The sequence below is a fragment of the Lynx canadensis genome, chromosome D1 (assembly GCF_007474595.2).
Source record: "Lynx canadensis isolate LIC74 chromosome D1, mLynCan4.pri.v2, whole genome shotgun sequence".
Lineage (NCBI taxonomy): Eukaryota > Metazoa > Chordata > Mammalia > Carnivora > Felidae > Lynx > Lynx canadensis.
Genome location: NC_044312.2, coordinates 88,792,387 through 88,864,475, shown reverse-complemented (window position 1 = coordinate 88,864,475; position 72,089 = coordinate 88,792,387). Strand labels below are relative to the sequence as shown.

At 44.6% G+C, this 72,089-nt stretch overlaps 1 protein-coding gene across 2 annotated transcripts; it reads right to left on the bottom strand.

The window, feature by feature from the left end:
* Positions 1 to 28,071: 28,071 nt before the first annotated feature.
* Positions 28,072 to 68,253, bottom strand: EHF (ETS homologous factor). 2 transcript variants are annotated; one of them, XM_030333117.2, is made up of 9 exons: positions 68,076 to 68,253; positions 47,098 to 47,197; positions 43,082 to 43,327; positions 40,821 to 40,883; positions 38,100 to 38,168; positions 37,914 to 37,982; positions 32,728 to 32,787; positions 31,295 to 31,490; positions 28,072 to 31,205 (listed from the first exon to the last, which is right to left on the bottom strand). In XM_030333117.2, the coding sequence occupies exons 2-9, from the start codon at positions 47,192 to 47,194 to the stop codon at positions 31,106 to 31,108; spliced, it is 900 nt and encodes a 299-aa protein (XP_030188977.1). In that variant the 5' UTR covers positions 47,195 to 47,197; positions 68,076 to 68,253; the 3' UTR covers positions 28,072 to 31,105. The 2 variants fall into 2 exon arrangements, with proteins under 2 accessions (XP_030188977.1, XP_030188980.1); XM_030333120.2 differs by having other exon boundaries at positions 32,728 to 32,790; positions 68,076 to 68,247.
* Between the last annotated feature and the right edge of the window lie 3,836 nt (positions 68,254 to 72,089).

The following is a 72,089-nucleotide window of genomic DNA, read 5'->3' as shown; positions in this document are numbered from 1 at the left end:
AATATTAAGTAATTATATAATTATTTAATTATATTGTGATACGTGTTATGAAGGAAAGACAGAAGCCTTATGAGATGCTCTGCAAACTGTTGTGGTGTGCTGATGGGAACAGCATCCGGGGCATATGGAACAACTCATCCTCTCATTTATTCTATACAACAGTAAGGAACCAATCATTGTCCCCTGAACATGTCCACGATGATGCCCAGGCTCAACCAGTTTCCTCCGTCTGATCTCCACTTATCACTACTCGGCTATCCTCCACCACCTCTGTCAAAATGTCAAGATCCCACTTCTTTTCCAAAGGTTTGTCTATGAAGTCTCCCTTGGGCTGGAATTTATACTACTGCCTCCTCCCCCTCCCCCCCCCCCTTGGGATCTCATAATTCCACTGTCTATGTATGTGAACTACGTGAAGGCAAGGGATATATTTTATTCAGCTTGGTAAGTTTCTGCTATGTAGAATCTCACTTTGGCCACAGTTTACTTCTGTGGCAAAGTTACAACCAGATAGTGCCAGACCAGAAACCGCAATGACGTCAGAAAAGAATTTCAAACTGGTTTACCAAGAGAAGAATTTTTGAAAAATCAATCATGCCAAACCACAGGTTCACAGGGTTTTGGACAGGTAGCCAAGACTCAGGACCTTAAGCTTCCCTAACGCTGTTAACCCACTGATTTGGCACAAAATAAAAAGCCCTGAACTACAAAACTTGATTTAGCCTTGTTGGGTAACACAAACTGTCTAAACTTTGCAGGTAGGGAGTTAGTATGGTATGGTTAACCCCTTCCCTGCTCTCTCTGTAAGGAATGGATCTCCAGGACTATCTGCTCCAAATCATGTTGGGTTGGAAGACAAGGTGTTTGGAGTGGGACACTCAGGTAGCTCAAAGCAAGAGTGAAAACGAAGACCCACATACCATATTCCCAAATATTTAAAGTGTGTAAATTAGGTTCATATATAGTTAAAAAAATATGTTCCACTCTACTACCTTGACAAATATACCTTGAAAATAACATAGAAGACCAGGTTTTAATTTAGAATTCTCTAGCACATTGCAAGACGGTGGCCCAAGAAGAATTAGCCCCCACCATTCTCCAAGAATGCTTCTCCTTCTCTTCCCTTCTCTGACTCTATCCTGCACCAAAAATGTCCTTCATACATATATGGATATCCTGGCCCATCTCTCACAAATTTGTCCCCATTGGCTTCCTCTCCTAGAGACACATCCATCCTCAGGAGAATAGATTCAAGGAAGAGGTCTATGCAGGCCCCAGAAGGAAGTCCAAGATCATTTGAGTATAGTATTATTGGGTCTAGAAGCATGGTCTTGAGGGAAGGATATGAGCTTCAGGTGAGCTCTTTCCTTTGGTCCCCTTCACCTTACAGAGAGAGTAATAGCCAGAGAAAGGCCAAAGCGGAGTCTTCAAAAAGGATAAGCCTGGGTCAAGAGCCCCTCTCACTTGCATCTAAAAGCAGTGTCATGGAAAGGGACTGTGGTTTGTGTACTAAATAATAGTAACAAAAAGTAATGCGGTTTCCAGCACTTCAATATGATATCCTCTGATGGCATGGGAGGAGAAATACACAAGAAAATAACCAAGTGATGATGGAGGCAGAGATTGGAGAGATGCATCTATAAGTCAAAGGATTTCCAAAGATTGCCAGGAACCATCAGAAAGTAGGAAGAGACAAGGAAAGATTTCTTCTTTAGAGCCTTCAGAGAGCATGGCTCAGTTGACACCTTGATTTCAGACTTCCAGCCTCTGGAGCTGTGGGACAATAAATTCTTGTTGTTTTAAGCCACACTGTTTATGGTACTTTGTTACAGCTGCCCTGGAAAGCTAATACAATCCTTACACATAATTTTGTTATTTATTATATAAAGTCTAAAAACTTTGTGTCAGTCATGTGTTGTTTGATTTTTTTCACGATTGCTTTAGATATTCTAAATCATTTACATTTTTATATACATTTTAGAATTGTCTCGTCAATTTCCACACAAAGAAACATTTGCTGGGATTGTGACTGGGATTGTACAGAATCTACAGATCACTTTGGGGAGGATTGTCTTAACAATAATGAGATTCCAGTCCATGAACATGGTATATAATTTCATGTACTTAATTTTTTTTTCATTTCTCTCAGCAGTGTTACATAGTTTTAGATGTAGTGTTCTTGTACATCTTTTGTTAAATTCAGTTCTAAGAATTTTATGTTCATGTTATCATTAATAAATTTAAAAAATGTTATTATCCAACTGTTTGTTCTTACTATATAAAACACTTTTTGTTTGTTTTTTGGTATATAAACCTAGTATCTTGTGACTTTGCTAAAGTCACATTAATTATAATGGTCATTTTGTCGATTTCTTAGGATTCCCTATGTAAGAAAAATTTTCATCTAAAATGCAGTTTTCACAACTTCCATCCACTCTGTATGCTTTTTATTTCTTTTTGTTGCATGTTATTATCATTACATGAGTTCTAGGTACAGAATTCATTCTCTCAGGTCAATGTGTCATCTTGAAAAATGGTGAATCTTTATGAGCTTACTTGCCTTTCCTGATGTCCTAAGATTATGCGGAGGCAGACAGGGACCTCTTTTCTCGTTGGTGTTTCACATAACTTTCCTGAGACTGTCTTACACTGACCCATTTTGCTTCTTCCTAAATTGAAGAATCATAGTAAAAACATCCCAAGAATGTGTCTGCTCACGTCCTTTCTTCAGAATTGCTTATTCAGGGCAGGGGTAACATTTAGAATAATGCTGAGCTGTTCAGGAATTTTTCTTTCTTTTCTTGCCTCTACCTCTTACATTTTATAATGTATGTTTTCTAATATGATATTATATTATTATTTATAACTACTGATTTTTTTTTGCTTCTTTTAAACCTCCTTTGTATTCATTTTGTTAAGTAATGGGAAGAGGATGATATTGCTTCATTTTTCTATCTTTATCAAGAAGTTCCGTGCTTAGCCTTTAGGGAAGAGATCTTGAATTCAACTACTGGAGTATAAAAAATAGTGTATATAAAAGAAATGGCTGCATGGAGACTGTGGGGAATGGAAGGCCCAGCGTTTGTCTAGAGGAAGCAGTTACTACCCTGTATGTTCCTGTGAAATGTTTCCATGGGGGCATGTGGCTAGATCTCAGAATTTTTTAAGAGAAGCTAGAAATCATATTTTTAAAATGCAAAATCTCTCTATTTTTAAATGTTGGCAAATAACTCAAATGAAAAAAGAAATTCTGAGGGCAAAGATAAATATTTGCAACCCAGATGTAGATGTCAGACTACCAGCTTCCTTTGGAGAATCACTTCATGGAGGGCTCATTGGTGCTATTGTAAGTCAGAATAGAATTTTGACTCGAGTCATTCTGATGCAGTTCCACAAATGAGCAAGTCACTAGAAATATTGATTCCAAAAGCATTATAGTAATCATTTCAACCTAATGAGGAAAAATCACTTTTATAACCAGTTAAGCAATTACATAGGAGTGAGGGCAAAATTAAGACTGTTCTTTTCAGTAGCTTTTAATATTTTTAGTTACCTCTAGTGTTATGAAATTTTACCGCATGTTTTAGACATTAAAGTACCAAGAGAAATTACATCACAGACTCTAAGAACTATTAAAGGATATGTTTCAGTAAGAAGGTAAGCAAATCCATAAAGAAGATACGAGAGTGATGATGAACACAAGACTGTAAGATATGCCAATAAATTTAACTAACTAGCTGTTACTTTAAAATTGTGTTTTGCAGGAAACCTAGGTGGTGCAGTCAATTGAGTGTCCAACTCTTGAATTCAGCCCAGGGTCATGGGTTTGAGCCCTGCTTTCAGTTCTGCACAGAATGTGGAGCCTGCTTGGGATTCTCTCTCTGTCTCTGTCTTTCTCTCTCTGTCTCTCTCTCCATCTGTCTCTCTCCCCTGCTTGCTCTCTAAATAAATAAATAAATGAATAAACAAATCAATAGAATTACATTTTGTGTATTTTAGCAGGTCAAAGTAAAACTCAGTGAGCACAAACAAGATAAGGAATTTGCAATAAATAAGTTTAATATGTGCTAAATTCTGAATCTCATGTATGAAAGGGTAGACATACAGTGTGTTGACTAACTTTAGAATTTATTAGAAAAAACCTATGGTTACATATGTGTGACATGTTCAAATCCTATTCAACATATTTTTTGCTTCTTGTGAAGTTGACTTCCTTTTGGAATAACAATACTTCTCTGAGTTGTTGACATTAGGCTTGGCTATTTGACTTCTTCAGTCTTTGAAATATAATTGGGAATAATAAGTGTTATCGTCAGTTGGAAGCTTTCAGAGCCAGTGTGTACTTCACCAGGATCTTTTTTCCTTTGCTTCAAGGCTAGGCTTGCCAGATAAAGTGCAGGATATGCAATTAAATTTGAATTTCAGATAAATAAGAAACCATGTTTAGTATAAATATGTCCCAGACAATATTTGTGACATACTTACCCTCAAACTATTGCTCATTGTTTACCTGAAATTCAAACTTAACAGAGATAAATACTTCTTAAAAAAATCAACTCAAAATTAATCACAGGCTTCAATATACAATGCAAAACTATTAACCTCTTACAAAATAGCATACAAGAAAACCTAGATGACCTTGAATATGACAATTACTTTTTAGAGCATCAAAGATGGAATCCAAGGAAGAAATAATTCATAAACTGAACTGTGTTAAAATTAAAAACTTCAGCTCTGCAAAAGACAATGTCAACAGAATGAGAAGACAAGCCATGGAGTGGGAGAAAATATTTGCAAACGACACATCTGATAAAGAACTGTTATCTAAAATATACAAACAACTCTTACAACTCAAAAATAAGAGAACAAATAACCTGATTTAAAAATGGTACAAAAATCTTAACAAATACACCAAGGAAGATATGGCAAATAAACATGTGATAAGATGCTCCATATCATATGTCATCAGGGAAATACAAATTAAAACAAGATACTACTATGCGTGTATTAGAATGGCCAAAGTACAGAACACTGACAACACCAAATGCTGGTGAAGATGTGGAGGAACAGGAACTCTCATTCATTGCCAGTGGGAATCCAAAATTGTATAGCCACTTTGGAGAAGAGTTTGGTGTTTTCTTACCAAACTCAACATACTCCTAGCATATGATCTAATAATCATGACACCAAGAATAAACCTTAAGGTAAATTATAGGCTTTGGGTGGTGATAATGTGTCAATGTAGGTTCCTCAGCTGGAACAAATGTACCGCTCTGGTGGGTGATATTGGTAGTAGAGAAGGCTGTGCATGGGGGGTGGGCAGGAAGTAGATAAGAAAACTCTGTCCTCTCAAGTTTGCTGTGGACCTAAAGCTGCTCTAAAAAACTTTGGTCTTTATTTTTTAAAAAGGCAAACCATCTACTAAATATAAAAACATGCAATGTATGTAGCCAAAAACAGTCCATATCCAGACTATATTAAAAATTCATACAAAGCAATAAGAAAAATAATCAATTCAATGAAATAGGTCAAGAATATTAACAGGCATTTTTTCCAAGAAAGAACAACTGGGAAGATAATAAATACACGAAAGTGTGCTCAACCTCATTAACTTTTGTGGAATGCAAATTATAATAATAATGAGATATGATCTCCCATCCATTACATTTATAAAAATTCAGAATTATGGCAATGCCAAGTATTTGTGAGGACATAGCGGTAACACTCACGTCGTCTGGTAGGAAGCTCACCTGATATCACTGCTTTGGGTAAACATTTCGGCATTAATCTAGGAACACAGAAGACACCCATACTCCTAGTATAGCATGCGGGAGAAATTCTAACATGTGCTTGAGGAGGTATGTGCAAGACTGGTGATTGCAACTTTTTCGTGGGAGCAACAGTTTGGGAAATATTTAAATAGCAATAGAAGCATAATGGGTAAATGGTGATCTATGTACATAATGGAACCCTAGTCAGCACTTAAAATGAAGATGAGTGAGCGACATTGACCCATATGGACAAAGCGTAAGTTACAAAATGATCCAGACAGAGTAAGGCCATGTGCACAAAGTTTTTAAATGTGCAAAACTGCTACTTCCAGCTTAGGAATAGATACACAGAGAGCAAGAGTATAAAATTGAGCATGGGAATTCCGGAGAGTACTTATCTCTCTGGAACCAAGAAAGAAAATAGGACTAGGGGTAGGGCACACAGGGGTCTCCAACCGTTATTTGTTGTTGTAATCTTTTATTTCCCCCCCCAAAAAAACAAAAAAAAAAAACCCACAACACTCTACACATTTCTATATGCTTGAAATATCCACAATTATTTTTAAAAGTCAGAAGGAAAAGTAAAATCAAGATTTTTAAAAAGTTTATTCATTTCTGGGGTGGGGGGAAGAGAGACAGGGAGAGAAGGAGAGTCCCAAGCAGGCTTCCCACTGTCCACTCAGAGCCTGACGCAGAGCTCGATCTCACATGACCTGAGCTGAAACCAAGGGTTAGACGCTTAACTAAATGAGCCATCGGTGCCCTTAAAATCATGATTTTTAACAGTGATTATCTCTGGGTGTATGGATTTATCTTGGTGGTGGTGTTCTAGAATTTCTTTTTCTTTTCTCCTTTTGTTGTTGTTCAGAAGGGCGGTCTTTTCCTGAATATGAAATAATTGGGCTTTTCCTCTGAGTGTGTTGGACGTGTGTGTCTGTGCGTGCATGTGTGATACAGCACATAGTGCTTTAGTAATAACAATGACAGTAACAACTGGAGAAATGTTTTCTCCATCAATCAACACGGACGTTCGATGGAAAAGTGATTTTTCTGGACTTTGCAGATGGTAATCTGACAAAAGTCTTGGCATGTGTGGAATGACCTCACCCACGGTGGTTTCCAGGGTTTGGATGGGAACCAGTTTCTGGCTATTTCACCACCTTAGGAGAAGAAGGGTGAGGTGTTACTGCAGGGGCACCCGGTCAGCACTGCATCTACTGAGAGGCCCTGCCCAGCCATGCAATCTTTTCTGAAACTAATGAGATCAGCAGCTTTTGACGAAACCATGAGTCATCCCTATTGGTGAGGATTTCCAGGAGCCTGAGGAGCGGCTTGAAGGGCAGGCTTCACCAGATGTGCTCCCTTCCCCTAATGTCGAGCACGGCCTCCGGCCCATTACCAACGGTCACAAGGTCACCGACAGCCAAAAACACTCCTGGGCTTCAGGTAAGGACCTGTAAAATTAATGCGATCCCAATTAAAATGCCAGTTGGATTGTTTTTCAGGAACTTGATGTTCTAACATTTACATTGGCTCACGACTTACCAAACTATCATTGATTTTAAGACATATTGGAAGACCAATAATAAAAATGTGTGGTATTGGTTTAGAAACAGACAGATCAGGCAATGGAAGAGAAGTTAATATCTGATAAAGACGAATAATAGATGACAGACTTATCGACAGATTCATAGACAAAGACACTTGTTTAATAAGTGGCATTGAGAAACTACAAAACAGATTATTGTGGGAAGAAAACTGAAGCTAGATACCTCTCTAACTCTGCAAACAAGGGTAGATTCCACATGGACTGAAAAACCAAATGTGACCAGTAAAACTATACAAGAAATAGAAAAATATGCAGAATATCTTTGTAACCTAAAAGTTAGAGAATGATGGAAGGATGGCAGGCAATAAAACTTCCAGAGTACAGATGCTATGGGGGAAAAAAAAAGATGGATTGACTATAACAAAATTTCGAATTATTGTTCATAGAAGGACACCATGAACAAAAATAATAGTAAGTGATAGAACTTAGAGTCTCGGAAACCAATATCTAAAATTTTCAAGGAAATTCAATGAAAGACAAGAGCCCTAATAAAAAAAATAATAATAATACGCCAAGGGTATTAAAAGGCAATTTACAGGAGAGGAAACATAAAACGTTCCTTAGTATTTGAAAGACTCAAAATTATTAGTGACCAGAGAAAGCAATTCAAGGCAAGATATCACTTTACTTCAAATACTTATTCCCAAAGAATCGGGACATAATGGCAAGACTGGACAACGGCGATCTTGGTGAGGCCCAGGAGCCACAAGAATTCTTTGCGCACTGTGCCATTTCTCCAGCAATTCCATTCCTAGGTATATATCTCAGACGAATTCTTTGCCCAGGCCCGTAAGAGCCCAGGTATGATAATGTTCACTGCAGTGTGATTGCAGTGGTGGTAAAGCCTTGGAGACAACCAACACATCCATGAGTAGAAGAGGAGAGCAGGTCAGCCGACTGCCCCTGGGGCATTGTGTAGCAATGAGAAGCAATGGATTACGTGTAAATATGGTACCATGGAGAGGCTTTTTAAAAATGTTTTACCCAGGACTACAAGGGAAAAAAAGCAAAAAATAGAATGAGGTATATAATTTATATAACATCAAAAACATACCCACAAAAACATACAGTTGAGGAATGTATATTTAGAAAAGACTTAGAGGTGCCTGGGTGGCTCAGTTGGTTAAGCGGAAGACTTCGGCTCAGGTTATGATCTCGCGGTTCGTGGGTTTGAGCCCTGCATTCAGCTCTGTGCTGACAGCTCAGAGCCTGGAGCTTGCTTCACATTCTATGTCTCTCTCTCTCTCTCTTTGCCCTCCTCTGTTCTCAGTCTTTCTCTGTCTCTCTCGAAAATAAATAAATATTAAAAATATAAATAAATAAATAAATAAATAAATAAAACCAAAAAAGACCTAAATGTGTACCACAGCAACAAACACATTGAATGGAGTAGAATGGTTGCCCATAAAAGTGGAAATGAAAATAAAACATTAATGGCACAGTTTATTCTGAAAATCTGAGCTCACACTCCATGAGGCATCACATCACAGATGCGTATATAGGCATTGATGGACATGCATTAAGGGCTCTGCCTTCACCGCATTTTCATCAGCGCTTTGCACTATGCATTGATAATTGAGGGACAGAAAGAGGAACATATTTATTGTATATAATACCAAGAAGCCATCTGTTATGTATATCTGCCTATGTTTCTAGATTTTAAGATGACCCCGTAGAAGAACAAAGTACTGGGGGAAGAAAGGAACACTTCCCTTCTGCCCTTTCTTCCCCCTTCCCTCAAATCCCTCCCCTGTCATCGTTGAAACACTAAAATAACAGGCATGCTCAGGGGACAATCCGGGGACAATCGAGTCAATCATTTCGCCCACCTGATAGAATCGTATAAAGTCGTGGCAATTATGTTGAAGGAGAAGAGGAAGACAGAGCACTACAGAGGACATTGATGCACCTCGGCTAGGAAAACGAGTTCACAATCCAGCTCCGTTTCCCCCCAGTGAGTTGTTTTGCTGGTATCCTAGAGATTTGTCTCATCTGCTTTGCAAGTGGCGTTTAATTTAACAAATTCCACACCTCTACTAACCCTTCGGGAGTTCAGAATGATCATGGCTGACCACGGCAGGTCACACTTGAATAAAAATATATAATAAAATATTTTCTCAAAATTGTTTGGGTGAGGGTGTAGAGATTTAAAGAGGTATAGTGAGTAATCCTGGCATAATACAACTAAATTTCATCTATGCTAATTGATTGCAAAGTGCTCCATTATTTTATGTTTCATTAAGTAAGAAAAAACGCTGTCGATTAAACTATGACATAATGGCATCCTTTAAAAAAAAAAGACAACAATATGTGTTCAGCAGCCTGGCAAGCCAGGGTTTATATCCCAGCTCTTTCGGGTCCAACCGTGTGCCTGTGAACAAATGAACTAACCTCTCTAAGCTTCAGTGTCGGCTTTTGTAATAGGAACACAGTAATAGTACCCACTAAACAGGATTTATGGGGGGATTAAATGCGACTGTGAATGCTAAGTGTCCAGCATTCTATCTAGCACATGCTTGCCCTCAATACTTAAAATATATATTAGCAACTTCAGGATTAACAAAAGGTGTGTAACAACATGGAATGTTCTCATGGTATAAGGATAATAAAAAGCCGAGATACAAAATTACTATTATTTAATCTCAACTGTCTTCAAAGGAAGTAAGGCATGGAAGAAATGCCACAAAGAAACAGACCAAAATGTTAACACGTTATTAACATATGTAACACATATTTGGGGCACACCTATGGATTATTCTTTTCTCTTTTCTGATTTTTCTGGCTTCCTAACTTCTCTATAATAGTCATTTTTTTTTTAATTTTTTTTTCAACGTTTATTTATTTTTGGGACAGAGAGAGACAGAGCATGAACGGGGGAGGGGCAGAGAGAGAGGGAGACACAGAATCGGAAACAGGCTCCAGGCTCTGAGCCATCAGCCCAGAATCTGACGCGGGGCTCGAACTCACGGACCGCGAGATCGTGACCTGGCTGAAGTCGGACGCTTAACCGACTGCGCCACCCAGGCGCCCTATAATAGTCATTTTAATGGAGCAAAAATATTTGATTATTTTTTGATGTACTCCTAGATGCTTCTTTCACACTTGAAAGCTTCTTTTCACACATCTGCCAGTGAATGCATAAACAAATGTGACTATTGTGAAGCCAAAAAATGTGCCTACAAAGCCTCTGTCCTAGGACGTCTCATTCCAGCCACAGAAGGCCACTGCTAATCAAGCACGGCCTCCTGTGATTCTTCCCCTGAATCCTCCCGGAGATTATAATCCTTCCCAATACGATCATCCAGCTCTCTCTTTCTAGTCAACTAAAATAGTACAGTGGGTGAGGTGTATCTGTGTTCTCATGTGTCATTCTTCCCCAGGATATTTACATGTTAACTACAAGCATATTTCATTACTAGATCAGAACTTCAGGCGAAAGCCAAAAAAACCCAAGGTGGAATTTTAGGTGCCCAATATTTGGGAGGGGAGATTTGGAAAGAAGAGCTGTTCAATCCCAAGAACTTCATTTTCCTTTACCAAAAGATGGCAGAAGTAATGGCAGAGGTCTGTGTCTTAAACCTACAACACAATCCCGGAGTTTCCTAAACAGTCATTATGTTGAATATTCTGCTACTTGTGCTGGTTCAGGCAATGTGTTCCAACCTTGATTTTGCCTCCGAGGGCCCATCCCTTTCTGTATCCCAGGCATCTGGCTCTTCGCAGGTTCTAAATCAGCTGGTTGTCTAATGCTCAATTTCTCTTGGCAAAGAGAAGACCTGTTTCTTTCCCAACAAAGACACGAATTCTCCTTGCTTTCAGGCCTTGTTCCTCACCTCTTCAGATCTACTCTACCAGGACGGCACAGTGCAGGTGATTTGCGCATAAACTTGTCCTCACAGCCACGTCTGAAGAGCCAGCTTCCAGGAGACAGAACAGGTGGTCAGGGCCATGCCATGCCCAGGCTTTGGAAGTGACTGGTGGGTGAGTCATGCAGCTGTTTGTTTGTTTACAGGGACCAAAGCTACATTTGTGTCCAAGCTCGTAGATCCAAAGAAGAAACAATCTCATGAAAAAAACAAAGGCTCCTATTACTCCAAATTACCTGTAAGAGAGCGACAGGCTACGTGCTGGGGGACGTGGGATAGCCCTTAAAACTCCATTGAGGGGCGCCTGGGTGGCGCAGTCGGTTAAGCGTCCGACTTCAGCCAGGTCACGATCTCGCGGTCCGCGAGTTCGAGCCCCGCGTCAGGCTCTGGGCTGATGGCTCAGAGCCTGGAGCTTGTTTCCGATTCTGTGTCTCCCTCTCTCTCTGCCCCTCCCCCATTCATGCTCTGTTTCTCTCTGTCCCAAAAATAAATAAAAACGTTGAAAAAAAAATTAAAAAAAAAAAAAACTCCATTGAAATTCAGCTGCAGGGTTTCGTTACCAGTATAGTGGATAGTTCACAAGGAGATGTTTCCCTATGGAAAGGTTGAAGCAATGGGAGACTTTTGTCCTTCTCTATCCCCAGAGTGGGGGTGGGAAGCAGTTTCAGGATAGCCTTTGGAGTTGTTGGTTGGTATGGCGGAAGGAACATATGACTTGGTTTAAGAAAACCTGCATTTGGGGCGCCTGGGTGGCGCAGTCGGTTAAGCGTCCGACTTCAGCCAGGTCACGATCTCGCGGTCCGTGAGTTCGAGCCCCGCGTCAGGCTCTGGGCTGATGGCTCGGAGCCTGGAGCCTGTTTCCGATGCTGTGTCTCCCTCTCTCTCTGCCCCTCCCCCGTTCATGCTCTGTCTCTCTCTGTCCCAAAAAATAAAAATAAACGTTGAAAAAAAAAAATATTAAAAAAAAAAAAAAAAAAAGAAAACCTGCATTCAAGGGGCACTTGGGTGGCTCAGTCGGTTAAGCGTCCGACTTCGGCTCAGGTCATGATCTCGCAGTTCGTGAGTTCAAGCCCCACGTCAGGTTCTGTGCTAACAGCTCAGAGCCTGGAGTCCACTTCACATTCTGTATGTGTCTCTCTCTGCCCTTCCGCCCAGGTCATACTTTTTCTCTCTCTCAAAAATAAATAAACATTAACATACTAAAAAAAAAAAAAAATGAAAACCTGCCTTCAAGTTCCACTTCTGTCACCTAATGACAGTATGATCTTGGGTGAGTCTTAATTCCCCTGAGCCTCAGTTTTATCATCTGGAAAATGGTGACCACAATGACAGGGTGTTGATAGGAATGACTGAGATATGGATCTCTTGGCATGCGATAAATGCTCAGTGAACATTTCATTCCTTATCCAGTTTTGTGAGCTATGGAAACTAGGGCTTGGAGAGATGCTACAATTTGCCAAGGGTCTCCCACATCAGTGGCGAATGACACACATTGTTCTCCGTTTGGGAGGTGGGAGAATTGGGATTCGAGTCCAGTTAGCTTTCTGATTTCAAATCTTATTTTCCGAAAATTCTTTTTGCCTTCCTGTCTGTCAATGCCAGCTGGTGAGGACTTGGTTGGAACTGAGGCTAAGGAGGGGCCAAGAGGGGAAAAATCCTAATAGGATGAGCCCGGGAGCTCCGTGGCAGTGTGGCCCGCCCCAGCCAGACAGCCAAGTGGAGGCAGCACATGGGAAGGGACAGCCAGGACCATGGTGCGTGGGAGTTCACCGCAGTCATCTGGTGCTGCTGACCCAACACCATGTCACTATAAAGCAATAACCATATAATGACAGCTCCCACTAACTGATTGCTTCTCAGGTAGCCAGTCACAGGCCAAGTACTCCTACCTCACACAGTTACCATAAAGATACGATAACGTAAACTGTCTAAAACACTTAGCAGAGCTTGGGGCGTACAGTAAGTGCTCAATAAATGGTAGTTGCTGACACTATACACAAGGTCTCATTTCATCTTTGCAACAACTTGAAGTGATTATCACTACTTCTCTCTCTGTTTTACTAGCGAGGGTACGAAGGCTTAGGGGGACAAAAGAACGTGGCCACTGTCAAACAGCTGCAAAGGAAATCGGGACTCAAACTAGATATGTTGAGTCCAAAGCCTGCACTTTCAGCCTTTAGGATATGCTGGCTCTCAGCCTGCTAGTGGAAGTTGTGACCTGCTAAATAGTTTCAGTTTAACGTTGTCCAGGGTTCCCCTTTCCCACGAGACCTGAGCCCTGAAACTGAGCACAACAGGAGGGCATAGAGGCTGCATTGAGCCAAAGGAGGTCTGGCTTCATACTCTTCATTGCCAGGAGCCTGAGACTGAAGAACTGATGGCTGAGAAGGAAGGAACTGGAGTGGGTTTTTGTAGTAGGGACCTTAGAGGTTACTTAATTGTGAAGGTCAGTGGAGCCATTTGTTCCGGGTGGACTTGGTTTGCTTTGGAAAGCTTTGCTCAAATGAAATTTTATAGAAAGGCCCAAAGTGTAAAGTCAGCAAAAGTACAACCGGTCTGTTGAAAATGAGTGGAAGGCCCAGAGCGTCACCTCCTCCAAGGAGCCCTGATATAGTCACCTCATAATTCAAGATGGCAGCCATGCAGCTGGTGACTAAAGAACTATGCCGTCGGTATGTGGATAGAGACACTATGGGCAGTGGAAAGTGCATGGGGCCCTGAAGTCCCTGGTTCATATCTCGTCTCTGCCCTTTCTGACGTGTGTGGTTTGGGCAAAGGAAATAATCTTTAGGAGCATGTTTCCTCCTGTGTAAAACGGAGCTCTGATCCAACCCAAGAAGGTCGGTGAGGGAGAAAATGCAGTAATAGATGAAAATGGCCTCAGACAGTAAACCACACGCAGAACAAGAGAAACAACTATTAGGCCTCCAGTCTGAATTTTAGTTTTGGTTTGTTTTTGTGGTTTGTTTTGTTTCGTCTTGTGAAAAGAGGAAGACATTTTTAAGGGTTAAAATGAATAAAGAAAACATATCCTAAAACCAGCATACATTATCACCAAGGCTGAGAAATGCACATCCTTGCTTTCATTCAACATTTACCTTGTTCCTAGAAGTGGGTGGTATTGACATGGAATAAACACTGTGACTATTACCTTGCCCTGGAGGAGCTTATAGTCATGTGTATGTATAATTGTACACACACACACACACACACACAGGAAATTTCCAAACTCTTTTCAGTGTGGTAAATTATGACAACACAACAGCTTGGAGTCCTAGACTCTGGGAATCCCTGTCCTGGTTCTTGTTGAAGCAAGAGAAACACCAGAGGCTTCTCATATAGGTCAGGCTTTGCTAAGATCTCAACAGGCTTGTGTTTTTCCTTCATCTGGTTTGACCCTGGGATTTATTATCAACCTCTGCCTTGATTTTGCCCACAGCCTGGTATAACGGGGTGACCTGAAAAGCCTTTTTTCTTTCCCACAAGTGCTTCTTCCACCCTAGCCTACCTTCTGGAAAGAAACATGAAGATAAGAATGGAATAATCTTAAAATAATTTAGGAGCTCAAACATAAGCTTTCTTCGTTAATGTGTTGACATTGAATGTAATGAAAACAAGCCTGGAGGTAAGTAAGTATTCCCATAGCTTCTGGATGTATAATAAGCTCAGGATTATTTTCTCTTAAGGAAAACAGGCCCAGTCACTGCAGTGGAGAAGGACCAACCCAAGTCAAGGGACCCATAGTCTAACCAGCTTGCCCCATCTGGCTGAAGGGAGGATCTGAGCAGGAGGAAGACCAGGGGAAATACCATGATCGAGAAGCAAAAGATGACTCATTGGAAAGAAAGAGGCAAGTGTAGGATCTTGGGAAAGTTACTTAGTACGCTGAACTTAGGATGAGAAACCAAATACAGTTGCATTAGAAATTATTCCACAAATATTAGTAAGCACAGATAAGGTGTGTATTAGTATCCATCGCCGCATTATTCTAAAACTCAGCATCTTAAAATAAGAAGCGTTTGTCTTCTCACACAGTTTCTGAGGACCAGGACTAAGAGCTGCTGAGTTGGGTAGGTCTGGCTCATAATCTGAAGTCCTGACTGGGGCCAAAGGATTCACTTCCAAGCTCCTTGAGGTGGCCATTGTCTGGAGACCTTAGTTCCTCACCATGTGGGCCTCTCTGTGTAGCTGCTCATGACATGGCGGCTGACTCCTTTTAGGCTAACTAATCTGAAAGAGAAAGAAAGAGAATGCCCAAGATGGAAGGCTTGATGTCTTCTATAGTCTAACGTTAGAAGTGACATGCCGTTACTCTGCCATCGTCTATTGCCTCCACAGACCAAACCTGGTACGTCGGTGAAGCAGAATATGCAAAGATGTGAATCCTGGAGAGTAGGGATCACTGGGACGCCATCTTAGAGACTGGTTACCACCAGGTGATACAATCCTCAATGCCTTTGCCCTTAGGCAGTGAACCAGACTATTACCCTCCTAATTTAGACGCTGTAGAATTCTAAGACTTTTTCGTCTTAACGAAGAAACTTTTTGTTATTGTTCATCCAACGAGCAGAAAGGTAAAGATTTTAGATTAAATCTTGTGACATTGCAAGTATCCCTTTCATTTAGTCAGTGGTCACTCTGTGTCAGGCAACGTGCAGACTTTATACAGATTATCACTGGGCTCCAAGCATACTCAAGATCAAGGAGTTTTGTGTTCCCAGAGACAGAGGAAAGGACTGAATGGTCTTACCAGGTCCCTTCCAGACTAGGATAGTTTTGTTTCTTCCCAAAGAGCTCCTTTTAGTATTCATTTTACTGTAGGTTTGCCGGTAGCTAATTATATTTATTTTTCTTGGTGTGAAAAGTCATTATTTGGTCTTAACATTTGAAAGATGTTTTTTGATGGGTACACAATTTTAATTGGGAATTTTTTTCAGAACTTTATAGAAGTTATTCCATTGTCTTCTGGCTTCCATTATTTCTTTTATTTATTTATTTATTTTTCAACGTTTTTTTATTTTATTTTTGGGACAGAGAGAGACAGAGCATGAACGGGGGAGGGGCAGAGAGAGAGGGAGACACAGAATCGGAAACAGGCTCCAGGCTCCGAGCCATCAGCCCAGAGCCTGACGCGGGGCTCGAACTCATGGACCGCGAGATCATGACCTGGCTGAAGTCGGACGCTTAACCGACTGCGCCACCCAGGCGCCCCCTCCATTATTTCTTTAGAAAAGTCACATACCTAATTTTTTTCTCTGCTTACTTTTAAGGTTTTCGCTTTGTCTCTTGTCCTTGTTTTTAGAGTGTAGCAATGAAAGCCTGAGTGTGGTTTTCTTCTGTTTCTGTTTCTTTCTTCTCAGAGTTCACAGGAATCACTGAACAGGTGGGTTTCGTCCATTTTGGAAAATTCTTGCCTGTTACCTCTTCAATGTTGCTTTGGCTCACTTTCTCTTCTCACACTCTGGCACTCCAATTATACAGTTTTTAGGCCTATTTACTGCATCCATATATATTTTCTTTTGTCTAGTTTTTTCTAGGTTTTCACTATTCGGTCCTTGTAATGTATTGAAATACGTGTAAAAAACTGTCGAGATTTTGAATGGTGTTATCGTTCTCCTGAAAAGCTTTACTCTTTCTTTTGTGAGCCAGATTAGGGACTATCAACTTCCACCAATCGAGTACTAAGCTCATTTGAAGTAGATTTGCAACTGTGGCAAGGATTTATCACTTTGAGTTTATCTCTACCTTCTGGAATTCCTAATAAAAACCTCAGGTGTTTATGGAAGATTTTTCTAACCTTTTTGGTCCTGAATCCTAATCCTTATTCTTTTGGCATTATGACACTAACAACATTTCATTCTGCTTTTCAGAGCCTAGGTTTATTCATCTCTTGCCATAAACGGTTTCAGAGTTTGGCATGTCATGAGGGGTGAGGAATCTGATGGAGTGTTGTGATCAGTTCTCTAGCCTTCTCTTCTCATTGTTATTCTGATTCCTTAAGCATCTGCTTTTTGTCTCACCAGCCCCACAAGCCTTTCAAAACCTCTATAGTTTCTCTGCTTCTTGGCTGCCTCCTACCTGGGCTTTTTGCCTCAAATCCAAAATTGAAAAATGACTTGAGATTAAAAAGTCACTCAAATTGTCAACTCACCTTGCATGATTCCCTCTTTCTTGGGATTTTGTCCCCTCAAGTCCTGGTTGCCTTCAGGTCTTCCAACCTTTCTAGTCCTTCTGGTGGGAGCTACTGGATTATAGTTGAAAGTAGAAGCCTATAGTGTTATTAAAAATTTGAAGAGTTGGACCATAATTTTATTTTTTTTAAATAATTTTATTTTTATGAAGGGTAAGGATAGAAATATGCAGCTAGTGTTTGATTTGTAGATCTAGTGGGAAGATTTTGAAGATGTTAATGCCCAATGATGGCATGACTGGAGCTGCATATTATCTAGAGTTTCCTGACAGAGTGTATGGGATCAAATAGAGGTGAGAGAGGCAGAAAATTAAGAAACTGGCAATTTTTCCCCACTTTGTGTCCCTGCCTGAGAAATGACTCAATCTTTAGACTCCTGTTCCTTGCTCTAGAAAAATCAGAAAAAGGTGTTCTTCCTGCAACAGTGAGCTTATGGGTGACATCCCCTCACAGAAGTGATAAAAGGTAGTTGAGGGATAAAAATAAAGGCTTTGAAGCCAGATTGACTTTAGTTTAAACACTATCTCTGCCACTAACTAATTGTATGAATTTGGTAAGTTCACAATATTTCTTTTTTTTTTTTTAATTTTTTTAATGTTTATTCATTTTTGAAAGACAGGGAGAGACAGAGCACAAGCAGGGGTGAGGCAGAGAGAGAGGGGGACGCAGAATCCGAAGCAGACTCCAGGCTCCGAGCTGTCAGCACAGAGCCCGACGCGGGGCTCGAACTCACGAACCGCGAGATCATGACCTGAGCGGAAGTCAGACGGTCAACCGACTGAGCCACCCGGGCACCCTAGTTCGCAACATTTCTGAACCTCATTTTTTAATCTGTACAATGAGAATACTAATAGCACATAGAGTCGTTTTATAGATGAAATGGAATTTCAGGATCGTGATTGAGCCAGGATTCAGACTCAAGCAATCTGACTCTGGAGCCAAGTGTTTAAGTACTACAATATATTGCCTCTCTAAGAATCAGAGATTGTTGTTGAGTTTCCCCAAGTCAAACATTTCCAAAGGCAATATTTTCCATTGCACAGGTGAATTTGGAGGCAGTAGAGATCCCTGCATGGTCACCCAAGTCCTACAGTTGTCCTGGCTCACAGTTTCAACCAGATCAGAGATCACTGGCTCCAAAGTTGGACTCTTTCAGGAGGTTGCAAAAGAGGACTTTGACCCGTAGATAGAAAACTACAGTCAGAATTTCCGATAAAAAGTTGTCACCTTCATTAGTATGAGTTAAGGTTTCTCTTACTCAGGATTCTGTCTGTACTTGTCCCAGGACTGGACTCTAACCAATGCCTTAAAATATTCCACAAGAGAATGAAACGAGCTTCATCTAATCGCCCGGATGATTCCTTTCCCCAATTTCCCCATTCCCCCACCAAGTTCTTCTTGTCTCCTTTGCATTTTCCCAGCACCAGGTAAGACCTTCCTACGAAGAAATAATGTATACTGTGACAGGCAAGTTGTCACTCCAAGGTTCTACTCCTCTTTAACCAGAATAAGGATGCTTGTAACCGGAGGAAAAAACTAAACTCTCAAAGACTAAGTCATGTGCTGTCTGTTCTCTGGCCTCTTAAGCTTTGTTGATATCATTGCCTATACAAGAATACTCTTTCCACTAGCCCTTATCAGCAGCTACCTTCACAATTGCATTAACTAGTACTCTTCATTTTATAATTAATAGAAAACTCAGAAATCTAAAATAGGGACTTGTGGTTCTTGTAACTGAAGCCCGGTGGTCGGAGGGCTTCAGTTGCAACCTGATCCAGGGTACGTGATGTCATCAGGGGTCCAGTGCAGTTCTCTGAAATTTGGCTTGCTCTGCCCCTCCTCAGTGTACTGACTTTATCCTCAGGCTAACTTCCCCAGTGGAAGCAAAAAGAAAAAGAAAAAGAAAGTTGCATTGGTTCTATCATTCACATCCTCACGTCACACAATCCCGAGGAAGAGAATTCTAGGTCTTCACTTTCCCAGAAAAAAGTGAGCTGAGACTCATTCTGAGTACACCAGCCTAGGTCATAAAGATAACCCTCATCAAGGATAGAGAATGCTCTGATTTGCTCAGCCTGGGTCATGTGCTCCATACCTGGAGTTCAAGTAAGAGCTAGTTTCCTCAGAACTAGGTGGATTCCCTAGAACTACTAGAGAGAAGAATGTTTTCACAGGAGGGACCTACTAGAAAGAGAGAAGAAGGTAGACACAGGAGGAATCAATGGGAACCCATTACATTATGAATCTGGACCTCTGAGACTTGAATCCAAAGAAAGAAAGAAATACAAAATGAAGAAGCAAGGTGGAAGGTCTGGTGGCACTCAACACATTGAAATTTACATCTCAGACTAAACAACTTTGGAAGCTGGGTTTTGATTTTATCAAAAATAATAAAAGTATTGAATCCTCATATTTTCATATTTTCAATGGGACTCAGCAAATGAGGAAGTGGAGTATGAGGGACAGCACATGTTAATTTTATCATCTTTCAGAACAAGGAGTCAGCCAATACTGTCTTAAGTGGAAACATGTACCCTCAGAAAGCATAATCACCCCAATGTCAATATTCTTTATTGTCATGAGCTTAGAAGTTTCTGGTTTGAACTAATATGTTTCATATTAAGGAAACATTTATTTGAATTCAGAGATCCCTTCCATTTCTTTTTCTTCAAGTTGAGTTCAAGTCAAATTGAATGGTATGTTTTCATTGTTAAGCAGTATTTAAGGTCACGGTTTTATAAAATTCTTTCTGTCTACACACCCATTTTTTACTGAGTAGCTAATACATTAATATGGTTCAGATATAAGGTTTTACAGTGAAATCTTGCTTTCACCCGTATTCTCCACCACCTTAGTTCCAGCTCTCAATCCGTCTTTTTATTTATTTTTTATTTTTTTTATTAACTTGTTTTACTTTTTATTTTTTTAGATTTATATCCAAATTAGTTAGCATATAGTGCAAAAATGATTTCAGGAGTAGATTCCTTAGTGCCCCTTACCCATTTAGCCCATCCCCCCTCCCACAATCCCTCCCGTAACCTTCTGTTTGTTCTCCATATTTATGAGTCTCTTCTGTTTTGTCCCCCTCCCTGTTTTCATATTATTTTTGTTTCCCTTCCCTTATGTTCATCTGTCTTGTCTCTTAAAGTCCTCCTATGAGTGAAGTCATACGATTTTTGTCTTTCGCCGACTGACTAATTTCACTTAGCATAATACCCTCCAGTTCGAAGGGACACATGCACCCCCGTGTTTCTAGCAGCGCTATCAACAAGAGTCAAAGTATGGAAAGAGCCCAAATGTCCATCAATGGATGAATGGATAAAGAAGATGTGGTGTATATAGCCATCCATCTTTTTATTATTCTAGAGACCTGGAATGGTGTCTACCAAATACATACACTGGTTATTTTGAGTGTTGGAATTTGAGGTATGTTTTTAACTTTCTGACTATTTATATATATAAAATAATGGTTAGACACCTTTTAAAGTTGTCATATTAAAAATGAAAATGTTGTCTCTCCTCCAATGGCCAGTTAAATCCCACTCTTGTAAAGGTTTTGCAGGTGGTTGGGACCAGAAATTACCTTTCTCTTCTCTATCACTCTGTATTCCTTATTTGGCACCACTCAACTCACACAGCACACACATTCTCTGAGACCAGCACTGTCTGTGGACGTAGAACGTCTGCCTCACGCAGCAGCTCCTTGGGAGTCCAATCTGTTGTTCCACCATTAGCATTACTGGGACCCATCAGCTCGAGGAAAGGTGGTATCTCTTGTAGGTTTTGAATTTCAGACTATACTCAACGCCTCAGGGTCCTGTTTATTTTTGCACTTTTGGCAAATTTTACTTCCTGCTTCTGAGCAAGCCTACTCAAAGAAAGGACTTAACTAAGCAGTTGAAAGCTCAGGCGGTGCTTCCCTTAGTAGCTCAGGAATTTATGTGATAGAAACATCATCGCTTGCGGGATGGGTTCACGTCCTAATTCTGCCATTCGGCAAATGCTCGAATCCTTCTGATCCTCAGTTTCCTCATCCAAAGGGAAAGACGGTAATAAAGATATTACCTACCTCACAGGATTAAATGAGATCATATAAGCACAGTGTATGGGACTCTGCCCAGCATAGTAAGCGCTAAATAAATATACGCCATCACTGTCGTGCATGAGCCATTTCCCCAGGGAGCAGTCTCACCAGGCGAAGACACAGTTCTTGGATCCGGAAGGATGGCTTCTGCTGAAACTGGCTGCGTGAGTCCAGGGCTCCCGACTCTGCTGCTTTGTCACCGGCCGCCTCCTACTTCCACAGTCCTACAGAACAGCCAGAGACACCTCCATATTTACTTTAGCAACCCAACTCATCCCAGGGCAGACTCAAACATTTAAATAAAATTTGGACTAGACTCAAACTTATTTTCATAAATTCCTGGAACTATTTGGAAATGACTCTGGAGAAGATCTAGTCCAACCAGCCAATTAATAAAGGAAGAAGCCAAAGCAAGAGAGCTTAAGACACTTCCTGAAGGGCCATGGCTGGTCGGTGGTGGAGCCATGACCAGAACCCAGGTCTCACCTTCCTGCATTTTCCCATCTTTGATTACACTACAGTGTAATACCTGGTTATTTGGCTGTCTCCCCCGTAAAGCATAAGCTCCAGCTTAGAACTCCTGCTTGTTTATGAGGAAGCTGAGCTTCAAAGGGAGAGGTTAAGTCAACTGGCCAAGGTCATCTAGCTTGTAGGGGAAGGTATGAGATTTGGAACGGGCGTTGTTCTGACTCAAAAGCCTATGCTTTTTACTCTGTTAACCTGTTTTCCAGTCCCCATGACTCAACGATGTCTCCTTCTTAAAGAAAACGTGGACATTGATGGAGACAATACAGCAAAGTAGAACCGGAAGCGAAGTGGGCTTTCACACGAATCTGCGATGTGAACTTGGACCACTTGATTTTGCCTTTAGTCAATCTGGTGCCGTGCCTGGTACCTTGGCTGTAATCGTCACGGAGTTGGAAACAAGTGAAGTATTTTTTCTTCTGCACCATGCTGCCACATCCTTTACTTTTTGCTTTCACTCTCATGGGAAACCTCAATGGAAAGTCCAACATGGACCCAGAATCCTATGTATTCCCATTCAGGTGAGACGTGTCCTCAGGTCAAACTTAAGAGATCACCTCTGTTTTCACAGCTTTGGCAGGGATCACCGACTCCATCAAGTGTGAATACACTGTTTGTTTTCCTTCTTCTCTTTCTATTTGCCATTGGAAAAGTCCATTAATGCTGAATGACATGACTAAACAGTCAAGGGGAGAACAGTTGATGTGTTAATAACTCTTAGGTAAATACCATTTGTTATTGTCACCAGTGAGGCTTTCAAAGAGGTGGCTCCATTCCTGGTCCGGGACTGTCCTCTTGTCAGCCCTCGATCTTTCAGCAACCTGGAAAGACAGGTTTGGAGTGGGAAGGAGTCCTAAAGGGACTGGTGAGCAAGAGGAAGGAAAGGTATGGGAAAGAAATGAAGACTCTGAAAGACACACAGAGTAGGAGAGAGGAAGGCACACACACACACACACACACACAGTGAAGCTTAGGAGAGAAGTCAAAAAGCTGATGATTAATTGGATCTTTTACTAGATTCTATACCGTCCCGTGCTCCTTCCTCAGTGATGCCAGGAGCCTCTGAATTTCTGGTGTCTTAGCAGCTCTAACTTGGTCTCATCTGCTATTCCACTAATGTCTAGGATGTGTGGTTTTCCCTCCCAGATCTGGCTGGACTCCGGAAGGAAGATGATGTTGGCCAGAGTCAAAGAATCAGCATAAGAAAGTTGTCTGGCATCGCCATGGAGGCAGAGGAAAAGGAGCTTCCTTGAGGATGTCTCCGTGTTGGGGACGGAAGATCCCTGTAATTAGGATACCCCAGGACCCGTGGGTGTAAGGATTCATGAATGGGAAAACAGGAAAACTGGCTTCCCCTCCTCGTTACAAGCTTGCATGACCTTGGGTCTGTGCATTATGCTCTCTGTGTTCTTAGTATGGGATTTTGCAGCAAATATCTTCCAGCTCTGAGTGTAGGTAGGAATGGCGACGTTTTGAACTGAAATCTGCATGACCAGACGTAGCCATCCACATGAAGCTCAAAAATGCATTTTAGGTAGCGGGAAGAGCTAAAGCAAACTCCCTGGGGCAGCAATGAGTTTGACGCTGACCCTCAAGAGAGCATTTTCAGCGACTTTATGTGACCAGACGCCAGGTCGTGCTAGTTCATAGAAGAGAATTTACTTATAAGGACATAGCGAGCTGATGGGTAAACTAATGATTCAAGAAGTTAGTCCTGAAAAGAAGAAGGAAATGGTGTTAGTGTCATTTGTAGCAGACAAATGACAAATGGCTGGAGTGCCAGCCATTCCTATTTAAGGACCTTTCGTTTCCCTGCCCATTTCAGTGATCTTCCCTCAACGCCCGTATTCTCAACCAGAAAGCCACATCCTTGGAACACTCATACGAATGACTGTAGGGTATGTGTGGGGTTTGGAGATAAGAATAATAAAATCTTCCCACTCAAAAGCTCCACTGACAGCATCTAACTTGTTTGCACTCGCAGGTACTGTCACCATTCCAGCAACTGCAGAGATATTTGCTTTGGATCTTTATTTTTATTGTTCTCTACCATTCAGGGTCACCTTTAGTTTCTAAGGCTCAACGGATCTTATTTCACCCTGGGTTAGATTTGCTCGCCACCCTTTCCACCTCTACCCGCTCCTCCTAGCGTCAGATTCTAGAGCACCGCTGTCCAATAGATCTTTCGCTGATTACGAAACTATTATTCCACATCTGCACTGTCCAGGGACCGTAGCCACTAGCCACGTGTGGCTGGGCAGCACTTGGGATGTGGGTCATGTGCTTGAGGAACTAAGCTTTCACTTTATGTCATTTTAGCTAGTTGAAACTGAAATAACCACATGTGGCCAGCGCCTATAGTTTGGGACAGATGGTTCTAAAGAGTTGACATTCATGAGGGTTCACAGTTCTCAAAGAGGACTCTCACTCTTTGGCAATCAGCAAGTTCTCTGTGACTGCTGAGAAACGCATCGATGCAAATAAAATAATGCCCAGGGCAGGGAGGGAATTTTTTCTCAAGGAGAAAAAAATAGAATATATTCAGAGTGGGTCAAACGTGATGTGCATGAATATTATCAGCATACTAATTTGGCCCAAACATCAAAACACCGCTTCTTCTAAGTCAGAGAAGTAATCTTTACATATTATCACGTTCCTGGGCATCTAAGGGTGCTGTTTTCATCAAGCCTTCTTTGATGAAAAGGGTCCATTTTATTTTATTTTTCAAATTACAAAGACTGTAATACTTTATTCAAGAATTTATTCTTTAAAATGTAGTTTATCGTCAAATTGGCTAATACACAGTGGGTAAAGTGTGCTCTTGGTTTTTGGGGTAGATTCCCATGGTTCATCGATTCCATACAACACCCAGTACTCATCCCAACAAGTGCCCTCCTCAGCGCCCATCACCCACTTTCCCCTCTCCTCCAACCCCCATCAACCCTCAGTTTGTTCTCCATATTTAAGAGTCTCTTATGGTTTGCTTCCCTCCCTCTCTGTAACTATTTTTTTCCCCTTCCCTTTCCCTATGGTTTTCTGTTCAGTTCCTCGAGATCCACATATGAGTGAAAACATATGATATCTGTCTTTCTCTGACTGACTTATTTCACTCAGTATAATACCTTCCAGTTCCATCCATGTTTCTACAAATGGCAGGATTTCATTCTTTCTCATTGCCAAGTAGTATTCCGTTGTATGTATATACCACATCTTTATCCGTTCACCTGTTGATGGATATGTTTGGGAAATTGGGAACCCTTTTCCCCGCCTTATAGATTTACAGTGTGCACTGTCATAATAAAGATTCTAATAATTCCTACAGTAAATAAGTCTGTAGGACATTGCTTAACACAGTATTACTCCAACATATTTAACCACGAAACTGTGTGTGCGTGTGTTGTGTAATGGTAGGATCCTGATGAACTAGAGAATATTACAGCTTTACTGCTTATTACTAGCTGTGTGGCCTTAAGAAAGTCATGGAATCTTTATGATTTTCATTTCCTTCCTTTGAAAACTAGAGATCATACCTATATATCAGGGACTTACAGGAGGATGAAATGTAATAATATATATACAGAACATATCGTGGATCTTCTCCAAATGGTCAGATATTCGTTTCATGTTATTGTTTACAGAGTTAAACCAAATGGCTGAGGCTTTCTGGGTCCCCAGGAGAAACTTGTTAGGAACCTCTAGAGTTCACTTACTGGCTTGAAGTATTTGTAAGTATTGTACTGGAAGCCCGGATGTGTGATCTTTTCTGCCTCCCTTTGTTCATCCTTCAGGAAGAATGTGTGCTCAGCATTGAGTGCTTCCCTGCAATTCATTCTCAACACAACACCCAGAGGGGTTCTTTTAACCCAGAAGTGGGAACATGTCACTTCTCTATAGCTCCCCACCTCACTCGAAAGAAAAACTGGAGCCTCCATAACATCCTCCAAGTTCTATGTCATCTAACCTGCCAGTGCCTATTTGACATCATTTCCTACTATTGCTTATTTGGCTCTGGCAAAAAGTCTTCCTTGCTGCTCCTTGAACATGTCAGGAACGTATGTCAGGAACCGCAGGACCTTTGCACTTGCTGGTCCCTTCTGTAAGGTATCATTCCTCCAGTTACGTGCATCACTCCTTCCATCTTGCAGGTCTTCACTGAAATGTGAGCTAAACTTACATACATCCCTACATACACCCCAGCATTTTCCACTCCTTTTTGCTCTACATTTCTTTACTACACATCTAATATTTGCCTGTTAGTATTTTGTTTCTTGTCTGTTTCCATTCCATGAAACATGAACTTCATGAGAGTAGAGATTTTGTCCCTTTCATTCTCTACCATAGCTTAGTGTCTAGGATAGTGCCTGGCACATTAGATGCTCAATAAATGCTTATTAAATTAAATATATGCAAGAATTACATGCATTTTGTTGCTATGGACTAAGTGCATTTCCTCTAAGCCCAGTTTTGGATGGCTCCTTGAAGCATGAAACACACAATTACAGGCTGGTCTCGGGTTTTTATTAGTGTTTTCTGGGACCCATCAAACAAAAAACAATACTTTGAAAAATATAATTCTTTCATAAAACAAAAATACTCAGTGTTAATTTCACATAAAGGGCAAGATTTCTGATTAAAAAAAAAAACAGCGGCAGTAGGATTGTTTTTCACCAACTGTCAGCCCAGAAGCCAAATGGGAAGAAAAGCAAGAATTATGCAGATACCTACAGAAAGATCAATCCCAATTAAGCTAACTGTGAGGGCTTACACATTTCAGGGGCTCATCAGGCACAGTCTCGGTGGGGTTTTACCAAGTGCTATCTTAATCCAGAAATGGAATCCTGAGAACCAAAGCTGAAGTTAATTCAGCTCTGATATCGTTGTTGTTGTGCTGTCCCTTTTTTCACACAGTATGTGTCCACGCAATAGGGTCCTATGGAACATCTGGTACATTCCGTCTAATTAAAGAAGCTCCTCATGTATATGGCTCCCTGTGCACTTAGTAGGCACTCAACAGTAACTATAGAAGAATAACATAATTGCCTTTCCCTCTCACTATTTTACCTTCTCCTATATTTTATACATTTGAAAAACAGCACACTTGCACAATTAAAGTCTAACATGCATGACTAACCTTATCAAAAGATCCCTCAGCATTTTTCAAAAAGACAAAATATATATATATATATTTATATATAAACCAACCCCCATATACTAAAATTCAGAACTGCTTTACACTTAAATAGCAATTTACATCGTATAAACACATTCATAATCTTCATTGGTTAAAACAGGTCAAAGGTCCGTTACTGGCTTCTTGTACTAAATAAGGCTCACAGCTCCTAATCAGGCAACAGAATTCTCCTCTGATGTATGTTGGCTTGTGGAACCAAACAACTTGTCTGTTTGGTTTCATTTCAGCACAAGGAGGAAGGCAAAGTAAAAAGTCTCACAGTAGAATGTTCATCTAATAGATAACATGTCCTTGAAGTTGTGGCCGTTGTGCTCCTATATTCCAGTGAAGAAACGATTCACATCCCAATTATGGATACGGAGACATCTTCCAGAAGACATTCGCTCATTAAGTCAACAAATGTTTGCTGAGGACCTATCTCATGCTAGGTGCTGGGAAATATGGGTAAGATATAGTCCCTGCCCTCAAAGAGCTTACAGTCTAGAAAGACAAGGACTTTAAGGAAGGACCGGCATGTTCAAAGGAAAACTCATCACCTGGGTCTGCCCTGGTCAGAAGGCAAGTTCAAGAAGCCGCAGGTGTAGGTCTCTGGGATCCAAGGCCTAGCTCAAATTTCATCAAGTCAAATATCCAGGAGTCTCAGATTATCTAAGTCTGGCCAAGTCTTAGCAACACATTTCCTGCCTCGGATTCCCATGAAAATGACAAATTAGAGCCCAAGCCTTGAGAAGTCAAGAGACCAGGTGTGATAACCATGTAAGCATCCAACACAGATAAGCGTCTTGAGTGAGAAGCTACGAGTCCCCAAGGGAAGGTGGGGGGGGGGGGGAGGGTGCTTCACCCGATGCTGGCTTCCCTCTGGGATTTTGCTCTCCCTTGCAACACTGTGGTGGGAAGTATTCCGTTCACACCCTAAGTTGGCATGGCCCAATTGCCATGAGTTCTCCAAGTCACGAACAGCACATAGAAAATGCATCAACTCAAGCCAAGACAATAGAGAGATATGCTAAGAACTTAATACTCCAGCCTATTTAAGCAGGAACCAGGTGCCAAGAAACCGTCACTTTCGGCAAATAACACAATCTGCTAATTATCTGCAGAACCGTTCCAGTCGGTACTCCCCAGATTTACTTACTGCCTACCAGAAAGTGCTCTTGATGGAGATGGTGCAGAAAGAGCCAAGGCCAATTTGGAGGAGTGTGAGAAACATACAGGTTTGGGGAAGGGTGAACTCCGGGAAGGATCTAGCCACTTTAGGTGAAGAGCAGGCAAAGCCAGGGGGGAAAAGGCAGAGAGCACGTGAGCAGATGCCCCTATTGACACCGCATGGTTCAGATGCACGCAGACGTGCAAGCATTCATGCGTTTACACCAATTCTTTTTTTTTTTTTTTCCAACGTTTATTCATTTTTGGGACAGAGAGAGACAGAGCATGAACGGGGGAGGGGCAGAGAGAGAGGGAGACACAGAATCGGAAACAGGCTCCAGGCTCTGAGCCATCAGCCCAGAGCCTGACGCGGGGCTCAAACTCACGGACCGCGAGATCGTGACCTGGCTGAAGTCGGACGCTTAACCGACTGCGCCACCCAGGCGCCCCTACACCAATTCAGATATTTGGATGTTTAATTCATTCCATGTGAAAAGTGCTAAAATGCTGGAAAGGCCTCACACTTCTTTCGCTTCACTTGGAAAAGCACCTTGTGTTTTTTTACGCAGGCATGTTTCAGGTCTGCGTTGCTCGTTGTTATTTCCCTCAGTTTCCTCAGTAACTGTTATTTGACAACGTACGTGCAGGTGACCGAGGCAGGCGGAAATAAAAACGGACTTGGTTGTAACTTCAGAAGATCTTCTCCCTAAGCCGGGCCTCCAAGGTCACCGTCCATAACGGCTCTCATCATAATCGGGACAAATTCTTAATTCTTACTTCCTACCTTCTGAATACATTACAAACACTTCACAACCTTTGACTATGAATCACTCGCCTTCCCTGGGTGAGACGCGGTGGTAGGTGGTCCATTAGCTGATGAAACCCATTGTCTTCACCCCCACATTTTTGCTCAAGGTAGAGAGGCAAAAGGGGGGGAGAAAGCCAAGGACACAGGAAACCAAAACGAAAAGGTGCAAAAGGGATCTGAGTGTTTAAAGTCACTTCCAAAGTGTCCCCAGGCTCACGTTCCTCCCAGACTGCAGGGCCCAGTGCTGAGTCTCCAGACACCTCTCAACAATTCCACCGAAGAAATCCCCAACTTCTTACTAACCATAACTCCGGAGCTGAGCTCTCTGTTTCCCTTCCCTCTTCCTTTCTTTTCTGTCTTTCCTTTTCAAAGCAAACAAAAACATCCCTCTGGACACGAATCTAGGCGACGTATCATTCACTTCGGGATGAGTCGAGATGAGACGAGAAAGAGATTATCCAAAAGAGGAATGATGATAAGAATTAACGTGTGCAAAAATTTTCCCTGGAACCCTCTCTCTTTCTCTCTCTCTCTCATTTCCTCCCTTCTTCTCTCTCTCTCTCTCTCTCTTTCTTTTCTCAGCATTTCCTGGTGCAATTTAATTTTTACTCTTCTTTTTCATTCTAGTGAAATGTCTTCTATTATAGTTCTTTGCTACATTACTATGTTTAGTTTGTCATCTGACTTTGGCTCTCATCTGGGGTTCTGAAAACTCCCTCTAGATGTCCCATTCCTGAGTTCCCATCGTCCCTGACATTTTAAAAATTAAAAATTGGTTGACTTCGCAGTCTTGCTTTTACTTCACTCTAGGGACTAAAAGATCTACACATAGCTTTGTCCTGAGAGTAAATCACCACCTTCATCTTGACTGGTTACATCAGTGGTTCTCAGCCAAGGACAATTTTGCCCTGCAAGGGATACCTGGCAATTTCTGAAGATGTCACAACTTTGGGGATGGGAGTGCTATTGGCAATTAGTGGCTAAAGGTCATGGCTACTGCTAAACATCCTACAATGCACAAAACAGCCCAATAACACACAACCAAGAATTACTCAGGGGCTATAGGGCTCCAAGAGCAAACTCATCACCACCTCCTTTTTCCCATTTATTTTGGAGCAATTGGGATAAAAACAACCAAGGCTAGACCCTCTCTTAAATATCTAGAAGTGAGCAGAGGTGGCAACTGAAGTTTCCACCCCCCCCCACCCGCCAATCATCCAAGCAAGGGGGAGAGAGAAAAACAGCCTTGGCATCAGGTAAATCATTCTTGAATGAGTAGAAAGCCCCCACCATTATTCTTCTTGCTGATTTAAGCATCGCAAGTCCTGTGATTATGCAGTGATTACAGTCCACTTGGATTTCAGAAGGCTTCATGCTCCACTCACCGGCTCCCAAAGCCCAGGTTAAACTTCCCAGCATCCTCTGGTTCATCCTGGCAATCTGAGACCTCGGGGTCCATGCTAACAACCACACCCACCTCTCTTGATGAGGCCACGTGGATTCGTAAGCGCAGAAGACACATCACCTTTCCCTAATCATTTTGCACATAAAAACATTTAATGCCCTCTAATATTTTTTTTTTCTTTCTTTTAGCAGGAAGCACAAGGCTACCAATCCGGTTCTTCTTGCAGTGGAAAAGAACTTCAATAGAGGCAAAAATAAATCACGGCCACATACAAGCGTCATATTTCACAGAAAACTGTGTACGTTTGTTCCCCATATAGGACATACTTCAAAGTAACAAAATAATTTTATCGACTGTAGTGTTCCTTCTTCCCATTAGAAGCGGATGCTGTTCCCCCTCATGGTACATAAATATCAGAGAAAAGTAGTCTTTGAAATACGCATGTGCAGGATTTCTTGGTTTGCTATTGTCTGGGGTATGTGTTGGCTTGAGTTCCAAGTGTTGGCAGATTCAGTTTTCATTTTCTCTCCATCCACGTGCATTTTTCCCAAATTTATAGACCAGTCTTCGTCCATCTACACGCTCCAGAATTTCTCTCTTGTAGTAATATCTGTAACAAAGGACATCGCATGAGGTGGCTGGTCAGACCCAGACCGCCGAGGAAACAACCGGTCACGGTTGGGACTGGAAACTCCTCACCTCATCGCTCGGCTGAGTTTTTCGTAGGTCATGCTGTTGTTGTTCTTCTTTTTTCCCCACAGCTGAGCCACAGCCTCCGATTTCAAGAACCTGAAGATGCCCTCAGACCGGTCTTCCCACTTGATTAACCCCGGATTCTTGTCTGGGTTCAGGAGGATGTCACGGATGAATTCCCATAAGTGAGTCCCTCGTGGATCTGAGGAGAGGTTGGAAAAGGAGTGTATCAACAGCCTAAGTCACGGCAAAGAAGGGGCAGAGGAGGCACAGAGTTGTGACATTTTCTAGCAAGTAGGACACATTCCACTTTCCCCTACCCACCAGCAAAGCCAGACACGGGACGACCAAATATCGGATCGAAACAAAAGGCATTTGAGAATGAACTAGCACAGGGCTTTAGCTTATAAATCAGGAGTCTGAGACACAGAGAATGTAAGTGACTTGACCGAGGTCACCCAATTAACCAGTGTCAAAGCTAAGACGAGGCATAGGTCTCGGCCCTCCAATGCCAGGGAGGGTCTCTTCGAATTACTGTGGACAAATTGTTCAGGATTCATTTTAAACTGTTATTTCCCTGAAGAGCGAATTTCAACCACTTTCGTTTAGGACCTCAGCCCAAGTAAATCGCTCTCACCCGGCAACTGTGCTTTAGTCAAATGCGCATCGATGGGGCTCTGGAACTTTGACTCCTAGAATATATTGGGGCAAGGTCTTGTGGGAGTTGAGGGGGCCAATATGAAAATGAAGCAGCTCCTATAATAAGATTAGCAACCAAATCCCACTTGACTCCCACTAGACTTGGGCCGCACAATTCCTCCCGCCATTTGAGGTGCTGTGTTCATTCGATTCCGCGGAGTGATGTGGAGGACAGATAGTGAAGATGTCCGATTCCCTATCACTTGTATATCACACCGTCTTGATTTCTTTCTGTGCCCTCTCCTCCATGTCTCTGATATTTCCTGTATCTTCATGAGGTTTGATTATTGGGGGAAATGCAACTTCCAAAGAGCTCTGCTGCATCTTCAGAGTAAACAGTCACCTCTTGGATCAATAACTTGACAGAGGTAGGAAGTCAACAGTCAACAAAAGGGAAAAAAAAATCTCAGCTGTTTCTTCCCACCCTTCTTCTCTTCCCACCCATTTTTCTGGAACGGGGGGAGTCACTAACCTCATGACTGCAAGAAGTGGTTATTCCCTTGGTATCTCAGTTTTAGAGCATATAGAGCAGCACGAGGAGGAACTCTCTGGGGGGTTGGTCTCTATTTGAGAAACTGCTTACCCGGGCAAGCGACGTCCCTACTCTCTCACCCACACAGGCGGAGGTAGAAAAGTGGAGGCAACAGGCAGAGGCAATATTTCCCTAAAAATTAGCGGCCTCTAATTACGACCAACGTGAAAGGAAGGGCCAAGAGCCATCTGAAAGCCCGCCAACTTACTGTGCTTTTTGGTGTGGGACTTTGCAGGGTGGTCTTGGTCCTTTTTTATCTCGGGTGACTCTGCTAAAGAAAAAACAAGAACTGTTTAATTTATCTCTTTCCTACAATCGTGATTTCCATTCATTCATCCACTCATTTAACCAATATTTTTTGAGCACCTAGTACATGCCTGGCACTGTTTGTATATGCGGTATATGAGCAAAACAAAACAGAGATGATAAAAACTATCCCCCGCGGATAAGGGGACCAGGAGGATGTGAGGGAAACAGTCAGCCATGCAGAGAGCTTATGGAAGAACCTGCTATGAATAAGAATAGTAAGTGCAAAGGCCCTGAGGTCAGTATGTGTTTGGTACATTCACAGAATAGAAGGAAGCCAGTGCAACTGTGACAAAGGGGTAAAGGTTCAGGCTTGATGGGACTCTTTGTGGATTTTAGCTTTTATACTCAGATAAGAAGCCATTGAAGGATTTAGGTCATTGAAGTAAGTTGAGTGTGTATGTGTGTGTGTGTGTGTGTGTGTGTGTTTCTTTTTTTACATAATATAAAACATAAACATTTATAACAAAGAAAATGGCTTTTAAGCCAGAGGAGTGCCCTTTTTTGGCATGCAAAGTTACATTTTAATCAGCCTGACAAAGGGACCATTGACTGGCCTGAGCTCAGTACAGAGGGCCACCAGTGGACTATAGAAACACAGATTAGTTTAACAAATGACTCATTATGGTAACCCTTGAGAGTATCGCCAAAGAGAAGAAGGCAGAGGCAGATCTGTGAAACAAAACTTCTTAAAAAGAAAACTAAATGGTCTAGCAGTGCATGTATGCACGGGTATGTGGAGTGTGTGTGTGTGTGTGTGTGTCTGTGTGTGTGTGTGTGTGTCTGTGTGTGTGTCTGTGTGTGTGTGTGTGTCTGTGTGTGTGTGTGTGTGTGTGAGAGAGAGAGAGAGAGAGAGACAGAGAGAGAGAGAGAGGAGAGAGAGATTGGGCCCCTCAGGTATTTGGAGGACCAAAGCAGATCTCACCAAAACTCTCTGAATCAGAAATCCACAATTTTAATACAGAGTAGTCTCTAAATGCAAGCCAATCCTGTTAAGGAACTGGGCCAGTAAAATGCATCTCTTCTGTGGGCATTACCTCGGGGTTTCCTAAGCTAGGATTCACTGACCCCTGTGTGGCCTTCAAGGGCATTTCAGACTGACTGAAACTGTATGCAAAGGGAGAGGGTTCTTGACATTCATTTAATTGTCAAGAGTGTCATCATTCAAAGGGTTAGAATAACCATTAGCTCCTAATTAAAATGGTTAAGAAGCATAGCTACTGTTTATTGAGCACTTACTATGTACCTGTGCTAAGCTTTTTACCTGAATGACCTTATTTACTTCACTCCATGACCCTATGAGGTGGGTACTGTTATGATTTACAGATTATAGCTGTGGTGGAGCTAAGACACAGAGAGGTCAGATGGCTTGTGTAAAGTTGCACAGCCTGCGAGGAGAGTCAGGACGTGAACACAAACAGTTTGAATGCAGAGGCTTCATCTCAACCACCACTCTGTGCCATTTCCAAAGATGTCTTCCCTGCCGAGAATCAGGGTCAGTTCTATAATGCTCTAGCTGGGGGGGAGAAGCAATTCCGACTTGAGGATTCTGTATTTTCCGGCATGCATGGACACGTCCACCTAGAGGAGCGCCCGGCTTGTCACGACTCAGCGTTCCGAGCAGTTTCTCTGTAAGCCATGGTGGGTGGACGGGGATTTCACCAGCTCTGGTTAGCAGAGAAGCCTCTCACTCTGGTTAAGACTCTCTCCCCAGGCATTGCCGGCAAGAGGGCCTGCACCTGACTTGGGTTTCTCTGAAATCTGGAAGGGCAAATTCACAGGAAATGTGAGGAGACTCCAGTCTCCCTCCCTGTAGGTTTCAGGGTGAGGTTGCAACATCCCATCAGGATGTGACAGTATTGCGACAGGCCTGGCACCGACCCCGGTTTCCAAGTGATACATCACTCTGACAGGGCCGCGTTGTTCTGCAGACAAAGAGTGGCATTTACCCAGGAGGCCACAAGCAAAGCTCATTTTCCAATGGCATCCAAGAGGGATATGGGGCCATTATTTCAGAGCCAGGGTTGAACTCAGAAAAACCCAAGTGTTTCTTGGCTTATTGGCCTCAATAATAATATTGGCCTAAATAATATTTAGGGGTTCCAAGCTGACATAGAGTCAATTACTTTGGGGGGAAGGTAACTTAGCGAATAAGATGGAAACCTTAGACCCTCTCCCCAGAAAAAATGCACGTATGTGCATACTCAGGGAGAATCTGTGAACAACTTTAGGGGTTTAGGCTCACTTAGCAGTCCGTGGATTCTAGACTTAAAGACCCCAGACCAGACGGACCATGAGGGAGTTTCCTCTGTGAGATGTCAGCCATTTACCAAGACTGGACCTCTACCCAGCTTCAAGAAAAACTAAAAACAAAGAATAAAATAACTCTCCTAATAAAAGTGTTTCCATCATAAATAATACGGAGGACTGACTATACAGCCAAAGGCAAAAGGAAACTCGAGATTTCTTCCAGCCTCTTCTTCCTGTCCCTGGTTTGTGTGTGGACAAGCTGTGGAATCACCAACCTGCCTTAGCACTAAAGTCTTTTGATCTGAAAGCTCACTTTAATACGATGGCCTCTCCCCCTGTGTCTTCCCCTCACCCCAAAATAAAAGTCAAAACCTTTGAAGTTAGCCATGTGGTTGAGTGATTCACTCGTATAAAATAATGGCTCGCTCTGGGGAAGTTGTCCAGCTTGGCTTTCTCTTGCTCTGCTCCCAGGTACCTCAGGCCAAGGTCCAGTCTGGGCAAGGGCAGCACCAAGCCACAGGTGTGTGACGCAAGTTCCAGAGCATGACTTCAGCTAAGTCGCTTCGCAAGAAGTGAAGATTAGAAGCATTTGCATGTGATTCAGCTGTGAGCCATTTCTTTACGGGATATACAAATGTCAGTGTTATAATAGACCGTGCCACCCTAGCTCTAGGCTCAACAAGTCAGTGAATAAACACATCAAGCCCGAGTTGGCATGATTGGCTCGAGGACTATCGGGCAGATCAGGAACACTGGCAGCAGCCATTTTGTGAAATGGGCAGATGACAGAGAAATGAAAACAAAGCCTGCTTCCCCACCTGCGTTTATCACAGAGGGCATCAGTTTATGTTGGGCCTCGCCTTCGCTTGGCTTGTAACTGGCATTAAAACATAGAAAGATATTTACCTGCACCCGATTTAATGGGAACTGAAAATCTAAAGACTCGGACAAATGACAAAGGTCTTTTTACAGGGGTTCAGCAGAGACTAAACCTTTCTGGAAGGAGTGGCCCCATCACACAAGGCTGTAATTCACTATCCCACTGGAGGGCCGTTCCTCCAAAGAATCTCCCAAGCCCAGACACTGAGCTGATTCTTGCAGTAATGATTCTGGTAGAGGTCCCCAATTGTTTCACTGCGGTTCCATCGTAGGATAGGAACAGCGCACGGGGGAATCCAGGATCAATGGAGGCAAAGGTGTGCAGATCTGCAAAGTCCATTTTTCAGGATGATTCAAAGGTGGGATAAGGGGACAGTGAGTTCCCGGTTACTGCAAATGTGAAAGCAGAAAGGGCCCCTATTGGTTCTGAGACTCTAGAAGATAAGGCAGGAGACAGAAGAGAGAAGCCTGGCCAGGCTATGAGGGCAGGGGAGCTGTGACATGGCTTTTATGTTTCCCAGGTGCCCGAAGACCTAACAACCTCTGAGCTTAGGAAGCGGTTTGTGCAAGTTTATTCTCAGCTGCCGTCTTTCGCCATAAGCCAGAGACCCAACCGGAAGGACGCAGGAGGCGCCACCTTGCAAAGCGTGCGTGAGAGGGAGTCAGAGTGCGACCGGATGGTTTCCTCAGCTCTGAAATCCTGGGTCTGGACTGGGTGGCAATGACTGCTGCAGAAATTTCCCCCCAATTGTTTCTGTTCCCCCAGAATGGCGAACCCACTGCAGAGCCTTTCCAGTGTCTGATCTATTTCCTAAGTTACACAAATCCTTCCGGTGACACATAACACTCTGGGCCATGAGGGGAGGGGGAAGTAGGGAAACGAATTGGCCTTCATTCTTCACTTCAGTTCCAGATGCATTTACGCCGGCTCCCAGCTCTGTTTCATTCAAGGGGTTTGACCCGAAAACAGAACCTCAAATCTTGTTACTTCAGTTCTCAAACACAGTGAACAAAAGCAAAAAAAAAAAAAAAAGGAGGGGGAGGTCAGGGGAGGAGAGGCCGTTTGATTCCAAGTTCTTCATTTAAATCCCAATTCTTAAGATGCCCCGAATTCAATTCCAGGAAAAGAGCAATTGACTCATGACAAGTCTAAGCTCCGAACCTCACAGACCCAAGCAGAGCTACGGGTTCGTACCCAGGTCAAGGGACAACATGGAACCCTCTGTTCACCTCCCCAGTTCTCACATGACACCTGCCAATGTCCCTGTTTGTGAGGGGAGGGAGAGAGAATCTGAAAGCGCCTCTCCAGACTCCCAACAAACCAACCCCCTCCGTGGAACCTTGACCGAGAGCTAAGGGTAGCCCCCCAGTTGCATCCAATTTTAAGCAAACACAACTAATGTGAACATAGTTCATATAAAGTGCAGGTGGTCTGACTAATCTGAGCCATCAGGGGCAGACTTAAAAACTGACCTGTGAAAACCAGGGTTCTAGAAATGTCCAACTGCCACCCTTCTACTCAGAGACCATCAGCAAATGTTCTCTGATCTCTGAAGGCCACTTTTAGATATCCTTCCCCTAAAGTCAGATATAGTTTGTTGAAAATTAGATATGGCCTTCTTCCCCCATAACTATGCCCAAGTCTGAATAGTTTTATCAGATAGTTTCCCAAGAGCAAGTCCGTGTTGAAAAGAGAGGTTTTTGTTGTCACGAGAGGGTGACTTGGTTTCACAGGAGACAAACACTTTTCCTAGAGGCTTCCCTGGTGGTCATTTTCGAGGTACAAATATTGGCTGGCAAGCAAGCCTCTTAAAAAGAGCAAGTCTTTTCCTTTCCTAGTCTTTTAACGAGAAAGACTCCATCCAGCAAAGTGGAAACCTAGGATGTTGGTGATTCTCATTCATTCTCAGTAAGGACTTGTAGGTGGCACACTTGGGCCCTGAGGTCAGGACAACTTACCGACAGGAAGGTGACCGGTGGTTGTCATGGAGATCTGGGCCCGGCAGAAAGTCTTGCTGTCCAACAGATCTGTGGCAATGAAAAGACAAAGGACATCAGGCGCCCCCACCTTACAATGTAACTTCGTGGCTGTCAGAAAACAGGGTAAAAATGTCAAAGGCCTTGAAGTGTCAGGGAGTTAGTTACCTACTGTGCTACCATAGCTGGTGTCATATAAATAGTTTTCTTCTTTCCAGGTGTTCATGACGGAAGGGTCTACAAAAGACGGAAAATGGGAATGGTCAGCAAGCATCTTCCCCTGGGTGATGAGTTTGCCTTTTCTAACTCCCTGCTCCTCAGAGAGGGGCGGGACATAGTGGGTGGTCCTCACAGAGAAAGGGTAAGATTCTGTTTCTGCCACATGTAACTCACTTTTCTTCCAGGGTCCTGGGGGAAATGGGCTTTATCACGGCCCCAGCCAGATGTTCTATACCTGCTGCCTCTTTGGGGACATGAGACAAGTTACCGCAGTGAGACCCGGTCCCAGACCATCGCTTTGGCTTCCTGGGAATTTTCCCAGCCTGCACGTGGCAGGGGCTGGGCTCGGGGGCCTGGCATTGTCTTGCATTCTACTAGATAAAATTCACATTAGGAAAAGAAATTGTTGGCGACAAATAATTCCTAATTAATGAGCGTCTTTTCCTAGAAATCTCTTCCTGGGAGAATTAATGTTTCCTTGCAGGAAGTCTAGCTAGTCTTATCACGGTGTCTTTGTGGCTGAAATTCTGGAAGTCCCCCTCCAGTTGGATGACAGCTCCCTCCCCCCAGGATTTCTCCAATTATCTTAAGGGGCAACATAAAATTCTCAAAACAAAATAGAGAAGGAGAAGAGCGTGTCACCTAATCAAGCAAACAACTTTGGAGAGTGAGGCCCCATTGCCTCATCTTGGAAAAGAAGCGTGCTTCTTCCCCCCACCCCCACCCCCACCCCCACCCCCACCCCCACCCCCACCCCTGCAGTGTGCTGGGTAAGCATGTCTGACTCTTCAGATTTCAGATTTGAAGGAAACTCCCGCCCACCTACCCCAAATGGAGCCCAACTCCTACACAACCCCCACGTCTGGGCTGATCGCCAACAGAAGCATTTTCTTTCCTGGCCAAGAGCTGTGAGACCTGGCAGGAGCTCTCACCTTGTCCCCACCAGGAATGTCCTGCTCTTCCCTCTTCACCAATGGAGGCTGCCCTCAGCTCCCCTCCTGTCTGGGTTCTGAATTTCAGGGTCAGGGTGGTAAGCCACTGGCCGAGTTTCATTTTGTTTTTATAGCATAGATGGTATAAAACCTGACTCACTGGCTAAGTCCTCCTGTTTACGCCATAGGGATTTAGCTGGTATTTTAGCTAATAGCTACGTGTTTGGCCACCCCAAGCCCAGTCTCCTGGGGTCACACCCTCTCTCCTTGTTGGGTCACCTCATACACCTGTTGTTGTCTCTGAAAACAAATTGAACCGAAAAGTTTTGGGGGGTGTTGCCCCCTCTTGAGCCTCTTCTCCCCTCCTCCTAGGGTGGACCTTCTTCTCCACCCTTTGGCTTAGCTTTTCTGAACTGGCAACACAAGAATGTCTGGATGGTCAAGGAGGAATTATCAAGTTATTTGGGCCCTCTCCAGTACCAGCTGGCTCCTCCAGTGGGGCTGTCAGGTCCTGGTGGGAGTAGGGGCGGAACCCCAGCCTCTGGGACAAGTCCAGTGTCTGCCTCTAGGGCAATCAGGCCCGGAAGCACAGACCATCTGGGGAACCCAAGCGCTGGTCTCCGGGGGAGCAGGGGAGGGCGAGGCTAGGAAAACCTAATTAACATGCTTAGCAGCTATTGTTTTCTCTTTACTAATGGGAGACTAGCCTCAAAGAGAGCAAATAACTGCGTGGGGTCAATTTCAGCCCCTAGGGACTCACAAACCACCCCAGGTCAAATCCTGTCCTCCGTGACTAGCGACTAGCGTGCAACCTTCAGGGAGGCCTGTGGCAAACTCATCCCACAATCTCACTGACGTGCCTGTAGGGAGTGACCCTGGAGCAGCGGCAGCCGCATGGTTTTATCGTGGCCAGTAGACTTTGGGGGACTTGCATAGGTCTCCCTAGATGGAGAGGTCATAGGCCAAAGGCCAATATGCAAGGAGCTCTGATTGGTGCCAGGCCCTGGGGCGCAGTTTCCCAAGGCAGCTCCTGCCTGCCCTCTGCAAGTCCTACAGACCGGCAGAAAGTCCCCAGGAGAAAGATGTGGGACAGAGAAAGGAGGGTTGACTGGTCAGGGGAAGAACAAAAGTAAATGTAGATACTATGAGATCGCACAGCCTACTCAGAGCCTAGAATAGTGTCTTTTGTCTAAAAATGCACCTGAGGCAGGAGTTGGGTTCTGCAGCTGCTCTTAGACGTCCCCCCCCAGGGCCTTCCAGAAGCTACAGTATCTACAAGAGCACGTCTGTATGTTCCTCCTTTTTGTGAAATATACCCCCATCTAAAGAGGAGCGGGGAGGAGACACTGGCCTTTGTCTCTTCTCTCCCCTGGCTTCTTCTAACTCGGCTCAGCCCAGTGCCCTGACTCTCTTCCTACGAGAAGGAGGCCCACCTAGGCTCTGCATTTTTCCTTGCTCTTGGACCAGAGCCTGCATCGTGCCTTGACCAGTAGTGGGAAGCAGAGAAGTGTGGGCAGCACCAGTCTAGATCAGAAATAGATGGCAGTCACTGGTCCCAAAGGCAAAGAACGAGGTTCATGGTGGAGTGGCCCGCTGGAGGCGGCCAGGGAAGAGGCATCCTTGGGTTTCCTGCCATCACACTGGATCCGTCTGCTCCCACGCTCTCCTGACTCCCTCCAACAGTCCTCCCCCGGGGCTTTGCCTACCGAGTTGGCTCCCTTTGTCTGGGGCTACTCACCAGTTTGTTCCGTCTTGACGATGACATTGTGTGTGGACTGGAACAGGTCACTGCTGCACTGGCCTGTGAAGGACAGATTGGGAAAGTCTGAGCCGGCTCACGTGGAGCCAAAACTTAAACAAGCCACAAAAGCTTAAACAAGGATAGAGCTGGCTTCTCGGAAGACCTTACGCCAGTCCTGCCACCTGTCCGCCTCTGTTGGCTTATGCGAGGGCGCTTCCCTCTCAGCACCTACAAACTTGAGCCTGGAGTCCCGGCCCAGAAAATCAGTAGCTAGGGCATCTACATCGGATGGAATTATTTGGCCTTGTACAGGGACGCCATCCAGTATGATGGAAATAGAACTTCAGAAGTCAGCGGGCCAGTTTTCCCACTAATGGCTGCGAGGCACTTCGCCTTTCTGGGTCTTGCTTTCGTCATCTGTAAATTTAGGGGATTAAACTAGATAAAGTCATTAGATGGCCTCTAAGGTGCTTTCCCCTACTAAGATATGATACAAAATGAAAACAAAAATAGGCTAGAAACCATTTTGACTGGCTTGATTCTTCTTTGATCTTAAATGTAATGAAACCCATTTGATTAGATTCAATCTACGAGGTATGTCCACATAAATGAATACCAAAAATAAACGTATACACGCACACACACACACACACACACACACACACGTGAATGAGTTGAGTATGTGTGTCCTCTCCAGACAGATTTTAAATATCTCAAGAGAAGAGGTCATACCTTTAACCTCTCTGACCTTTGGGTTTCCCGTCTGTAAAATGGGTACAATGTTTAGTTTTTGTCATAAGGTCATTAAATGAATCAATTCACTTAGAGTGTCCGGTATAAATAAACACTCAAAGAATATAAGTTAATATAATGTCTACAAAAAGGCGAACAAGGAAACAAAGGGAAGAAATCTGGTGATCAGGCACTCAGAGGCACCAACAGAATGCAGTGGGATCAGACAAGTCATAGGAGGTCAAAGATGGCCGCAGCACCTTCGCTCTCTGCCTCCCAAGCCTGTCTGCCTTAGGTTCCAATCAGGGCAAAGCTTTAAAGGAGTGGATTTAATTGCAGGTAGGGAGGTAAATATTTTTAAATCTTCAAGTGTAAGTCTGCTCCTTCTGAAGATTCCCGAGGGTTATTTATAGAGCCTTGTTTGGTCTGGTTCTAGTAAAAGAAAAATGAGCAACCGTCTGTGTGAGGTACTTGGGAAGAAGGGAGTGCCCGGGAGCTGGATGAGGTCATCCAAAATGGCCACCCCAGCTGCCAGCTTTGAGGCCAGACCCTGGGTCCTCCTCAGTGTTGGTAACGGCTGTCACAGTCCGACTCTGCTTCAGAGCCCTGGAACTGACGCCTTCCCAAAGTTACAGCTACCTGCCCAAACATAGGTTCTGCTAAGACAGACATGCCCGTTCTGATGTGGACAGGCCAGCTCGCAATTCCTACGAGTTACTGCCTTCCAAGATGCCCACGGTTCTCAGAAGAGCTAGGTTTTTACTGGTATTATCAGGAGACCCTTATGTCAGTGTCAAAGACATTCTGCAAGGTGAGTTGTCTGCCCTAGCGTGTCTGACGAGCCAGTATGGAAGGTGTGTGAATAAGCTATCACTGATGCACAGTGTGCAAAAGGGTAGCCTGCCTGTGTTCTAGGCAAGGCTTCAAGAAAGACACATCTGGGGCGCTAGGGCGGCCCTGACTCCGGAAATCGCTGCAGAAACATCCCACACGTGCGCAGACCATTAGTTCTAACCCCACTTCTCCCCCTTTTTTTGAGTTTCAGATCTTTTAAGAATCGGTTGAAATACCGCGAGCCATCTCGTCCCCAAAACGCAAACATAGACCTAATTCTGCATTTCTTCTTACCCCCCGTAGGTCCCATCTTAAGAGCCTAGGTCCAGAAGTTTCGAAAAAAGAAAAAGTATCCATGATGATCTTAACAAGCAAGTGATCGGGAATTAAGCTATTGAAACCTGCTTGCGAGGGAAAGAAGAAAAGGTTTTCTGATAGCGAGTCTGTGAATATCCAGTTTAAAAATTAACCAGAAGGAGAAATGAAATGATCTTGGGTTTATATGGGATTAGACACACCTGGAACCCTAGACTTTGTGCCTATTCTCTCGCCTCCTTTCTCCGTCCCTCCCTCGGGACCCAGTCATTTGGAGGTGAGACCGTCCTCTGATGTCCCTGACAAGGAGCCCTGCCAGCCGCGGGGTCCCTGCTCTCTGCAGCCGGCTCCCAGAGGGGTAGACAAGAGATAGTCACCATTCCACTTGAGATGCTGCAGGTTGCTGTAGAGGAGCTGGCCCGCCGTGCCCGCCGCCCGGGTGAACTCCTGCAAACTCATGCTGCAGAGATGCTCGCCGTTGACGTCGAACTCCTGGAAAGGGATGCAGCTGGCATCGAGCTGGTTGGTGTCCAGAAGGTGCTGGAGCCACTCCCACACCTGGTACTTGGTCCAGTACTGAGGATGGATCTCATGCCACTGGCCTCCGAAAAACCCGCTGGAAACTGCAAAACAGGAGGCGGTCCCGTGAGCTACCCGTGGTTCTTCCCGGACATCATCTCGGACACGAGATGCACCGCCGGCTGCCAGGCGTCAGCACCGCTACGGTCAGGGGACGGCAGCGTGGGGGCTGGGGCACGAGACGGGCCCTGGAGAGGAGGCTCTCAGAAACCCGGTCCCTTCCTCAGTTGTGGCGGGGGCTGATCGTCAGCCTCCCTGCCAGTTCGTGTCCTCCCTAGTATAACACTTACCCCTGGGCACTTCGTGAGCACACAGACTTGACCTGAAGTACTCTGAGATCATGAGCTCATTCCCACCTCCTGCAAAGTGCCATGAAAGCTAAAGTGTCGCCACAGTGTCAGCAACCTAATAGCCTCTTGTCCACACCCACACAGTTCCCTTCCTCTCTTTTCTCTTTCTCTCTCCCACTTTTTCCTCTCTGTTACACACACACGCACACACACACACACACACACACACACACACAAATTCAGACCATTTTCAACCAAAAATGAAGCCTGAGAATAAGGTTCTTTTCTCTCTGATACCTTTGCTTCTCCCCAGAGTGGTCCAGACTAGCCATCTGCTAACGGTGCTGATATACCCCTGCCCCCCATGGATTATTACAGCCTCTATGACGTCACTTTCCTACTCAGCTACCCTCAGTGGCTTCCCATTATTCACTGAAATTAAGTGCAAAACTGACAAGTGCAGCACTGGGGCTCTTCAGTAACTATTCTTCAAGTGATCTATCACTTCTGAAGGTGTTCCTTCAGCCTGGTTAGTATCCTGCCAATCACTCCCTGTTGAAGTCCTACCCAGCCTGCAGATTCTGGCCACCCCATAAAAGCCATCACAGATCCCCCCAGCTTACTGCAAGGGCTTGATGTCCCCTGAGTCTCCAGGAGATGTGCTTGGCATTTCTCCTGATGGCTGTTGTCATGTTCTGCTTGTCTTCACAAATCTCTTAAGTTCTGTCTCATCCTTCTTTGCAAATTGTAAACTCAAGGTCATGGACTCTGTCTAACTCATCTTTGTATCTCCTACCGAAAGAGACTCAGAGACTAGGCCATCGTAGGTGGTCTGTCTCCATTTCTTTGGTGGAATTTGTTGCTGAAGAAGAAATCACGTAGGACTCTAGAAGAGTTTGAGGTGCATTCACAAGATGGTTAAATTAAATACCAGTGAAGAAGTAAAATTCATCAAAGGCAACAAATATCACTGACCTGGATGTGGGTTAACCTACTGCATCTGTGACTCTCTTGTCTCACTCAAGAGACCCTCACAAAGTCACCCCAAAGTCCTGGTCCTTGGCGGGGGCGGGGGTGGATGGAGAGGGTTTCTCTCTATTTCTTTGGTGGAATTTGTGCCTGGGGACATGGTAATAGGGCTGAGATCTTACAGTCCCCTTGAAAACAGAGGTCAAGGGGAGGAGCTCTCATCCAAGAAAAATGAGGGGCAGGGACAAGGGGAAAACACTGTTGTAGCCCACCAAGCTGAAGGAGGGAAGTCCGACTGAACATGGCACACAGATACTCCCACAAACTGAATGATGGACCAACACGGGAAAGCACAGCGCAAGAAAACCATCTCTAATTTGTTTCTTCAAAGGCATGCTAGGTGAGTACTTCTCAAACTTTAATATGATTGTCAGTCACCAGGGAATGTTGTTCAAATGCAGATCCAAATTCCATAGATCTAGGGCGAGGCCTGAGTTTCTGCATTCCTAACAAGCTTCCACAAGATGATGATGATGATGATGATGATGATGATGATGATGATGGTGGTGATGATGACGATGGTCTGTGGATACAGTTTGAGTGACAAGAAGCTAAAGAGCTCCAAGGGTTTGATTCCCTTAATGCTGTTTGCCTAGCCCTCAACCCATCAGAAAGGCTGAAGGGGGAATGTTTCACCCTGTCTGAATTCATCCCCTGCTTCCAGACCTCAGAAGCATTAAGAGCAAGAGATAGAGGTCATTTAGGTACGAAGGTGACTGCCATGGGTCATATCTACACTCATAGTATGTGTTTCATTCTTTACCCGTCATGGCCAGACAAAAGCAGCCCTAAACCCTCCACTGGGGCCCTGAAGGGGAAGCCAATTGTGATGGGGAACAAGGACAAGGATTGGAACAATCTAGTCCCAAAATTTAATTACACAGAAATATTCCCAAATATACAAACATGCAGAGCTTACACTGGCTCTTTCCACGTCCCTCCAATTTTTTGGTGTCTCACAAAAACAGCTGTTTTGGGATGAGGTATATTTTTGTGGCTCCCTGAGTCTTTGATCTTTTTTTCCCAAGATAATTACTCTGCTGTGACAGTATAGCTCTGAGTTTACAAATAAGAGAAATAACTCTCAATAACCCGACGACAGGCCTCTCTGTTTCCTCTCCCAACTCCTAGAATAAAGGATAATTCCTGATATCATATTCTATTAGAACCTGGGAGAACCAGAGAGTTTTGTCTAAAGATGGGTTCTCCCCATCTGCCAGGGGACTCATCCGATTCCTCAAGTTTTAGGAGAATCCCTGAAAATCCCATAAGTTCAACTCTTGTCTATTATTCAACTGACCCCTGTCAATCATGACCAGGGACTGGGACTTCTTTGGGGCCCCTAAGTTCTATTCCCTGCTAAAAACACTGCCCCAGCTTTCTCCAAAGCACACAGGAGGAAGGCTGTCCTAATCCGGGGTCCAGACTGGGGATGCCAAAGACTCTCCAGGCTGAAGAAACTTCCTACCCTATTTGGAATCCTCCTTTGAGGATTCCTCACGAGGAATCTGAGGCCTGCATCAGAAAATGCCACTGCCCGGAAAGCGCAGCAGTTCTGTGGACAGGTGGCCAAATGAGGGAAGGTCACCTGACCATGCTTCCCAACCCTGTTTGACTGGGGTTCCAAACTGAAAGGGGTGGAGCTGCACTTCGATCAACCGCTCATTGGAGAACACAAGCCTTCCATTATCCTCCTGTTCTGCTTCTCTGGCTGTGCTCACCGCCGACAGCCCATTTCCACATCTCCGGAGGAGCAAGAGCAGCAGAATCTCTTGCAAGGAGACTAGCAGCCAGTTTGGGGCAGGAGAGGAGCCTGGAGCTCCTTAAACCCGCTGCAGTCTGATGCACGGCAGTCTGCCTGAATCTAAGGCCTTCACGGTGGGGGGTGGGGCCTGATTCAGCTACGTCTTCATCCAGTTCACTTCTACAGTAAGCCGTGGGCTTGATCCCCAAACCCTCCGGAAGCCGCATCAGCAGGCCCTCCCTCTTCGAATCAATCGGCTCCAAATGAAAGCCCCAAAGGGAGACACGTGGTCCCACAAATCTCTCCCCTTACGAAGGCTGGTCACGGAAGATGAAATAGAATAAGCTGCTGTAACCCTGTCTTCCTTAAGTTCCACGTTGCCACACAGCACGCGCGCGCGCGCACACACACACACACACACACACACACCCTTTCCTCTGCTATCCTATCCTGATATCCCAGCCAAACACTGTTAAAAGCTTCCCTTTGGGCATATCTTCTACCACCCTCTCTGCCAGGCTGCCTTGAATATTGGGAGGAAACAATGGAATATCTGGAGCCAGCTTCTGTCTGGAGCCCCAAGAGCCTATGGGGACCTCCAGCACGCAGTTTGCTCCATTTCCCCTCGTCCCCACACCCCTGCTGAATAAAACCTGCGTTTTTCAAACATTAAGTTGAGAAACGAAGCGTAATTAAAACAGAGGAAAAAGCCCCACGGGGCGTGACACTGACGCCCACTCGGTCCCCTTACCATTGCACGTGGGGTAGCTGTCTGTCCAGGTTGGCTGCTGGTGGAGGAGATTGTTGCTGGGGTTGAGATTCATTACACCACTTCCTTCCAGAATCATGATCTGTAAGGGGATCAAACAGTTCATTCGGTCAGTGCCTCTCGGACAAACGTCATTTGGGAGCACAGATCATAGAGTTAATTCAGGAATTAAAAAAAAAAAAAAAAAGAATTTGTCCTGCCATCCACTGCCTCCAAAGCACGTTACCACAGCCCTTTCAGTAAAAGCAAAACTCACTGGCAATTAAAAATTTCCAGGTTCAACTTTCATATGCATGAGGCAAGTTTTTACAGCCACCCATTCATAAATGAATAATCTCTGATCAGGAATGAAGCAGGAGGAAAATGCAATACCTGCTCACAGGGCGAGTCTGGCCAGCAGCCATGATTTTTTTTTTTTTTTTTTTTTTTTACAAAAGTGAAAATGCCAAAGAGATTTCATGTAAAGTGAAATTGCAATCAATAAAAATCCAAGCCGGTGGCGGCATAGACCCGGCACCTGCACAGGCCCTCGGATCTGAAATCAGACGTTCACAAGTCCCAACACAACTGAGCAGCCCTGCACTCGAACACCTAACCGAGTTTCCTCAGTGTAGATACCTGCCACAGCCCGTGTCCACATGTCAAAGAACTTCAGACATAGGTACTTAGAGCTCCTCCAGTATTTGGCTCCATGATAATGTCAGGAATCCCAGTAAAAATTCTGACGAGCTTTCTCTCTCCTTTTAGAGCCCTGAAGAATACCACGGGCTTGGAAACTGACTCGAAGGTGGCTCTCTCAGTCTCCTTTTCTCAGCAAAGGACACAGGAGAAGAGCCTTTCTCTCATGGGGAACTGTTTGGGTTTTTTAAACAACATAAATATTCTACACTTTAGAACAATGCGTCTCACCCCTTCGGCGTTTATAATATTCCCTATTCTCAAGTCGGACGCTCTCCTCCTTTTAGACTCAGGCCCTAGAAGTAGGTTCAGTCACTCAAAAGAAGAGCGGCCCGTTCCAGAAGACAACTGAGCATGACCCAGGGCCTGTAAAGATAACTTGCTCTTTCTAAAATGTTGGGGTGAGGAGAGGAGGTAGCCTCATAGCAGCGACTCATGGAAATTTTTCTGCCTGTTTTAGGGAAATCATATCCTTGGGTGTCACCAACGTCCCCCAGATTGAAATCGCCCCAGTAGAGAGCTTCCAGCCCCCAAACCCCTTCCTCCAACTTAGATCCTACTCCTCTGGTTCTAGGTAGGGCTTCAGAGGGGAGTAGAGGGGTCTGGAAGAGGCATAAAAATTTCATTCGCATATTGATTCACTCAACAAATATTTACCAGCCATACAATGGGCTGGGTACTATTCCAGGCACCAGGGACAGAGCTGTGACTAGGAGTCAAACTAGGCCAAACAGGAACATTCGTGATGATTATTAACATCATCATGGCTGTTTGGTAAATAACTAGGCCTGAATCCAGCCTAAGTAGAAGGTAGCAAAAGAAATATAGAAGAGAATGGTGAGCACCACAGTAGACCAGGGGCCGGGAGGTGGGCAGAGCCGGGATCTGTGTGGTGGCACCATATATATGAGGTTCAAAGCCAGAAGGAACAGGCTTGATTCCAAGCTCTACCCCTTACCGGCCAGTTAGTATTAACTCAGACAAGTCACTGACCTCTCGGAACCTGTTTCCTCACAGGCAGAACGCAGATCACCAGACCTACTATGTGCGCTGGCTGGAGATTGAGTTTCTATACCTGGAGCAGTTGGCACAAATTAAGACACGGCTATATGGCAGGTGTTATGAGGAGGAGAGTCACTCCCCCCCTGGTAACCCAAACCAGAAACAGTCTTGGGCCTCAGTTTCCCTGTGCAAAAATTTTAAAAAGGTGACTAGGGGCGCCTGGGTGGCGCAGTCGGTTAAGCGTCCGACTTCAGCCAGGTCACGATCTCACCGTCCGTGAGTTCGAGCCCCGCGTCGGGCTCTGGGCTGGCGGCTCAGAGCCTGGAGCCTATTTCCGATTCTGTGTCTCCCTCTCTCTCTGCCCTTCGCCCTTTCATGCTCTGTCTCTCTCTGTCCCAAAAATAAATAAACGTTGAAAAAAAAAATTTAAAAAAAAAAAAAAAAGGTGACTAAATCGATTCTTACGTCCCCTTCCAGAAACCTCTTTGCTTCTCTCACTCAGAGAAGGCAAGCCCTCTTCTTCTTTTCCCATTGAGCTTTCTAGAGCAGTTGCCCTCAGCTAAGAAATCCGATGGGCGACTTCAGGGCAAAAGAAACCTGCAGGCCCCCAAAGGGGCAGCTGGGGGAGGGAAGGGGCACGGCCAGGTCTCCTGTTTGCTCAAGGCTGGGCTTGTTCCTCGCCAGCATTTGCTCAACCACAAGCAGTAGTAAGGTTACTGTTTAACCCTGAAAGAGCCGAAGCTCAGGGCCCAGCCCATCTGCATGGAGGGATCGGCCCTGCAGGGCTGGGGTGGGGGAAGTCTTCCCTGAAATTCTTTCACAAGGGTTTGCCTGCAGGGCTGTTTCAAAGTGGCTGTTCCGTGGGACCCAGATGTGCCCTGGGCCAATCACCAGCTAGCTACTTCTCAGCCAGCTCAGGGTTTCTGTTCACCACTTACTTCCCCCAAATCTAGAAGGCAGATTGATGTGAGGGCTAAGCAACCGGGCTTTAGATCTGGGGAGAGTTGGGCTCAGATCCCGGGTCCCCTGCTGTGTGGGACTTTGAGCAAGTTCCACGTCTGTCTAGCCAGAAACTTTCTGATCTTCACTTTCCCCACCTATAAATTGAGAACAGTCGCAAACTCACAGGGCTGAGAGAATCAAATGAGGTTGTGCATGTGGAGAGCTTAGCAATTAGTAAAAAGGGATCCCATAAATACCACGGGACGACGCAGGCCAGTTCTCCACTTGTGACCAAGTGCCCACGGCCCCTTTCCTTGGGACAGGCATCTTTTCTGTCTGCAATCCCCTGACTGCATCCAGAACTATTCAACCCACAGGGAAGCCTTTAGGATAAGGAGGCCACAGCTGCCCCATTACCACCTGCCCCCCTCCCGCCCCAAGAGGCTCCTCTACCCATGAGCACTGCTGCTCCTTGCGGGTACCCCCTTTGCTAGGGAAAGCAGCCAGAACAGAAAGGGGCCCTTTTTTTTTTTTTTTTTTTTTTTTTTTACGGGGCACAGTAAATGGTTACTACTCATAAAAGAGTTTATGTGTCTTAACCCTTACTGAGTCAGAGTTCACTTGAGCTCACCCAGGCTTATGAGGGAAGAAGGTCAGCGTCTCCAACCCATCATGGCACGCTGCCTGGGCAGTGCCCTGGAGGTGGGCACAGAGGGCCCGGGGCTAGCATAGCTGAAGGACTTTCCCCAAGTTCTATTCCCTCTGAGGCCCAGTTCCTCGGGTGGAAAATGAGGACATTTGCCCCCCACCGACAGCCTCCCAAGAGTCTTGAGAAGATCAAATGAGATAATAGATAATAAACGTGTCTTGAGAATTGTAAAAAAGCATTATTATAACCAACTCACCCACACTCCCATATACTAATATAGACTTTCTATGGTACATGGTGATTACTTTATGGGGTATAAAAAGAAATCCTTTTAATTACAAAGTAGGGGGATCATTTAATGCTCCTCTTTAAGCTTCCCAGTTTACCTTCAGCATAGCTTTTATTATTTCTTTAAGAAAATGTATCATGTAGATACAGGTAGAGACTTTGGAACCTTGGAGGTGTGGGTTAGAATCCAGACTCCCCATCCGAGGCCATGTGATCTTGAGTATGCTAACCTTTCCAAACTCAATTTCTTCTCTGGCCTCAAAGGCGGCATGGAGGGGAATGTTGATGTCCTGTGTTGAAGGATGAATAACCCAATGGAGTTAAAGCTGTCCGGTCTGGCACAGTACACGTGGCCTCAGTGAAAAATCAGTTCCTTTCCCCTTCTTTAAGTATCAGTTCTGAAGATGTTTCTCGAACATAGTTAACTTCTTCCAAGGTTGGAAAAAGTAAATTCAGAGCCTAAATAAGAATGACTCCACCTTTCAAGTCAAAAGCACGTGCAGAACAGAACCCACCTCTCTTCATCTCCAGCTCAAGGGGGGGATTCCGGCAACTATCCTCAGCCAAGTGCTCTGGGTGAAAAGCAGATTTTCTCAAGTCTGCATGACTGACATCCTGGGCTGGGAATGTTCTATGGCTGCCCTGGGCATTGTAGGGTGTTGGCTGCATCCCTGGACTGTAGCCACTAGATGCCAGATGCAACCCCTTCCAGCCTCCCCCCCCCCCCCCCGCTCCCACTCTCAAAATATCCCCTGGGGCCAAATAACCCCCAGTTGAGAACACTACTTAAAAGAGAGCCCGTGGAGGCCAGCCGCTGCAGCTCAGGCTTTGATCATGCTGGTGTGGCGACCTTGGGCTGTCCCCTAGCTTTTCTGAACTGCTGTGCCCTCTCCTGGGAAAAAGGCCTGGCATTTGTACCTACAGCATAGGTTTGCTAGAGGATTAAAAAAGATAAGGGGCTTTAAAGCCCCTAGGGCAGTGCTGGGTACAAACAAAGAGTAATTACCTCATATACACACACACACACACGCACTCACGCCTGCACGCGCAAGCACACAACCTGTGAATTCTATTTCAAACCCAAAGTGGAATGAAATGCGGATTACCCAGAGGGTTTTTCCATCTGCATTCTCTTATCCTTCCCTTCATGAGCAACAACAACTGGAGAGAATGGTATTTGACTCTGTGCCCCAGTGATTGCCCAGACTTCCACATCTACCCAAGAAATCACCTTCTGTGCAGCAGCTCCTTTCTTTCTTCTTTTCTTTTTTCTTTTTCTTCCTTCCCTTCCTTTCCTTCCTTCCTCTTCCTTCCTTCTTCCTTTCCCTTCTCCTTCCTTCCTTCTTTCCCTCTCCCTCCCTCTCTCTCTTTCTCTCTTTCTAAAATGTTTTTATTTTTAAGTAATCTCTACACCCAACACAGGTCTCAAACTCACAACCCCAAGATCAAGAGTTGCGTGCTCCACCCACTGAGCCAGCCCGGCGCCCCCTGCGCAGCATTTTCTAAGACTGACACTTCTGGAGACAGAAGTCCGCTCTATATTTGAAGAAGAAGAGCCAGGCACGCTACCCAGTAGACCCTGTACAGATGAGTACTTCATGCCAGGCTTCCAGCCCGGACCTATTCAACCTTAGGCATCAACTGCCCTGTAAATGATGAGCCACTCTCATTTGGTCAATCCAAAACCCATTTCTGCAGAGAGATAACACTGCACTGTGCCGGGGTGGCCACAGCCCACGTTGATGGGGGAGAGACAGGCCACTTTCTCCTTCCCACTTTGTCAATGGGAAGATGCAGGTGAAACGCAAACCCCCACGGTGCCCCAGTTGCTAAGGACTAGGACCACTTCTGTGCCAGTCGGATGTGCAGACAAGCCACTATCTTCCCCCGGTCCTCCTCCAGGCTTTCATCAAAGGCTAAGTTCCTATCTGGTACCAGCTTGACTGATGTGTGGGTTAAATGAGAATGTTTCCAAAGTTCTCACATATTATCTCGCACATGGCAAGTGCCCCCAAAATGTCAGCTATTGTTATAGGTTCTGCCCATGAGTCTCTCGTTAAACTGTGTTGATCGCCTTCGAGGACATTCTTGGGGTCAGGGTAGATCCTTCAGAGGCAGGATAGTGTAATGGTTGGGAGCTCTCATCTCTGGAGTCAGACAAACGTGGTTCGAATCCTGGCTTTGCCAATTTACTAACGGGGCAAGTTTGGACAAGTTATTCAGCTTCGTTGGGCCCTAATTTTCTCGTTTATAAAATGAGATGATATGAAAAGGGTTGTTGAAAGACAAAATGAGATGATGCCTGTAAAATCCTTGGAAAAGTGTTTGACACATAGTAAGTACTCGATAGATGTCAGGTGGTGTTTATAATTATTATTATTATTCTTTATCATGTGATTACTGTTATTTTACTGCATCTCCAAGGAGGAAATTGAGAGCCAAGTTCATTTCAAGCAAGGCTTGTAACTTCTACCATCCATACAATGCTTTGCAATCCCAGGTTGCCAGCATAGTCAAGTCGAGGCTGGATCTCCGGCCTCCCCACCTCCCATTTTGGACTGCTCTATGGATGCGCCATCAGGCTGAGCTATGACCAGCATCTCTCAGCCTCCGCTCACAGAAGCTGTGCTCTGCCCCTCCGGGCATGGTCCCTGCTCAGGGACTAAAAGCCATCCCTCCTGTTCCTCCTTCCTCCTACCAGACACACCATGCTGCCGGGAGCAGTGGGACAGCACAACCCCACCAGCTCTTCGTTACCGCCTTGGCATCGTACTTTCACACACCAGTTGGTTTGCAGGTCCAGAGGAGAGGGGCAAGAGCTCCTGGAAGACTGTGGCCAGAGGGCTTCTCTATCCTACGGGGTCCCTTGGCCCAAGGAATGCTCGATTACTGCAAATCTAGGATTTGAGTCTCATAGGGACAGAAAAGCAAGGGGAAGGAGGCACGGCTGGGACTCTGGCAGGGAGCTGGAGCCATATACCTTAGAACCTAGAAGGTTCTGCCCAGTCTTGGGGCTCCTAAGAAGACCAAGTACTGCTCAACTGATTTCTCTTCCTTTTGTTTTCTTACATGTTTATTATTTATTTTGAGAGAAAGAAGAGAGAGAGAGAGAGAGAGAGAGAGAGAGAGAGAATCCTAACCAGGCTCCATGCTGTGAGTCCAGAGCCTGACGTGGGGCTCAATCTCACAAAACGTGAGATCATGACCTGAGCTGAAATCAACAGTTGGGTGTTCAACTGACTGAGCTGCTCAGGTGCCACTCTCTCTTCTTAAATATACATAGAGAACCTCCTAACAGAGACAAACATGACCTAGTTTGGGCATGCTCATCTGGAGGGATGTAGGTCTTTCGATCCATGGTGTGGCTACTGGGATCTCGGACCGAACACTGTAAAATAAATAAATAAATAAATAAATAAATAAATAACAACAACAACTATACTATAGCCCTTAGGGCTTAGTGAACATTTAAAATGTGCCAACTCTATGATGATAGTGTTAAATGTGTTATCTCAGTCAGTACTCACAATAACTCTATAAAGTATTATGTCGCCTAACAGATGGCCTATCTGAGGCTCAGAGAGGTCAGATAACTTGTTCATGGTCACACAGGTTAGCAAGAATTGGAGCCAAAAGAGAATGGAAACTCGGACCGTCCAGCAATAAATCTCTGGGAACTTAGCCACTTTCTGCTGAGAAGCGCGTGTTTGGCCAGAAGACAGAGTTGCTTTCAACCCCTCCTCACCCCTCCCCCCTTTCCATACAGAGTCACAGCATTCTCCCTGTGCCATCTGGGGCCTCACACCTTTATTGAGCTTCTCCAAGGTTATAAAATTCTCTGGTCCATCCAATCATGCCAGGACCCCCAGTGAGTCTCTGTCTTCTCTCTTGCCAGTATATCAGAGAGAGCCTTCAGAATGAAAGAATAGAAAGCTGCTCTCATTTTGCCACTTCTACAAGATGCTCAGGTAGGAATGTGTTAGTAGCCTGAAAACTGGGCCATGATAGCCCTATAGCCATTAAAACAGATCTATGCATATATACGTATCTATGCGCACACGCACATGTATATATGTGGATATGTATGCCATCTATATGAACATGTATACACATATAATATAAATACTCTTTCTATGACTCAGTAAAGTAATTTGTATTTTATATTTTGGAAATAAACTAGCCCATAATTATTTTCTTCCTCTGAATGAGACCTCAGGACAAAAAACATGGTTTGCTCCTGCTGTGAGGGTGAAAACACACTGGGAGCGATCAGAGTCACAGAGTAGATCTGAAGCAGGGCTTGGCCTGCATTCCCTGTCCCCAGCCCCCGAGGACTGAAGAGTCAAAGTCATGGTCTGCCCTCTTCCCAACTCCTTTATTCATTCAACCACATCATCCCCGAACTGCCACAGAATTGGCTGCCTCGTGGGTATTTTTACTCCTCAAGCCAGAGGAGCAATTAGGCATTTTAAATAATTACTTTTGTGATGACGGCGATATTCAGACCATTCTCGGTCCTTAATCAAAGTTACCAGCAGGTGAATTCACAGCATTTGCCCTGAGGATATTCCACCAGCTTCCTGACTTCCTGTTTCAATATGACTGTCATTTCAAAAGAACTACTCCCAAAGAGGAGAAAAGAAAATTCATGTACGTGTGAAATTTAACTGAATGTAAGACAGGCAATAATTCATGTTTTCCAAATGAATCAAAATGTGAATCAAGCTTGGGGAATGTATTTGATCCTCTTGGGATTACCTCACAGGTAATTTCATACCCTCATAATGTGTTTTGAAATAGACATTTCAGGTTCCCAGGGGCAATATCTGAAGCATTATTCCTGTGCTTTCAAGCGTTTTCGTGAGTGATGATGCAGTGTTGGGAAGCCAAGTGTTGATCCATTATAGATACACTTTACTGACTGTAAGCCATTTGGAAATATACATATCATGCTGATCTTTATCATTCTTGGTGCCAGACTCATACAAGATGCAGATACTGACAGAGGACAGGCACCAAAGTTGATTAAAAGATTGCCTTATATGCCCTCCTGGGCCTTTATCAATCCCTTTCAGATATGACAAACTAAGAATAGGGCAAGCTTTGAATCTTCAAAGGTCATAGAGCCTTTGGAAACTAGGGCTCTCTTCTCCCAAAAATGCACATTCACACCTTGCTTTGCATATATTTTTGTGGGTTCCAGGCCCTCTAAAGACCACTGACTCCTACAGATCCCTGTATGCTATGGCTCTTTAAGAAATCTCTCTTATACTCGTGGTAGATTGAAATTTAAAGAAACCTTTGTAGTGGAGTCAGGGCCAGGAGACATAAGTTTATTCTGACACATGAGAGAAAGCCTGAGAGACTCTATTCTTACCCTCTTACTTGGCATGGACGTTACCCTGTTTCCCTACGGTGATAACAGGAAGAGCCCCACCAACCCCCTCCATCGGCAGTTGAAGTAGGAACAAGGCTTCATTCATTCTGGACCTCTGTTTGGCAATGCAGTAAAGAATTCACCATTTTCCCCACACCCTGAACATCAGTATCTGTCTCCCTGCTAATCCCCTTTCTCCAGTCTAAAACCAAATAATCATAAAATAGAGAGGAAACTGTATAGCAGAAGAAAAACAGGCCTCACTTCCTATTACAACCACAGGTGTCTACAGGTCTTTGGAAAGACCCAGGTGTGGAGACTAGAGCATCCACGGCTACTCCTAGGACACTTATTTTCCAACCAGGCTGAAGAGGTCACACAGGTGTCCCTCAAAGTTTGGTCTATAGACCACCCGTATCATCATCACCTAAGGAGGGCTTAAACTTAAAAGTTTTCTTGGGTCCCACCCCAAACCTCTGAATCAGAATCTTCATTTTTAAGAAGCTCCCTTCACCAATCTTTAAGCAATATTACGGTTTAGAACTTCTGGTCATAGACTCACCTACTTGTCTCCCCTCAAATTTTCACAACAAGATAGCTAACTCCGGGAGATATTATCCTTGAAGGGAACACCTCGGAGTGGAAATCCTCTCAAAGTCAGAGATAACACCCGCAGTCCAGAGAACTCAAGCCACCTGTGGAGAGTCTATCACATTATTTGCTAACTTGAAATAAAGCAGGCCCTAATGCTCAGTCCTACTGAATTGTTAAATTCAACAGTGCTCAGCTGTTCACAAGTATGAGCCTTTGAAGACCTGAGCCAACAAACCTTGCCTCAGAACATAGCTTTTGCAGAGGATTTAGATGACGATCGCTTCCATCACAAAATCTCATGGCTAGCTTACCCAACCCACTCCCCATCTTAGGCTTTCAAAAGATTACTCAACCACCCTAGATTTGAGGCTTCTTCATACCCAAGAAAATTGCTGTCTTAGCCTTCAGTGGCAAGAAATGGTCATCAAGAAATGCTTGTCTTGCTAATATACATATTGACTCATCCCCTTCAGTTAATATACATTTATGGAATGTCTACTAGGTGCTGGGCACTCTGCTAGGTGCTGGGGACACAAAAATGAACAGAACATAGACACTGCCCTCCCCTGATGGACTATTCAGCAAAGACACCACTTCCGAAACAATGGTAGCTCTTTCCAAAGTCGTCTGAGCTCATTCCCCACCTCCTGTTGGGGAGAGAGTGAAGCCAGAGCAGAGGGAGCCAGGCAGCCTGCTGGCGTTTGGAAACGACCAACCTTGGAAAGAACCGTGACTACATTTAAAAGCAGGACGGATTCTCTCTGGCAACCCCATGCCCTTGCCTTCACAGGAAACCCGTACTAAGATATCGAACTGGCAGACAGGATAATGCCCCCGACTGTCACAAAGCAGCCTCAGCCAAAACCAATCTCCACTCGGGAGAGAATAAGGTAGTTAGTTGTCTGGCTGGCTGATTGTCCGTCCCCAAGACAATGGCACGTTTCTGTGTGGGAGGGTTAGGAGCAAGCTGTTAACATAAAACCCACCGTAAACAGAGCTGTTAATTCAGTTGCTGGCAGGGTCTTCTGTTATCTTCTGCATACCTCCCAGAGGGTATAAGCCCTACCTTTTCATTTGAGTTGGCAGCAGAGTTATTTTTTTGCACCTGTTGCTCTGCTCCAATAACAACGCAGTTAAGCATTGATTTGTTGGAAAATAAACAGAAAAAGGCAAAGAAAGGCATCTGCCCGAACAGCCTGAGCTGGTTTGACTGAGCATTCATGCCAATTTGTTTTTCCTATAAAAACCAAAGAAAAACCTGTGCTTTCAGTTTGGATGCTCCCTTCCCACTCCCTCAGAAGAAAAGGAGGTATCGAATAGACTGGCCAGAGCTGGCAGGGCCACGAAGCCAGAAGACTGGCTTCCAGTCTTTTTTTTTTTTCCATTGGCTGGCTCTGCGAAGGCACTGAGGGGTGTCCAAGATCTGCAGAATGACACGGCCTGCCTCCAGTCAGCCCAGGTTAAGATCATGAATCAGATTAAGAGGGGCAGAGAAGGGGCTGCCAGGATACGATCAAAACCCAAACCCCGCTCTTCCCAATGGTTGACTTCCGAAAGTCAACACGGCTCAGGGAGGAGGTGTGGTCTCCAGGTTACCTCCTAAAGCCGAGACTCAGCGTGTCGAGTCTCAGTCCAGCCTCTCCCACAGATTTCCTCGGTCCAGCCCTGGGCAATAAGCAGAATGTGAAAACCTCTGGTCCCTGGACCATAGTTTTTCCATCAGGGAAACGAGGCTATCCATACCTACCTCGAAGGTGGGCTGTGAAGACTCACTCATGTCCCGCCAAGTGACTTGAGGTCCCACGTCCAATGTGGAAAGGACCCGAGACGTTGAGGATGTGATTTCCGCATTAATTCAAGCATGATTGCACTCCCATTTCTCATCACTCTGTCAATATCACATGATGAGCTCAAGCCCAAAAGGGCCACAAAGAGCTAAACAAATCACTCAAATGTAGATCACAACAACACTAATTAAGCAATGGCATCACTACCCAGCCTTCAACGTACACAATCAGAGAAAGCCTCTCAGTGTCTCTTTCGAAGCCTTGAGAAGCAAGCACAGGACGTGGGCAATGTGCGATGTTCCCCTCGATTACCACCTACCCCCCGGCTTTCTCTCAGCCATTCGGTCTTCATCATCACCAGACCACCGGCTCAATGGGGGAGTCACGGCAGCAGGTGGGGCCTCAGAAATGCCGCTTCTCAGGGAGCGTTAAGAGCTGGGTGTTCTGACAGGGGAGGGACATGGCTGGCTGAGCATTCCCCAGCATTCTTGTCATGAGCAGGGCGGGAGTGGAGTGCCTCCGAACCAAACTGGGCAGCCAGAAAAATAAAAGATTTAACAACACCCTCAGTTGACTGAAAAAAAAAAAAAAGAAAAGAAAAAGAAAAAGAAAAAAAAAAAGAAGACCGACTGTGCAGGAATGCGGGAAGGGTGGAGAGAGGTAAGAGGTGGGGATTGGAGCCAGGGAGGGGTTGGGATGCACTGGAACAATGGATTTGACCGTGTCGAGATTCGAGTTTCTTTCCAGGAAAAAACCAAGATGCTGCAGCCAAAGGAAGATCGATAGCCACTAAATGGAATCTCTCAGACTAATTACAAAACAACAACCAAAACTATGATAGCGACGATAGTTTCTATTTATCGAGCAGTCCTGACGTGCTAGGAGTTGAGCTAGACTTTAAATGATCTCGTTCAATCCTTGCCATAACCCCGGACGTTGGTACTAATAATTATCCCCATTTTACAGCCGAGGAGGCACAAGAGGGTAGGCAACTTGCCCGGGGACACAGAGCTAGTAAATGGGGGACTGGATATATTTCAGTAAATGTACGGGGCCGGGAGCGGGGTTCTGGGAACGACAGGAAATGCAACTTTGAAAACGGATCCTTTGTATTTCTGAAGCGGAAGAGGGTGTCTTTTAGGACCTCACGCTTTTATTTTGGAAATTGAGATTCTTTAAGGACAGCTCCCATAATTTTTGCCCTAAATGTGGATAGGAGGCACACCAATCAGCCTGGTGGCATACTACGAAACGTGCCTTTGGTGTCCATCAGCCCAGATGCTACAGACACAGCAGCACATGGCCCCTCAAACCCATCTGTCAAACTTTAGTCTGGCTTCTCGTCGAAAGCCCCGCATTGACTCAGGGGTTGGGCTTGGCTGCTCGAAGCCACCTCAGACTTATTAGCCATGATAAAAGAGCGGTCATAACAACAAGGAAAAAAACACTGTTGAAAAATTAAGGGGAAATTATGGCTCCTTTGGAAGAGCACCTTATGCCTGAGCCGTCACACATAGGTCCTGATGACAGACCTGCTGTGTTGTAGACATCACACCAATGAAAGAAAGGATGTGGATGTGTCATTTAGAGCCTGAATCCCATCACTCTGACAAACGAACCTAGGAAAGGTCCCCCATCTTCCACCAGGTCCATGATCCTGGGACAGTTTGTAAAAACAGAGCTGTAAAATGCAGACAGAGCCTCATAAAGCTTATTCCATGATCATCTTTGAACTTGAGAAGCAAATGCTATTTGAATTTCCTCGCAGACTAGGGGATCTCCTCTTTAGAAGTAGGGCTTTCTTTTCCCACAGATAACCATTAAATGACAGTGGGCAAGAAAGCCAAGTTCATTCATAGCACCTTCCTACAAGAATGATAGGCTCTCGGCACACCGGGGCTCATTTTCCCTTGCAGAGCACACTTTGGAAAGTAAAAAAATGAAGACAACTCATCAGCAAACCTAGGCAGCTCCCTACCAGAAAGGCAGGGAACCAGGTGCCTTCCAGCCTGTTACTCAGACATTCCTCCAGTTGCTTCAGAGGAAAGAAATCTTTGATGTTCAAAAAGAAAAAAAAAAAAAAGAAAAAAAATCATAAAACTCACCAACTCAGAAACTACAGCCTCCCTCTGTGACAGGCCTCAGCTTTCCACCAAAGGTCAGCTAGATGACTAAGGAGGAACAGGGGGATCTCCACAGTAGAGTCCCAGCTTCCGGGTATCAGGAGTTGTCACACATTACAACATCGTCACATCCAGAGACGGACCGAGCTACATAATTCGCAGGGCTTGGCGCAAAAGGAAAATGCAGAGCCCCTTGTTCAAACTGTATGAATTTCAGAGCATGAAACCAAGCACAGAGCCTTTCTAAATGGGGAGCCCTGTGTTACTGCACAGGTTGTATACTGAGGACATTGGCCCGGTCCAGGGGGTCAGTCCCATCCCCTGTCTTCACCTGCATCAATACTCAATCAACATGGGGAGAAGAGGGAAATCTTTTGTCATTGCCCCAGGAATGACCTCCTGGAGCATTTGGTAGTATTAAGTAAAATATGACATTGAACATGCCTTAATAACACCTAGCTTATGGCCGGCACCCAACAAATGTTAGCTGTTATTACTATTAGTATTATTATTATTAATTATGATTAATCATTATTTTCATTATGCCGAGGTCCCTCCACAACTCCAAAGCTACCCATAGGCAAAAGCAAAGAGTGGGAAGAACATATACCCCTGTTTTTACAGAGACCATCTATTAGCTAAAGTCATTCAGAAATCATTTCACTGGCCCTGTGCAAGAGAATGATCTAAATTAAGGGTTCCTAGCTTTTTACTTACATACATAGACCCATTTTTCAGTCTGGTATTGACCTATGGACCCCTCCTCAAAATAATGCTTTTAAATGACAAACTAAAATAGCAAGATTAGAAAGGAAGCTTATATTGAAATACAACGATCGGCTTTTTAAATACTTTTACAATTAGTGTGATATAATAATAATATATATGCTTCTTAACACATTAAATAAGAATATCTAGTGCAGGTCAAACAACCTCCATGGCATCAAAATCATGACGAACATCGATATTTTGAGGCATCTGCAACAGGTGTAATGTATATAAAAATGTCTAATTTCTCTTGGTGACAGTTACAGCTAACACTACTGTAGAATTTTGCCTACATTTACATTGAAAGAAAATGTCAGATTTTAGTTAGATGATTAAAAACAAAAATATCATTTTTTTTTCCACATCCAGGTTGACAAACTACCTGTATTTTCTCCATGTACACCAGGAGCCTCTTGGATCCCAGGTTAGAGTCTTGCTGTTTTATTAACAGCAAACACTTCTTGTTCGACTCAAATAGCCTCTAGATACCGTTTCCACATGACTACAAGTGTCATCTGAACAATTTACCAAGAGGCAGACCCCTGTTGGGTCTGGCAATGGTATCTTGGCAATTGTTTTCAAAGCCTCCAGAACACCCAGGGTGGCGGTTAGTACACATCTGGAGGTAATATCAAGAATTTTAGGGGTGGGCAATGGTCTATGAGGTTGCAGCTAGTCAAGTGAACTGCCTTGTGGGGGATCAGCTTCTTCTGGAGGCCCCTTCTATGGCAGGTATCAAGACACATGGATAGGAACATGCTGTGTGCCCGCACCAAGCCTTGCTTGGAACTCCCACAGGCGGTGGCGTGCGGCCAGCTTAGGACAAGCTCCATCTGGAAGCCCCCCATTAACATGGTTTACTCCATGTCCCTGCTGCCTGCCTTCTCCAGTGAAAACCTTATGGCATTTATTTCCATGGGCTAAGTGCAAAACCAATGTTGATCACTTTGAAAACAAAATCCCGGAATTATCCATCCACTCTCACCCAGTCAAGAGTCTTTGAGAACACCCCTGTTGAGGACTTAGCCTCAATTTCCATTCCACAAATTACTAATTATTTACTTACAGGCATTTGTCCAGGTGTTTTTAGATTGGGGGGGGTGGCGGCTCTAATTTAATCCTCACAATAGCCATGTGCAGATGTTATTAACCTCATTTTCCAGAAAGGAAACTTAGAGTCTAGAGCTTGCATAACTCACCCAGAGTCACTCAGCTACTCAGTGGCAGGGTCACATTTGAACCCAGGTACTCTGACGCTACACCTGGTGTTCTCTGTGCCACATTCCAGCTGCTTCCAGGCAACAAAAAACTCACAGCCTCCTGCCCGTTCTGATACACAAGTGGTCAAAGTCTACTCTTCATCAGTGTTCCTCAACCCACAGCCTTCTGGCTGGTGGAGTTAAGTTGGGTGAAAGATGAGCTAAGTGCTGTCTGAGTTTCTAAGTGAACACAACTGAGACAGAGGCTGAACTTGGGGCCAGATCTAAAGCCCCTTTCAAAGACAAAACAAGTCTTGTGAGTAGTCACCATGAAGACAGTGCCGAAAATAGCCTTCACCTTCCAGATCTCACTTACCATGTCCACCAAAATATATCATTTGCCCTACTGAGGGAGGTTTGTTTCGAAAGGTTCCTAAGAGGGATCCCAAAATAATCTCCACAAGACAGCCATACTCTCCAAGCTCCATTGTCATACACAAAAAATGGAAGACCCCCTTCGTATTCCAAGAAAGAGCCAATAGACTGTTAGAAGAAATTTGTATCAAGCTGAGAAAGGGCTGGCAGGGTGATGGAAATTTCTCATATCACGGTTGGGCCAATAAGGGCCCAGCCCCCAAGATTGTTCATTTTGTGTCCATGACATAGAGTGAGGTGGAAGGGACAAAAGATGCAATTTTAAGTTCACCACAATCACATCAACCTCAAAAAAAAAGTGCATCGAGACAAGGTCATACAAAAGTAAAAATACGTAGCTATGTTAAAATAACGGGCTTAATCAGGTGGTCTATTAAGCGTAATAATCAAAATATTATAGAAGGCACTTCATTCTCTTTTTATTTTTGGCTTCGTTTTCCTCCGAAAACATGTTCAAATGCCCCCATGCTGGCCATATTTTCAATAAATAGGCAGATACTCTTAACAGTGTTGAAGATGCTTCTGAGAAGGACAGAGAAGGAGGCTCTAAGGACAAGGGTGTGTGGAAAGATCGGAAGAGAAGAGGTAATGTGAATCCGATGAACCAGAACAGGGGGCCCAGCCCATAAAACAAACCAAAGACAGAGTGTGGTTAGGTGCTAGTGAAATCAATTTTCAAAGGGGTATTTTCCAGGGTGTCTCTTTTAAAACAAGGCCAATTAGAACCCCTGGAGCCTCTTTAAATGGGCCACTCCGCTTGACCCTGTTGTAAGCTCCGGCTGCTCCAGAGTCATGCTGAGGCCCTCTGAGAGCACCAAGTCTCCAGGTTGGCTGCCCGGTGGCTGGGCCGGCCACACTCCCCTTCTGATTACCTCTTGGGTCTTCCTCTAGAACAAGTGAGTCCATATCCATCCAATCTACCCAATCATCCATGGGCAATCAGTCAAGCAAGCTGATCAGCACCACACAAATGGAGTAGACTCCACGGGTGCCTGAATGTTCGCCTTTCAGCAGGCCACGTTGGTGTTTTACAGAAGATATCATTAGAGTCCCTGCTTGTGTCCACTGGCTGCCACAAAACACCTGGTTTTCATCCACTTCTATACTCCCACCAACTTTGGACACATGAGGCGAATCGATAAAGACGGGACGTTGCCACGGGAACGGATACTAACACCCTTCATAAAGACTCCAGGAATCCGATCTTAATACCTCCACCAGGTATATCCCTCAGCCAAAGTTCTGAAGACCTTAAGGAAGCCACTGAAGGGCTCCTACTGCCTTCCTTTCCCATCTCATCCTTAGGAGGGCAGTTCCCACCCCTTCTCAGCTGCTGCCACTCAAGCTAAACCAGCTGACCACTAGGCTTACCTGCTTTCTCCCGGTCATCAGCATCTGAGGGTGGAAATGCATCTTAAAGATAATCGGGTTCAAACTCCTTTGTTTGAATGAGGAAATGGAAGCCCAGAAAGCTGGAGCGTGCTGGTCTGGGCACACAGCTTTGCCAGGACTAGACAACCAGGTCTCCTGACTTCCAGTCCTGTATACTGCCTTGTACACACTGTGCCCCAATCATTCAAAAGCGTAAGTCTGAAATTCTTCAGGGAAGATTCTTAAAGAAATATCCTATCCGCCACCCCACCCCCCAACCCCCCCCCCCCCTGCCCACCGATGTCCAATAAACTTTTTGTCAAATAACTCTGAGGGATCTGTGGACATTTCTATTCCGGCACATCTCGGCTTCCTGACATCAATGCCATTTGGCCTGAACATACCTCTCATCCTAATATTAGCTGCTGCGGGAGCCATTCTCCCCACTGCACTATTTGTTTCCTGCATAACCTAAGAGTCTGGCCCTTTAAAACCCTGTTCAATTGAAACAAACAGAATAGTCACCTATTTCTAGCAAGAGCCTGCACCTTAAAACAGATCATATAATTTAAAATCATACTATTAAAAATTAGAGGGGCGCCTGGGTGGCTCAGTCGGTTAAGCGTCCAACTTCAGCTCAGGTCATGATCTCACAGTTCGTGAGTTTGAGCCCCGTGTCGGGCTCTGTGCTGACAGCTCAGAGCCTGGACCCTGCTTCAGGTTCTGTGTCTCGCTCTCTCTCTGCCCCTCCCCTGCTCATGCTCTGTCTCTCTCTCTGTCTCAAAAAATAAATAAACATTAAAAAAAATTTTTTTTTAAATTAGATAAGAAAACATTAAGAAAAATTTAGTATCTTCCTCATCTCCTCAGTTATTCAGCAACATATTTAAGAGAACACTGGCAAGATATGGCTGCCTTCCTGCCTCTGTCTTCAGATGACAATCCCCCCCCCCCCACCACGGACTCAGTTTACCCAAGCCGAAAGCCACCGCACGTCATCGGTTACTCAGGAACAAAGCCAGGGTGAGAACTCGTGGTCTCTAAACATAGAGCCTGAAGTGGAGTCAATGCCTCCCCACCAGGGCCCCACCCACAACAGAAATGACTGTCGCTTCCATTTTACCAGAAAGAGCTGTCAACAAAAGAAAGAGGCTGAAACAGCAGCAAAAAGGTGTCACTGAAAAATCAGGTTCCAAGTTTGTATTTGGTCCCTTAAAATTGTGGCACTGCTTCTCAAGTGCGCTGGCAGGTTCTGCCGTGGCATTCTTGGTATCCACCCCACCCCATCTCCCACAGGTCTTTGAAAATCACATCTGTTAGAAAGGGTGTGGGGATGCCTCCGTCTGGAGAAAGGGGAACAGACTGGCTTTTTACTGATTTGTATAAACCTCTCTGTCTATGCTTGCTTTCACATCAGGCAAGGTTCTCACACTGGGCTTTCAGAAGAGCGAGGGGGTCTGAAAAACACAGCCCAGTGCTAAAATTCCCTAATTTAGGGGATCGGGGAAGGACGAGGAGGAAATAAAATATTACAAGATTGCAGACAGCTAAATCGTCCTTCCTGAAAGTGAACTTTGGCCCAGAGCACTCACGTTTGGACCTAGGACCTGATATGAGTTCCTTCCAGTTTCCAATGAGTTAATTGGATGCATTATCTCAGCCTCTCAAGGGGTCAAAAAGATATTGAAAGAGGATCTGGGTAAATTGACGGGGGCATAAACACAGAACTATAAGTGTGAGTGTAGGACTTTTCAGAGGTTCAGAAAGGCCCCAGGCGTTTCCACTTGGGGAGCTCACGATATATTAAAAAGTGGAAAAAAATAATGGAAACAACATTGTTTGAATTTGACAAATAGACGCTTTTTATTTATTTTTTTTAAATATTTTTTTTTCAACGTTTATTTATTTTTTTGGGGACAGAGAGAGACAGAGCATGAACGGGGGAGGGGCAGAGAGAGACGGAGACACAGAATCGGAAACAGGCTCCAGGCTCTGAGCCATCAGCCCAGAGCCCGACGCGGGGCTCGAACTCACGGACCGCGAGATCGTGACCTGGCTGAAGTCGGACGCTTAACCGACTGCGCCACCCAGGCGCCCCAAATAGACACTTTTTAACACAAAAGAACAAATATAATTGAATTTTAGATCTTCCATACATATGAGGCCTGTATCAAATTCATTGCCCTGCCCACGGTCACCCTAGAAAGGGCCTGGCTAACACTGCCATCTTGAACAACAACGCGAGAGAACTCACAGCAGCGTTACTCCAAGTTACCTTCTTTTAAAATGCCTCCGCAAAATACTTCGGACACATGCAGAAGGATTGTCTCCATTATATTTGTAATTTTTTCAAATGTGATCACAGACTTCCAAAAGACCCTCATTTCCTGTTCCCATTGTTTTTAAAAGCTGTCCACATCAGCCATTAGCAGTCGGTGTAGAAAAGATGTGACCCTACACAACTTTGTGTTATAAGAACATGGAATGGATGAATTATTTCACAGCCTCGGGATTCTAGATCTCATAAAGAGGACAAGCGAAGAAGCCTTCCGCAACTCCAAATACAGTTATTAAAATTATTCTTGAAATGTTTTAAGAGCCTTTTTGTGGTAGGGTCTCTAGCCCACGAGACGTTTCCTAATGACTTCGTCTTTCCTATTGGAAATTAGCGCTTCCCTCGACCTCGTGGAATTAGCACATGACCACTCGTGATCCCCGGCTGCCCGTTTACACACAGAAAGGCTCTATCTGAACACATCCTCACACCCATGCCTACAGAACCAATTCCTGAATTAGACCTTCCATCGGAAAGTTCTCAATCCAGTCACTTACTTACACTTACACTGGGAATATACTAAATCCGCTCAAAGACAGATGGTGAAAATGTTACTTCCCAACACCACGTTGTCATGTACCAACAAGATTAATTCCCCATTGTTCCCAGTTCCATCCACACTGAGGCCAACACTTCTCCATGGTGTCCAAACAATATTAAAAGAGTCCCTGTTTTGGAAGGCATTTGGTGCTGCTGACTCACAACTGCCTGTCTGGTCTCAGTAGCCCATTATGGCACAAACAAAGGGTTAATCTGTCCCCTTGCAATATGGCAAAACTCTTTGCCAATTTTTTTTTTTTTTTTCTGGACAGAGCCATTTTTAGGTGTACATTTCTCCCCAGTGCCCTTGCCAACCTGGACTGCCCGACCACTTTCTCCAGTGTGGGTGTGTGCGCCATTGCCCGTTCCCAGCCATTTTCCAACAACAGAATGTATTACAGACAAATCTGCCTTTCCCTACAACCAATGAGTCAGAAAAATTACCGACAGAAGACCTCTCTGGAAAGTGAGGATGCGTGCTCCGAGCCCCAACAGCTATTTAACCAACCAGCTTTTCATTGAGCTATATCAGGGTCACCTGTCCCTAGCTTCCTTTTTGTTTCAGAACTCAGCCCAGGGAAATGGCTTTGTCACGCAGAGGGAACCCAAGGGGCTTTTAAATCCACAGTGATTGGAAGTCCGAACTCAATGCAGCCAATTCACAGATAATATCCAAAGAAGCCCGGCTGCCTTCCAAAATAAAATTCTAATAAGACCCAGTGAGGTGAGCGCAGGTGAGGCGAGCTTCACTTCCTGCCAGCTGCCTCCGGGAGTCTGTTTTATTTTCATCTGTCTGCTTCAAGGCAGACTTCTCTTTCCACTCAGGTGTTTGAACTCCAGATTCAAAAGAAGGTTTAAAAATAAAGACTTACCTCATTTACCTAACGATTCTGGGTGGGAAATCCAATAGCTGTGGCTAATGGAGGGGAGGCAGCATGTAGCACTCACACCAGCTCCTACAGGGATAGGGAACCAGGGGTGATATCACGTCTGAGCCCTCATCAGAGTGGAAATAAATGCATATGACAATAATTTTAAATCATTTTGTAGGATGTTAAGCAATAAGCCACCAACCGGGAATTCCCTAAGTCACTTCCCCCTCTGCTGATTGGCCGCCGGGCTCTTTAAAAAAATAAAATAAAGGATTACAAACATCGGCTCATTTGCATTTGGCCAACTCACACGTTAGTGTTCAAACAAAACAGGTCTAACCAGGTTATGCCTGTGTCTCAAGAACAGAGAGACAACCTGTTAATGGATGAGGAATTGATTTGGTGACTGTTCTTTTCAGCTTAGAGGCTGTTTCAGGTGAAAAGCACCGCGCTGGCTCCCCCAGAACACCATCGGGAAGGGTGCGCGTAAAATCAAACTAAGCAGAAGTTCAAATCTGGAGGAAATGATGGGGGGGGGGCCTCTTAAACACCTGTCTTGTGTACTAATCTGTATTTAGTCCACTCTCCTTTGGCATCAAGATCAGTGCCCTGGCTGTGCAGGTACCAGATTCTGAAGCGGCTCTCTCCAGGTGCCATGACTGTCTCTTTGACAGTGACCCTTGGCAACTTCCATGGACTTTGAAAAACCAATTTCTCCCCTGGCCCCAGAGAAGATCTTTGGGAAGTTTGAAGGGAGAGTCCTGAGAGAGAGGGTTGAATCTGAGTTGTTCAGGTGGGACAGTCAACTCTCAACAATGCAAGAGCTGACTATCCCGTTGGTGGGTTATCCAGGTTCTTATTCTTTCTTGATACTTACATGGTCTTTTTTTACTATATTATTGACGCTCCCCAGACGTCTCCCTAGGAGCTAGAGAGAAAAAGACCAAGATGCTGAAACTGGAAATGAAAGAGAGCAGTTTGGACAAGAAAAAGCGGAATCCCGGAGAGGAGCTATAGATTTCAAGCGTCCTTGCGGCCCTGTCTCCCTGGGCCAAGGGCCTGCTTCACTGGGTCACAAATGCACTTCCACTGTGTAAGTGAGTGATGGCCCCTGGCAAGGAAAAATACCATCCCCTAACCATTAACTTTCTCTCCTGAGCCTTCCTGGACACTGACCTGGCATGAGCTAAGCGTCCAAGCAAATTTCTTCAACTCATCAGAACGCCCCTTTGTGGGAAAAAAAGGGAAATTGAGTTTTGGCAAAGACACAAAGATTTTGTGATCAAAACCAAGAAGTTCCTTGTATAAAAAAGAAAGTCTGCACGTGGGCGAAGACGGAATAGAACAAAAAGTACGCGGTGGTCCCACTCAGGTGAAATGGTGAGTGAGTGGTAGCCATATTCCTTTCTCGCCCGTGTTCCTAGTTCACATAACACGAATGCAGAGGTTTTTGAATATGGGAAAAACTCATTGGGAGAGCAGGGGTGGATTGGGGAGGGTCGTGGAACTCAGGCGGGTCTCAAAGGTCTTAAAGGTTTGGGGAGTGCAATTTAGGCAGGCCCTGAAAAGCCCCTTGGCCTCCTAGCCTTCACCAAACTTGCCACTGTCCCCTATTGTCAACCTGTGCATTTCCCAAGGGCCCTGTTAAAATTCAAATGTCTGATAAAAACAGTAAATGTCATTACTGCCCATTATCACATTAGCCCCAATTAGTCTATCAGCTCCAGATCTGAGAGCAGGGCCCTGAGGGAATAGGCTGGTGACGTTTTGCTTGAGAGATGAATCAGGAGCAGTCTGAAGTAGCACCGCCACCCACTACAGGGTATTTGCATGGGTGCCTGTGTGTGTGTGTGTGTGTGTGTGTGTGCGCGCGCGCGCGCGCGCGCACGTTAGGGGAGGTGGTTACTGTGGGCTGTTATTAGTACCAGTGTGACTCCAGGAAGTAACCTTGGCCTTCTTTACAATTTTGCCTGAGATTAACCTGAGACAGTGGTGGGGTCGGTGGCAGGCAGAGGTTGTGTGGTCAAGAGGTGGTGGCACATTTCAAAAGCAAGCCCCAAAATGATGTGGCTCTCCGGTCCAGTCCCAACTACTTAGAATTTACAGTCCCTTTCGTTTCTGGCTGAAGAGTTCCAGTTACGTCTCCATTCCTTTATCCACTCTTCTGCCTATTTTAGATCAAAGGACTGCTCCATTAAGGCATTCCTGACCAGGGTCGTTTGGGAATGGCGGTGGAAGGGGATGGAGAGATGTCACTTCATACTCACAAGCCATTTTATTTGTGGAGTCTTTATGTATATAAAGTACCTAACAACGTGTCTGGGACTTAGTGGGTTCTTATTAAGTATTGGTTCTTTTCTTTACTTGGGTCTTAGTCAAAACTTCTAGAAGAAAAACAAAAACAAAAACAACACCTCCCCTCTCAAAAAAAAAAAAAAAAAAAGAAAGAAAAAGAAAAGAAGGAAAGCTAGATTTTTAGGCATGTTAAGTCCACAGAGAAATTCCTTCAATCTATGGTCAGCTTCAACAAGACAGCACTTGCATCAAAGAAGATGCATGATAGATGATGGATTGATGATTAGATAGATAGATAGATAGATGAACGATAGATAGATAGAAAAAAATGATAGAAGTCCCGATTTTTAACTGAGAATGCTAAAAATTGGATTTAATGCTGAGACCTTCTATTGCAAGAGTTTCAAATATATCGAGCATGTCTCTCACAGACAAGAAATTTAAAAGTGTAAACACAAAACATCAAGTGCACCAGAGCTCTTATATGGATACATCATTTGTTTCCTAAAAGTCATAACCTTCTTGAGGAAGAATCAGCCAAGGGTCTCACTGTCACGTCAGACCTTCAATCCTAGCACAGATTCCATTCATTCTGTGCTCCCGGGACTCCCTGGGAGACTGACAAAGACGTGGGGATGTGAATGAAGTGATGAGGGAGAGCTGTTTGCCTGGGATTTACAGAGGGTTTCTCTCACATAAGAGAAAGTGAGGCAACACAGGCTGCCCTCAGGTCAAGATCAAGATAATTTTGGGAACAGGAACCAGCCCTACAGACCCAATTATTCTTCCTGGTCTCCCCTGCAGGCCAAGGCCCTATCCCTGTCCCAGATCTGCACAAAGACACTTGAATCCAGTCCCAATGCTCGTTCCCCCAGAGGAAAAGACCACATCGTGTGCGATAGCACGGCGACCCTGAGTTCAGTTGGGTTGTCTACTAGAAGACTCACCTCTTGTCGTAGACATAGAACCAAAGAACCTCAAGGGACCTTACTTCCTAAATCAAGGCCAAGACAAAGAATCTCTCTAAGCCAAGTATCAAGCCCTAAGGGGTCTGAGTCTTAATACCAACACGGGCTGTGGTTATGAGGTTAATGAGAGTTCTGTGCTTGCTTTGCAAGAAACAGGATGCTTGCTTACTTTACATAGCACCTTTTAACTAGAGGCCCCCTGTATTTATTTTTGAAAGCAAGTGTGTGTTTGTATATGTTTCTGTCCATCATCCCCTCTTGATGACATGGAGTTACCTTCAGGGCAGAACCTGACAACTATTTAGCGAGAGCCACACAAGAGCATTACTGTAGGACTGACGGCAATGAGAACCCCTGTCTGGTGGTGGAGAGGAGGTTCCAGAGAGCAGAACATTACCATCATTTACCTTGGCTGGTGTCAAATAAGGAACTAGGATTAAGAAATGCCATCTTCCCTCTTACCCTACGCTCCTCTAAACGCCACGTTTCCAAAATCCTTACTTTTTGACTTAGATTAGATACCTGGAGAATCTTCAAATCCCCTGAGGAGAAGCTTTCTGGGCTCTGAAGGTGGCCTCTGAGTTCTATGTGGGAGGTCTGGCACTGACAGCTGTCCTAACCGATTTGCGTGGCACCCCTGATCATGCCCTTTGCCATCACATCTGTGCCTACGTGCTGAGCAAATCCTACACCAAGGGCACCTACCACTGAACTGCTTGAGGTGGCGGGCAGGTGTCGTGCTGGAGTGGGG

Bases quoted from the DNA above. Each gene is read 5' to 3' on its own strand.
- EHF (XM_030333120.2), bottom strand. From the start codon at position 47,194: ATGATTCTGGAAGGAAGTGGTGTAATGAATCTCAACCCCAGCAACAAT. The intron at 37,983-38,099 runs GTAACTAACTCC...TCATTGCCACAG, and splicing joins CAGCTATGGTAGCACAGTAG to ATCTGTTGGACAGCAAGACT. The intron at 31,206-31,294 runs GTGAGGAGTTTC...CCTTTGTTACAG, and splicing joins AAACTCAGCCGAGCGATGAG to ATATTACTACAAGAGAGAAA.